Source organism: Camellia sinensis, chromosome 12 (assembly GCF_055761805.1).
Source record: "Camellia sinensis isolate YWXY chromosome 12, ASM5576180v1, whole genome shotgun sequence".
In the NCBI taxonomy this organism is placed as follows: domain Eukaryota; kingdom Viridiplantae; phylum Streptophyta; class Magnoliopsida; order Ericales; family Theaceae; genus Camellia; species Camellia sinensis.
Genome location: NC_138972.1, coordinates 147,974,422 through 148,046,510, shown reverse-complemented (window position 1 = coordinate 148,046,510; position 72,089 = coordinate 147,974,422). Strand labels below are relative to the sequence as shown.

Below are 72,089 nucleotides of genomic sequence, written 5' to 3'. Positions count from 1 at the left end.
CTTGCTTACCGTCTAAATCCCAGGGATCATAAGGATAGAGATCGAGATCAGGGATGACATCGGGATGGCAAGGTAAGAGAGCGGCCTTACGATGGAGGAAATGGACGACGAGCTCTTCATCGGTTGGGTAGAATCGGAACCCAGGTGGGAGGTTCACATTCTTATCGCCCATTTATATATTTGTAAAGAATACAAAAATGAAGAAGAAGAAGAAGAAGAAGAAGAGAATGATGGGGTTGGCGATGGAGTTAATGAAGGTTTTGGTTTGTGGGATTGATGATATTTATAGAGAGAGAAGAAGAGAGAGAAAGAGAAATGACGTGAAATGGAAGGAGTGGGTTTTGATTTGATAACCATTGATTAATTCATTCAAGAATGTTTTTGAATTTTTATTTAAGTGCTTCAAGGAATGAATGAGAAGAATTTTAACAATTATAGAAGATTTTTTGCAGACCAAAAAAAAAAAAAAAAGTCACAATGTTTACATCAAACAGAGTGTATATTTTATATGATAGAATAAATATAAATTAAATTTATTTGTATTAGATATAAAATATACAAAAAAATAAAATTTTGTCACATTAGGTATTTATTTATTGAAGGATGCCCATATTATTTGTTTTCAAATATATCATGATTTTTTTTTTTTAAATCGTTAAAAAAATTTAGTATATATATAGTATAGATTGATAATGTGGGGGCATCATTATACTTCATGCTTATATCATCGAGATGTAGTCATCCACGTGTCAAGGTTTTGTTGTGTAGCCCATCTACCCGTCATGGCTTCCAAGAGACCCACTTGTTGGAGTGCCCCCAAACCCATAATTATCATAATTAAAATTATCTAATAATTGAGTTCTTCGGTTTATTTATTTATTTATTTTTTATGTATTTATTTTAGGTCTTTCTGTTCCTCATTATGTATCTCCACGAAATTATAATCGATGATTCCAAAGGCTCTGGGTCATTGAGATCCAAAGCTTATGTATAATGAATGACAATCAAACCGTTTTTAAGGATGTGAGTTCAATTCAATTTGTAGGGCTCCATATGCATGTATGTAAGATTCATACAATCTCTATGTTGATATAAAAAAATTTAATATAACAGTAATATTGATGATATGGTATTACTAATAAATAATAAAATTATTAAAGATTAATCTTACTTTTTAAGTATACTTAGCTTGTCACACATATGAAAAAATAACTGATAAAATATTGAATAGTGATACGGGTAATGTGATATTAGTGTTGTATTGAAATTTTTTTCCTCAACGTGGATATGTGTTCAAATGTGTAAGTAGGTGTGATTATTTAGCATTGCTAAAAATACGTGATTTTAGTCTTTTTTTAAGACTAAAATTTATAAAAAGACAAAATAAGTTAAAATAATTAATAAAGAAAAATGTCATATCAAATTCATAATTATTTTATTTTTTCTCTCATAAATATAACATCCAACTACAAAAAAATTCAATTATCTTTTTAAATATAAAAATTTTAATTTGTTAAAATAGTCAAAAACTAAAATAATTTACTAAAAGGAAAACTTTCCAAACACCCCATAATGAATAAAAGACTAGGAAGTTGAAACAAAGGACATTTCCGTAAGTTTGTGCAGCCCTTTCCTAGAAAACTCCTGGTGGATTGCAGGACAATTTTTCCACTGGGTGAGCCTAAAGCAGATGTCCGTCCAAGTCAACCATACTCATCAATGTCCATTTTCCATTTTCATTGTACAATAATTCAGTGTTTGTTTTATTGAAATAAAAATAAAATGTAATAGAAAAGTATAATTAAACACTATACAATCTGTTGAAATCACAAATAACCAAAATCAACAATCCATCCAAATAAACAAAATAAATAAATAAAAGAATTAAGATAACTACTCAATCAACAATGTAATGGTATAAGTGGTATATTGAATGAGAAAAGACAATAAAACATACTATTATAATTTAATTTTGTGTTATTTTAATATTGAAATGACGAGATGAAAAGTGTGTTGTTTAATTGATCAAGTAATATATACATTAGTGAAAGTAAAAGTTGACCATAGCACAACTGATAAATGAATATTTTTTTCATTAGTCCAACTTCGTATTGCAATAAAAAGAAAAAAGAAAACAATATATGACCATGTCAAACAACCTAGATTCACCAAAATTATTCCTATAAGTTGAGACTGTGAAATCAAAATTGAGAACCAACTACCGATCAGCCAAGTCAAATCAAGTTCATGTGCACCAAATTGATTAAGCAGAGATCCTAATAGTTTTCAATCACACTCATAGCCTATACGGCATGGCATCTCAAACAAACTCTCAATGATTTGTTTCCAACATATTCATCTAAATCATGAGCACTACTAAACAAAGGCTCACCAAAATCCAAGTCGACTTGCCGTATGAAGAAGTGCAATAATAGTGTTTTTCATGTTTTAATAATTTCAAACACAAGAAATGTTTTCTCAAGTTAACAACAGAAATCAATAATTATTAGCTGGTGGGTCACCTTTCAAAAAGCATAATAGGTTTTGAAGATGATAAATTCTATAGACCGTGAAGAATATGTCATGAAATTTATTCTGGAATTAGTTTTATAGTATAAATTTAAAATTGGCATGATGTGAATTTTATCTAAAATTATTGTGATCTATAGATGTGCTTTCTAAATATTTTTTTAGATTTATAGTATTGCGATTTGGAGGTAAAACATTTGCTATTAGTTTAAACAATAGTTTATGTTCCAAGAGTCCTAATAGACTTGAAAGTGGTTTTGGATGTTCATGAAGTGTGGAAAGTGAGGTGACTAGAGAGTTATGTTATATATCGCTTTCGATTGAGTGGCTATTTCTTTGTTTGAGTGACAAGTTGAATAGTATAACATACTTATTAGAAAATAACATAGATTACGATTTGAAATTTCATAAGATCTCTAATATTTTCAAAAGATTTTTTTGTATGTTTTCATAATTGTCATCATGCATTTATGTGGTGAGTCAATTTAGAGGTCACCCCTACATGATGTAGACCAAGGGGAGAATTGCATATTTTTTCTGTTCGAGTGACAAATTGAGTTAAATTATGATATACATCTTAGAAAGAATGACAAATTGAGTTGAGTTATGATATACATCATAGAAAAAGTAAGGTTATGAGTTGATATTTTATAAAATTTATTTTTTTAGATCATACTCGATAATTATTTAATACGTATGAAATAGAAGAATAGTGTATACTCATTGACTAATCGGAATAAAAAATTCCAAATGTCTTTATTATCCAAAAATTAAATATAAAAAAAAAATCCCCTCATTTTATCTTCACTTTCTCATCATTTGGGCTTTATATAATCACTTTTTGCCTAACTCTTTGGTAACTTTCAACCTCATTAAAGCAATGGTGATCTGTTATAAGGCCGATAACAGAAATGAAAGCTTAGGTTATCCAATAAGAGTGAGATGGAGCATAAAGAAGGAAGTTGAAATGACAGGAAAAGCATGCGCTTCCTATTGTCAATTTTTTTTTTTTTTTTTCAATCAATAAATATAAGTATAAAAAATATTATATCATCACACACATCATTAATTTACAATAGTTAGAAAGTCAATAAATAATAGCTAAAAAATTAACAAAGCTTACTTACTAACAACCAAATATCAATCGTAACAACCACTACTAGTTACATATAATTCTCATAATGAAAGAAAAATAAACTATCAATAAAAGATATTAAACTCCTCTCTATAAGAGGTGAATCAATAATTTTACACCACAAAATGCGCTATACAATTATTAGGCCAAACGGCCTAGACCTATCGTCAATATTAGATTTGTCAAATCTAATGATATTTGGGCATAGCTAACCAATGTTTGTTTAATATGGATTATGAAGCAATGTTGTGTTAAGGTGATGTGTCATTTTCTCAGCATGATTAGTTGGTGTAGATGGCATAAAGGTATATTACACTCTCCTCTCAAGTAATAAATAAATTATAATTAGTCTCATAATATTAATAAAATTACATTAATTTCCTTTGTGCAATTGCACTTTTATTCTTAATAAACGAATTATTTCTCACTTTGGCCCCTTAAAGAAAAGATTATCCCATTTTGGTCTGTTAACTATTTTGAAATTTTCACTTTAGTCCAATTATCAACCCCTGACATGATTAAAAGGCAATTTCAAAAATAAAATTTCTCACTTTGGTCCCTAAAATATTATTTTTTCTCACTTTGATCCATAATTTTTACTTCTGATCCACAAATTCAAACCGAAGTTAATCTCAAAATCATCCCTAGATACCCACTCAATCCGTACTTTTTACTTTTGATCCATAAATTCAAACCCAAGTTAATCTCAAAACCATCCCTAGAACTCGGCCCATTGCTTGTGAGAGGCGGCCCAACGTCCTGGCCCACAACCTCGATTGAAAATAGAAGTAAAGAAGAAATAGAAGAAAATAAAATTCTCAAAATAGGCCTGAATCTTAGGGGTGATTCTATTTGTACCAAAAAAATTATTCAGTGCGCTCAATTTCTCAATACTACCTATTAAATTATTTAGGATTATAATTTATTCTCAATACACTTTATGTTTTTTTACAAATTATTGTTCAATATAATCATAATTTATGATATATCAAAATAATAAATAAATCAATTCAAACAAAGATAATTTGAATAAACAAATCAATTCAATCTTTAGATCCTCAACACACTTTGTTCCTAGCACTGGAATTCACGATTCCAATGCTTCAAATTCCAAATCCAATTTCACAAATCAATATATAGAAAAGAAAAAAAGAGAAAAGTTAGAAGATCTTCCCTAAAACTGGATTTTTAGGAGATTGAAAGAGTGGATTTACAGGGGATGTGGCTAGGGTATTGAATTGAGTCAAATTAGGAACTCGAGACCCTTGAGAGAGAGAGAGAGAGTGGTATTGAAATTACAGCAATAATAGGGACCCTCTTTGTGGAGGACCTCACAACCCCCTTTATGATCCACACCATTCATGATGTGGACCCCACACATACATGAGTGGACCCCACACATCATGAATGGTGTAGATTAGTAAGGGGGTTGTGGGGGTCCTCCACAAAAGGGGGTCTAACTTATTTTTCTTGAAATTAAGCACTTGGAACTCATGAAGACGAATGACACGTTTGTGTGGAAGTGAAAATTAGGCCTGTGTTAATCTCTGGTTCTATGTTAAAGCAGCCATAGTTAAATTTTGTGATTTTTTGTTTGTCTGTTTATTTTTGTGTTATTTTATTTTATTTTGTTTTTTGTCGATCTTCACCGAACATATTTGAATATAATAACTGTACATAAGTGATTGGGTGTACATGAGAAAAAATAATATTTTATTTTTGGATTTAATGAGTGTTGTCCTAATTAATAAATTTACATTAGAGTGTAATAGAAATTAAAATTTTAATATTTTAATTGAGCGTACTGAAATACTATTTGGGTGAACGAATCTTAGCCTTGTGCTTATCCTACGGCCCAACCCACTAGATCACTGGGCCAAACTCATTGGACAGGGCTTGGGCCGACAGGCTATGGAGACTGCAGAAAATATACATACTGAATCCGTTTGGTATTATTCCATTACAATCATCATTTATCACTTTCCTTTCCATGTTACTTCTCAAAATACCAATACAAAAATAATCTCATCAGTGAAATAAAGTTTAATCTCATCAGTGAAATAATTTTCACTATATAAATTAATTGTAGTGTCTGATTATATCCAAGTTTAATCTCATCAGTGAAATAAAGTTGAGTTAAACTAACGTTTAATTCATTCACATATTAAAAGAAAAAGCAAAGACAATTTATTCTTAAATAGAAAGAGAGGTATGATGGTGTTCATGAAACTGTTAGTGCCGGTGACGGAGTCAGGAAATTAAGTTGGAGGTCACTTATTAATTACAATTGTTACCGCATAACAAGGGAAGTAGCGATTGGTTTTTCGCAACAACTCTGGCTTTCTTGTTTTTTATTTTTATGTTGGGTTATCTGGTTTATTTGTTTACCTTTACCCTTGTGTTCTCCATCTCTGCAGATATAAAAAATGCTTCAACTTTGATGGGTTTGTCTTCTCTGAACAAGAACTTGGAACGTATTTTGGCAACGAACTCAAATTCATGTCCTATTCTACTCGACATATATGAAGAGGTGCGGTTATTCACAGTTCAGAGTCTTTGGAATGGTTATAGGTGATATAGTAGCTGTTAGCCTCTTATCTTAGTTGAGGCTGAGTCATGGGTTTATGGCTTAAATCCAAAGATTAAAATTTGCTAATGCAAAGATTTTTTGTTTCATCTCAAAGAGTGTTTGGAGAGTTTTTATGTTCCCCTCTTGAATTTTCTTTGAAAGCACGAAGTAATAACAATATTTTCTCCTTTCTCATTATGCAGTGCATGAGTAGAACTCCAACCGATTACGGTGCGCAACGCTGTGATACATATCGCAAAATGATGGCATCTTGTGGTGAAATTAAGAGGGGTTTGTATGCATATCTAGAAACTTTCTTGTTTTCTCTTAGGTGCCACTTTTGTTGGAAAATGGTTTTATATAGGCATAATTTGAGCCCATTTTGGGTGGGCCCCATACGTCTTTTGGGGTGAGTCCGAAAAGGTGACGTGTTCCTTGCCACGTGGCAAGTCACACGGTGAAAACGGAACGTCAAAACCATTTATGAGTGAATGGGAAGTTGATGTCGTTTTCGGGTTTGACATTAATTTTTAGACAAAGTTCATTTGAATTTTTCAATAAAAATTATTTTGGGAATTTAATTTTAATATAATTTTATTTTTGGTTTCCTAATATGGTTTCCTATAATAGATTATATAGTTTAAATATTATATTCCAAACTGTTTGTTATTCTTTCCTCCATTGACTTTTTTGTTTAAACTATTCAAATAGTTTAAATATTAAATTCAAACAATTTTGAACTTTGCCAATCCAACGGTTCTGTGTTAAAAATTGTTTGGGGGAAATAAACACTGTTCCATGTGATACGGCAGTTTTGCACCTTTTCATTTCCTTTTGCACCTGTTCAGGTCATGTGTAATTGCCTATAAATTCTACATTCCAGCAATGTTAAGGATCCGGGAAAAAAAATTCAGTCTGTAGATTTTTGATATTGCTGTCCATTTTGCTCTAAATACATATATTCTTCATTTTAGTTTTAGAATAAATAAAAGAGAGTATAGATCACAGGTTGAGTTCGCCGAACAAATTTATTTGAAGTGCTTCTATAAATTTTTGTGAAGATCATTGTATCTTGAGAGATAGACGCCATTCAACCGTAAGTACCATAGCGGGGCGAATCTGTCTTTAAGGACAGAGTGTCACACACTCGACTTGGTCTTGTAATTTTTATTTGGTTCGACAAATAAATTCGGTATGTTATTTATTTATTTTGTTTGAGTTTATTTCAAGTTATTTTATATGCACAGAAGATTGTTCCAACAATCTTAAGACAGATTCGAATTATTCTGTTTATAGAATTTTTCGTTTGTTTTCCTTTTTCATTCTTTGTAAATAATTTCGGAAGAAAATTATTTTCTGTGGATTTACAAAATAATATTCTGGTTGGAAAAACAAATAGTGATTATACGCTATTTGACAGATAGTAGTAATATACTGTCTCTTTTCTTTGACAACAATTAGTAGTACGATACTGGTGTCATTAACAATTCAGAATATATTTTTTTGAAATTTTTTCAGAAATTAATTTTGGGTTTTAGAAATTATTTTCTGAGTTTTCATTAATTAAAATTTTGTTTCAGTATCTTAATTATTGAAGTATTACAGAAATTAATTTTCTGTGTGGAATTAATTTGGTTAAATAAAATTTTATTTTATTTTCAAATTAATTGAAAAATAAAAGTTATAGTTTTTATTTCTTTTATTTTACAGAATTTAATTTTTTGTGTAGAATTAATTTGTTTAAATAAAATTTTATTTTATTTTCAAATTAATTGGAAAATAAAAGTTACATTCTTGTTTCTTTTATTTTTACAGAATTTAATTCTATGAATTTGGTTTAATTTTCTGTGTAGTGTAAATTCTAATTCTAATGTTGTTTTATATATTAGAATTGATGGCTACTGAAACAAATGCCCAAACAAGTACTACTGTGGTGGCTGCAATGACGCCAACCCCCTCTCCTGTTGTAACAGTACCGGTAAATCACGGTGAAAAGCCAGAGAAGTTCTTAGGAACTGACTTTAAAAGATGGTAACAGAAAATGTTGTTCTATCTTACAACTCTGAACCAGGCTCGTTTCCTCCGTGAAGATACTCCTATCCTGAAAGAGGATGAAACCGACCGGCAAGTGGTTGCTGCGGTTGATGCCTGGAAACATGCTGATTTCCTTTGCCAGAATTACGTCTTGAACGGACTTGACAACACATTATACAACGTCTACAGTCCAATCAAGACAGCAAAGGAACTTTGGGAATCGTTGGAGAAAAAGTACAAAACGGAAGATGCCGGCTCAAAGAAATTTGTGGTTGGCAGATTCTTGGATTTTGTAATGGTTGATTCAAAAACTGTGATCAGCCAAGATCAAGATTTCTAACTCATTCTGCATGACATTCACGCAGAAGGTATGTCTCTCAGTGAATCCTTTCAAGTTGCAGCCTTAATTGAAAAATTACCAAAAGGCTGGAAGGAATTCAAGAACTACCTCAAACACAAGCGCAAAGAAATTTCTATGGATGAGTTAATTGTGCGTTTGAGGATTGAGGAGGACAACCGCAATTCTGAAAAGCGGGCTGGTAAGCTTCTTATGGAGTCTAAGGCAAATGTGGTGGAACATGCTTCAAAAACCAAGAAACGAAAGTCTTCTGGAGAAAGTTCATCACAAGGCTCAAAAGGGGGGGAAAATAAAAAGTACAAGTTTAATGGCAAATGTTACATCTGTGATAAAGAGGGACATCGGGCCAAAGATTGCTGTAGCAAAGGCAAAAGCAAAAGAAGAACAAGCAAGAAGCCTGCTCAAGCCCACATGACTGAAGTGGACAATATTTCCAATGGTGTCGATGACATCAATCTTTCTGCAGTTGTTTCCGAGGTAAATCTTGTCGGAAATCCTAAAGAATGGTGGGTGGGCACTGGTGCTACTCGCCATATTTGTGCCGACAAAAAGATGTTCAGATCTTATTCTTCAGTGGACAATGGTGAACAACTTTTTATGGGCAACTCCTCAACTTCCAAAGTTGAAGGACAAGGAAAGATTATACTCAAGATGACATCTGGAAAGGAACTCACTCTCAACAATGCGTTACATGTACCGGACATTCGCAAGAATCTTGTTTCCAGATCTTTGTTGAGTAAGAATGGGTTTAGGCTAGTATTTGAGAGTGATAAATTTGTACTTACTAAGAATGGGATGTATGTAGGAAAATGTTACATGTCTGATGGCCTTTTCAAGTTAAATGTAATGACCGTTGTACCCTCAGTTATTAATAATGCTACATCTTCTTCTTACTTGCTTGAGTCTTCAAATTTGTGGCATGGTAGACTAGGACATGTTTATTATGGATCTTTGCGTAGATTAATTAATATGGAATGTTTACCTAAATTTAACATTGATTCAAATCATAAATGTGAAATTTGCGTTGAGGCAAAATTATCTAAAACTCCTTTTCATTCAATTGAAAGAAGTACGAAACTACTTGAATTAATTCATAGTGACATTTGTGATTTTAAATCAATTCAAACTAGAGGTGGGAAAAAGTATTTATCACTTTTATAGATGACTATACTAGATATAGCTATGTTTATTTAATTCGAACCAAGGATGAAGCTTTGGAAACTTTTATTCAATATAAGAATGAAGTTGAAAATCAACTTGGTAAGAAAATCAAGAAACTTAGAAGTGATAGAGGTGGTGAATATGAATCACCTTTTGGTGAATTTTGTAAAGAACATGGAATAATTCATCAAACCACCGCTCCTTACTCACCTCAGCAAAATGGAATTGCTGAAAAAAAAAATAGGACTTTAAAAGAAATGATGAATGTCATGTTAATCAATTCTGGATTACCTCAGAACTTGTGGGGGGAAGCATTACTTTCTGCTAATTATATTTTAAATAAAGTACCCCGAAAGAAAATAAATCAAAGACCTTATGAAATGTGACATGGTAGAGTACCATCCTACAAATACTTAAAAGTGTGGGGGTGTTTGGCGAAAGTGGCTATTCCTAGTCCTAAAAAGACTAAGATAGGTCCTAAGACCATCGATTGCATTTTCATTGGTTATGCCAAGAATAGTAGTGCATATCGATTTTTGATTAATAAATCAGAACATTCTGAAATGCATGTAAATACTATTATTGAATCTCGGAATGCATCTTTCTTTGAACATGTATTTTCAAAGAAGACTGGACAAGAGACTAGTACTAATAAAAGATCTTTTGATGCTATTATTAGTCAGGATCAAGAACATGATCAAGAACAAGAGTTAGATCAAAATGAAGAAGAGGAACTTAGGCGTAGTAAACGTGCTAGAACCTCAAAATCTTTTGGTCCAGATTTTCTAACATATTTGTTAGAAAATGAGCCTTTAACTTTTAAAGAGGCTATGTTCAGTCCTGAAGCTCCTTCATGGAAAGAAACTGTCAACAGTGAAGTTGAATCCATCTTGCAAAATCACACTTGGGAATTGGTGGATTTGCCACTAGGTTGTAAACCTCTTGGGTACAAGTGAATTTTCAAAAGAAAATTGAAAGCGGATGGATCAATAGACAAATACATGGCAAGACTTGTAGTCAAAGGTTTTAGACAAAAAGAAGGTCTAGATTACTTTGACACATACTCACCGGTTACTAGAATAACATCCATTAGAATGCTAATTGCCATTGCATCTCTATACAATCTAGAAATTCATCAAATGGATGTTAAAACCGCTTTCTTAAATGGTGAGTTAAATGAAGAAATTTACATGGAACAACCAGAAGGGTTTTCTGTTCCAGGAAAAGAAAAGAAAGTGTGTAAATTGGTTAAATCATTATATGGTTTAAAACAAGCGCCAAAGCAATGGCATGAGAAATTTGACAAGGCAATGATGTCAAATGGATTTAAAATTAATGAGTGTGACAAATGTGTTTATATTAAAAACACAGATAAAGGTTATGTCATTGTATGTCTTTATGTAGATGATATGCTCATCATAGGTAGTAATAATGATATGATTAAAACTACCAAGAAAATGTTGAATAAACATTTTGGCATGAAGGACATGGGCATTGCTGATGTAATTCTTGGTATGAAAATTACCAAAACATCAGAAGGATATGCTTTGTCACAATCTCATTACATTGAGAAAATACTTGACAAATTCAGCAAAGATGATGATCATCTAGCTAGAACACCTGTAGATGTTAATTTGTATCTTTCTAAAAATGTACAGGAAAGTATTTCTCAATTAGAGTATGCCCAAATTATTGGAAGCTTAATGTACTTGATGAACTGCACTCGCCCAGATATAGCTTATGTAGTAAGTAAATTAAGTAGATATACGAGTAATCCGGGAGTAGAACACTGGAAAGCAATTATAAGGGTTCTAAGATATCTCCGATTTACTCGTAACATTGGGCTGAATTATACTAGATATCTAGCAGTACTTGAAGGATACTGTGATGCAAATTGGATATCGGATACAAGAGACTTGAAGTCCACTAGTGGGTATGTCTTTACTCTTGGTGGGGCGGCTGTATCTTGGAAATCTTCCAAACAGACTTGTATTGCTAGGTCTACTATGGAATCTGAATTCATAGCTTTAGACAAAGTTGGGGAAGAGGCAGAATGGCTTCGCCATTTCCTTGAAGATATTCCAATTTGGCCAAAACCGGTACCTGCTATATGCATACATTGCGATCGTCAATCAGCAATAGGTAGAGCACAAAGTCATATGTATAACGGTAAGTCTCAACACATTTGTCGTCGACATAATACCGTAAGACAACTACTCTCTAATGGAATTATTTCCATAGAATATGTTAAGTCTAAAGACAACATAGTGGATCCACTAACCAAAGGGTTAGCAAGAGAGTTAGTTGAAAATTCATCGAGGGGAATGGGACTTAAGCCTATTAAATAAGAGTTACCACAACGGTAACCCAACCTAGTTGACTGGAGATCCCAAGATCTAGGTTCAAAGGGACAACCGAGTTGTGATTGACTCAGAAGGATCACTGTGGAGTCCAACTCCTACCCATTTCTATGATGAAATAAGTGATGTCTGCAGCGATTTAGGTTAAGTAATACTTTTAATGATTCTTATATTTAGGTAAACCTAGTGGAGTATGGCAGGATACTTTTCATAAGAATCACCTATGTGAGTGTGAACTGGGCCGGTTCTATAAGATTTGTGAAGGGCTACAAGTCTTTAGAGCACTCATGATAGACCAGGTTGTTCAGGGCCAAAATGAACACAATAGTGAGAACTAAACTGTGTCTGGGAATATACTGTGTGAGTTTTATTGTCTTGGTTTACACAAACGGCTGAACAGTTCAAGACATCATGTTCACTGGTTAGCTAGTAAATCCGATTGTGTCTCACAAGGGAAGGTTCAAAGCCAAAAGCTACCTATCCTTTGCAGAATATTTTCAATTTTTGTACTCTCTGTAATTAGATCATGTTGTTGCATTTTCTCTCCGTCAAATTCCATTCATGTGGGGGATTGTTGGAAAATGGTTTTATATAGGCATAATTTTGAGCCCATTTTGGGTGGGCCCCATACGTCTTTTGGGGTGGGTCCGAAAAGGTGACGTGTTCCTTGCCACGTGGCAAGTCACACGGTGAAGACGGAACGTCAAAAACATTTATGACTGAATGGGAAGTTGATGTCGTTTTCGGGTTTGACATTAATTTTTAGACAAAGTTCATTTGAATTTTTCAATAAAATTATTGTGGGAATTTAATTTTAATATAATTTTATTTTTGGTTTCCTAATATGGTTTCCTATAATAGATTATATAGTTTAAATATTAAATTCCAAACTGTTTGTTATTCTTTCCTTCATTGACTTTTTTGTTTAAACTATTCAAATAGTTTAAATATTAAATTCAAACAATTTTGAACTTTGCCAATCCAACGGTTCTGTGTTCAAAATTGTTTGGGGGAAATAAACACTGTTCCATGTGATACGGCAGTTTTGCACCTTTTCATTTCCTTTTGCACCTGTTCGGGTCATGTGTAATTGCCTATAAATTCTACATTCCAGCAATGTTAAGGATCTGGGAAAAAAAATTCAGTCTGTAGATTTTTGATATTGCTGTCCATTTTGCTCTAAGTACATATATTCTCCATTTTAGTTTTAGAATAAATAAAAGAGAGTATAGATCACAGGTTGGGTTCACCGAACAAATTTATTTGAAGTGCTTCTATAAATTTTTGTGAAGATCATTGTATCCTGGGAGATAGACGCCATTCAACCGTAAGCACCGTAGCCGGGCGAATCTGTCTTAAGGACAGAGTGTCACACACTCGACTTGGTCTTGTAATTTTTATTTGGTTTGACAAATAAATTCGGTATGTTATTTATTTATTTTGTTTGAGTTTATTTCAAGTTATTTTATATACACAGAAGATTGTTCCAACAACTTTTGCCATTATAAAAGAATAAAATGATGATCCCTTTTAAGATGGGGCGGTGTTTTATTTATTCAAGAAAATTTATATCGTATTTCCTACAAACCTAGAGTTCCGAATACAAGATTTACATATCAAATTTAGAAGGAAAAAGAAGGTTCAATCCTAGTAAAAGATTGTGTTTCCAGATGTCTTAATCTAGTCTAATATGATTTTTAATCCATCAAAATGCAAAATATCATGCTCTAAGGTTTTGGTTTTTTGGGGGTTGTTCTTCGGAGTAGCATATTTTGAAGGATGAAGTCCGTATTTGCCCGATCACTATTTTTTTGGGAGGTCATTATATGGTAGTGGACTTTCCGATTTGCTGGATTTATTGGATTCATTTTATTTTTGATTTTTTGGGAGGCATTTTAGTCTATAAACTTAAGTTCTTTGAGACAATGTATTCAAGATTGATGGGATGTGGTTAGAGGAGATTTAAAATAAGTTATATATCATATTAAATAAAAAAAATCTTACGATTCACGATTTATTATTTTAACAAAATGATTAAAGATTTGACAACAATGGTCCCTTGCATGTTTGAAGGAACATAGTAGTCCCTTTTGGAGTGTAATGAAAATTACGATGACCCTACCCTGAGATTTGGTGCAATTAATGCACTAACACAAACATCCTTTAGAATCCAACTTATATTGCTTACCACCCTCTGGCACTTACACCATTTGTTTAGTAAAAGAATGCGAGAATAAATAGATTGGTTCAGTTGCTGAAATTGAGTTATATTGTGGTTGGAATACAAACTGTTCTAGTGTTATGGTGCAAGTTTATTTATTTATTTAATATTTGTACTTATAGAGTCAATATATACAAATAGGGAACACATGCCATTTCATTTTTGTTAGGGTATACCCAAAATTATAGTTTTTATAACCACTTATTTATATCACACTTTGTTAATTAACCAAATGGTACTGGTGCCCAACGACAACCAATGCAATATCTATTAGACTTTAAGGGAGGTTTATGTGTTTTAAAGAAAAACAAGGAGGTAACCAGTATGTTAAATTTTAGGGGAGGTCACAGTAATTTTCCCTTTTCTTAATTGTATGGATTTCATTTTGTAATTCCTTATCAGACCTTATATGATTATCCTGTATTATTCCTGTCTACTGGATTGCCCCATTTTAATCGTAAAATTTTATTACTTGTAAGGGAGGTGGGGGGTGGGCTTCGGGTTAAATTCTACCTTTCCTGTTGCTCTTAAAAAATGTAACTCCCCTAGTGTTTATTTTGCAATACTTATATTTCTTGTTGTTAACACCATTATATAAGCCTCAAAATAAACAAAAATGTCAAAAAAATGAGACAGAAAACACAAAAAAATTGCCTTCATTTCCTCCCTGGAAGACTAGAAGAGAAAACTAAAATGAGCTTATTCTCATAACTGTAACTTACTAACTGTAATTCTAGACTTTCCATTATCGATGGGCTGGCTGAGTTTTTATTTTATTTTATTATTTAAATTTGGAAAAGCTTGTTTCTATGTGTGTTAACACCCTATGCTGCAATTGAAATTTCTCATCCTTTTGGTTAGTCACTGACATTTTTTGATGGCACAAGCAGCCTAATGTGTTATCACTTGATCTTTATAGATGTCATATTTAAGTTATTTACAGTTATCTTTATCATGCATCATGTAAGCAGACCCAAGTCTTCGAAGGATGGCTGAGAGACACAAGGGTAAGCATGACCTTTTTGATTTCATTTTTTTTTTTTTTGTCTTCTTCCAATTAAAGCTGTCAAAACTTTTATATTGGTGTTTACTTCTATTTATTCATTTTTTTTCTTTTCATTTAGAAAATATTTGGGTAAATTATAAATTCATTCCTTGTGGTTATGGAAAATACATCCTGCGCTCCTAGGTTTCAAATCACATTACAATTTTCTTTTTTGTAAGACAACTGTTAAGTCAACTAACAAAATTGGATGATTTCAACAATTTTTTTCAAATATCTATTTTACCCATAGCTCCTATCCTAGGAAGCACGGATACAGATACGGGATACGGATACGATACGATACGGATACGGCGATACGACAAAATTTGAAAAACTGGGATCACTACAGGAAATATATGATTTAACGGCGTTTATTTAACGGCGTTTTTTTAAACACCACTATTTTTAATATTTAACGACGTTTTATAAACGTCACATTTTGTTTATATTAAAACGGTACCGTTTAAGTAATGAAGTCGTTTGAAAAGCGCCTTCAAATGTGTTACAGTGTTTCTCTCTCTCTCTCTCTCTTCAAACCCTCAAATCTCTCACAACTTATTTGAATCTGAGAAAAACCCTAGAGTCTCAAAGAAACCGATCCCTCAAATCTCTCTCACTCTCTCTCTCTCTCTCTCTCTCTCTAAACCCTTCAGTTCCTTCAACTTGATTCAACCTTCTTCAGCTCGGTGATCCATCATTCGGTCGATCCAATCTCAGAATGATTTCGATTTCAAAGCTCCACTGCCACCGCCATCACCATTTGCATCTGCATCTGCATCGTCTACTAACCATATGCACGATTTCGATTTCGATTTCAATCCGATCTCAGTTTCGTCGATTCTTCTCTCTCTCAATCTCTGTCTCGATCTCTGTCTGTCTCCTTGTCTCTCGATCCCTCAATCTCTCTGGATCTCTGTCTCTCTCGCACAATCTCATTCTTTATGTACACATGATCTGTACTTTTTTTTGGATAATTTTTTTCTCCTAAAAATCTCTATATACAAGTATATATATGTATCTCTACGTATTGATTGAATAATCATCTTTATTTTGTTTTCAGGCTCTCGAATGATCCAATCATTGATCGGCAGTGACGGAAAAAATCAACTCCTGTGAGAAAAGAAACCCTAACTTTCTCATTGGAGGTAAGTTCGAATATATTTGTTTACATGTTTGTTCTGGTTTTGATCTTGTTTAGATCTGTATTGAACAACTCTGTGTTAGCTTTTTGTTCATTGTTTGGGAATTGATAGTTTGAATGCCATGTTTATTGATAAATGTGTTCATTGAAAATACAGTTAATTTGAGGTCATTTTTTTATTATTATTATTATTATTATTATTATTATTATTATTATTATTATTTTGCTTCACTCGTTAATTATCTCTCATCCTTGTTAATTTGAAATTTATACACCCTATTTTCATCTCATGTGCATACCCCTTTAAATTTGCTTCTGTTTCTATTGTTGAGTTTCAATTGCATTGATAGAATATTTGTCATTTCCACTTGCATGATATCCAATTGTTGTAAGGCTCTTCCTGGCTCACATTACTCTTTAACCTTTCTTTTTGCAAATGATTTTGCAAACTTAGTATTGCTGCTAGATTTCTTGTGCTAGTAATACATGTAAGAAGTTATAATTTTTTTGGTGCAGCTCTCTATGCCTTTTTTGGCATGCACTTACTTTATATTTCATAGAGATTAGACTCAAAAGCATCTCAGAAAAAAGAAATAGAGGAAGGATGTTTTTCTTACTCAATATAGTATATACTGATGAGAATCTAATTGAATTTGGTTTCTCTTTCTTTTCTGGAGCTATATTCTTTTGTTTGTAATGCTTCTAAATATGAGGATACATTCACCATTACGTCAATTTCTATGTATCAAAATATGTTATGGTTTATTTGGATGATAAACATTAATTGGAGAACTCAGTAGTGATTAGCAGTTTGTCTATTGGTTAATTTGGGTATTGACTTCAATTTGATTTTTTTTTTTTTTTTTTTTCTATCACTCATCTATCTTTGTAACTTAGTTTCTGTTGTATGTTTGCCTGTCAAATATGTGATATCAATTGCAACAAATTCTCCATTTTTCATTACATCGTTTGGGTTTCAATTTTGACATTGATTTGATTTATTTTTCTGGTGTAGTGGGTCCCTGTTTTTTCTGAGAACTTGATGCTGCATGCATTTTGTTGGATTGAACTGCATATATCTATTGTTACATTGGGGTGTGCGCTTTTTCTTTCTTTTGCATTTTTAGTTGGGACAAGGCTGAGCTTAGTTTACATTTTTTTTTCTTTTTCTTTTCTTTTCTTTTTGTGGTTGACCTGAAGTTGTAGTTCAATTGCTTTCATTACATAACAAGGAGTGATGAAGATAGAAAGGGAGCAAGCATTGTCATTGTTCCGGAAAATTATGACAAAAATCAACAAGTATTTATATGATGTTCTAACCAAAGATTTTGACTCAAGTTTCCCTCAAGAAAGGGAGGTAAGCAAGTATTAATTTATGATCTTATGAAATCCCAATGCTTTGATTAAAACCTCCTCTGGCATGCCTAACATAGTTTGTGAGATGTGACTTACTTTAAATAAAATGTTTTTTACATTGTTTCCTGCTGTCTTACGGGAGCTTCATGTAATTTTTAGACACTTCTAGAAGTTTCTTTCTGCGAGGTTGGTTCATCACTATTTCACATACTCTTTCTTTGGATTTTACAATTAGGTTTCATTGATGCCTCATAGCATATCAGTGGATGATGATCTTAATGATGGCGCGAAGCAAGTAATGGTGAGTCATGTTTTGTAAAACAAACTTGGTGGTGGCATATGCTCGGACTAATCATGTAATATACACTTGACATTCAGGAAAAGATGAAAATTGAGAATGTGGGGCTGTTAGATTTGGAGTCGCTGCAACAATATTCTATTGCAGATCGGGAAGCAGGATTTGAACAAGCTCTTCGAAGTTGCACAACAATATCTCGCAGCGGCCTTGTAAGCGTGAAGTCCAACAGTAGGAAAAAGGAGAAAGTTGGTAAAAACAGCAAAATTGCTGAAAGTAGAAAGAGGAAAAGGAAAAGCAATCTATGAATTGCATCCAATCAAGAAGTTACTGTTTGAGTACTTCCATATTTAATAGATTATTATTGAATATACTATTTATACTATTATATAAAGTGTATACGTGATTTGGTATGAACACATTTTGTCTCATTTTTTTCTATTCCTATATTATTAAAATTTTGTAATTTCTTTCATTTTAACAGCACAACAATTATGGGGTGTGCATACCTAGTTAGTGTTATTTATGTGTAAATGCACATGATATTTAATTGAGTGAAGTTTTCATTCCTGCTCACACAAGTGGTAGCATTTGCTTCAATTGAAGAAGAGACATTTGGGGCATAGGTTTAGTTCTTGTGGCTGAACTTAATGATCGAGACTTGAGCCAGTGTTTGGTTTGCTAGAATTTTAGGCAGGAATGGAATGAATATTCTTTGGCTTCCTAACGGAATGGTCACTACTTAGATTGGTGAATGATATTTTTAATATAGATTTAATTTTTACTCGACCAAACATAAAAATGGAGTGCAAAATTGCCCCAAGGTTGCCCCAAGGAGGTTGGCAACCTCACTTTAGTTTAAATCAAGCTCGAACACCCTACATCTTCAACACCTGGCTTAATTGTTTAAGTTGCAGTCATTGTTGTCATGATTATAGGGATTGTATTATGTTGTTATTATGTTGATCAGGAAGTAGTACTGAAATCCGAGCTGCTCAGTGTCAATTTGGTTGTTTATCTCTCTTTATTGTGTTGTTCACTCTGCTCTGCATGCATAATATTTTCCTGTAGCTACAGTTACATTGATCTGGCCCACTTTATGGAAATGGTGATGGTTCTCTGAATTGATAGAATTTACAGGAGATATCTCCGCTTTCTACTTTGAATTTTATCAATCATTAGATGTCCTAACTGCTTCATTCTTCAGGAAATGTATAAAAATAATCACCGCAGAAAGATTGTGGTGGCTTGATGCAGGTTGTTCTTCCCTTAAGGGGTAAAATTTTGAACATTGAAAGAAGGGATGAAGTAGCAATGTACAAGAATGAAGAGATTCAAAATCTTATTCTAGCTCTGGGACTTGGAGTAAAGGTTGACTTATTTTATGCTATTTTATTTCTTGTCAACTGTTTCACCTATTTCATTGACTGAAATTTCCTGGTTTCAGGGAGAAGATTGGTGTAACAGCAAAATTGGTGTAACAAAGGGTTTGGTTTTGGAGTTATGCAGCAAGGTTTAATTGGTTAGAAGAGGCAAGGAAAGGGTGTTTTAAATTTATTCAAAGTAAAACCTGCCCTTCTTTGTTTCATCTAGCCCTCGTCTTTTATCATTATGCTATGTATATCGTCCTTAATATTCTCTTGCACTTGTCAGAGATATGGCGAAGTAACCAAGCAAAGACTTGATCTTGCTGTTCTGGTCTTCTTTCAACATTTTAGGAAGTCTTATGTGGGAGTTCAAGCAATGCATTCTTCTAAGGTAAACCAATTTAAAGTTTGACCTTCCATTTGGAAAGTGGGAGAAGAAGCAAGCATCACAAGCTCCATAGTTGGTAAGTTTAAGAATACCCCTGTTAATCGTTACTTCTTACATTTCTTGCAGCAGATGACCTGCAACATTGCACACTCTGCCATCCTCAGACAGGGACACAATGATTCAATCACTTGGCTATCAACATTGCACACCAGCAGAATTTTTGTTTGATTTCACTCTAATGTTTTGTTTTTGTGTCTTTTATTTGCAGGAGACAAAAAAGAACAATGGGGTTCCTACTTTAGCTTGGTGATTCATCTTAGAGCGATTGCGATGTCGAAGTTCTCTCTCTCTACCGATTTCGAAGCTCCACCGCCGCTAGCATCGTCTACTAAGGTGAGCACACCACTGTCTACAATCTCAGAATCATCATTATTGTAGACTTGTAGTGATATTCATTAATAATGAAACTTGTAAATCTAAATATAGTTTATTTTATTTTTTGGGAGTGAATTCCAGTGTTTGTTGATTATAATATTTTTATTTTTATAGTTGAATTTCGGTGAACTGAAATTCGTGTTAATTGCGTATAGGTATTGCTTGTTTTAATTTCTTTGATATTTGGAATTGAACTTAACTAAAGTGCACTGCTGTATATATCTGCTGAATCATGGATTTCGAATTAAATCTTTTGATTTGATTTAAATATCTTGAATTTTCTGAGATTTTGGTTTTTTTTTTTTTTTTTTTTTTTTGAACTTTCTCAAGTCAGTTGATGTTGATTTTGTCTGGTAATAGTGGCTAGAAGGTATGAAACTGTTATATACGGGATGATATAGTATATCACAGCAAGAGGGGGGGTGTTATTCAACAGAATTGCTGGTTTGTTAGATTTCTTTTGTTTGTCTCGTCGTGTAGATCATACTGCCATTGTGCCATGTTAAGCTTCGTTCTTAGTCTATTGACATATTTGTGGAAGAAAAAGGGTAAACCACAAAAAAATAAAAATGCACTTGGTTTATGAATTATGATTGTTTGTCTTAGGTTTCTTCACCAATTCTCATTGTCAAGAGAGCAGGGTCTTATGCTTGGACACAAAAGCTGGAGAGTTCGAGAAGAGTTTGCACGTACAGTCACATTAGCAATTGGTCTTTTTGCATCTACTGAGCTCCCTCTTCAGCATGGTATTCTTCCTCATGTATGGTCATTTATTATGTTTTGAGTGTAGAATACATACCTTTGGTATGTAGTTATTTCACTTATTCTACATTAAAAAGAGTGGGTCAGCTGTTAAAATAAGATTTTTAAAAAACAGTGGTCAGCCGTTAAAACTGAAAATTCTTCTATTCTGATTGAACGGAGGTGTGACTTTAGGATAACTTTCCATTTTAAGTAATTTGTGCATTAATTGAAGTAGAATATTTTATGCATTTTTTTGTACTAGAATATTTTAGCTTATTTTTCTTTTTTCAGAGAAATATTACGTTGAGTATGACATGGGATTGTGTACTTTCTAGTAGTTTGAAATACCCAAGGTTAATTTGACCAAATGTGACTATTTAAAATAACATTCAATAGCTTGAACTTCTTATATTTATTTTTGTTATCTATTCACTGCACATCTTTTATTGGCTTTGTTTTTTTTTATTATTATGTTTTATGATTGGCACAGACCGAGAGGATTGAAGGCCATGGGAAGCAGCATGGAGAGCGATTCAGAATGACGGTGAAGGATGGATGGGGCTTTCCTTTAGATTTTTATTTCTCTTCTTTTTTCCTTCTTTTTTTATTTCTTTCTTTTTTCCCTCTAATTTGATTGGGGGTTGGGTGTTTTGGTTCGCTTTCTTATTTTTTGTGTTAAATGGGGGAGTGGTAAGAGAGAAAAAAAGGGTAATGTTATTTTGTGACTTTGTATATAAAGTAGTAATTTTTTGATTGAAAATTGTGAATTTAATTTTTGTATATGTTATTTTGTGGGTAATGGTGATTTGTTATTAAATTGAATGGGAAAGTAAATTAATGTGCATTTGCTATTTGAATGGGAGTTATTATTTGATATTAGTGCTATTTAGTTTTATTATAGGTATTCTTTTAGTTCAATCACATAAAATTAGCATAATTTTCCCAAAAAAAAAGAAAAGATAACACAGCGTTTTTAAAAATGCCACTATTATATTAACGGTTGGAATTTTTTAAAATTAAAAAAATCTATGACGGCGTTTTAAAAGCGTCACTAAAACCATAGTGATAGCGCAATACTGTTAGGATAGGACATTTGGCGGCGTTTTTAAAAACGCCGCCTATACTAATATAGCGACGTTTTTCAAACGTCATAAAGTTATAGCGACGGCAGCGTCTTCGACGTTTGGTATTAAACGTCGCAAAAACAATTAGAGGCGTTTATGTCACTTATAGCGGCGTTTTTAAAACACCGCTAAATGTGTATTTTCCAGCAGTGGATACGGGTACGACAGGGATACGTTCGTAAAAAATATTATTTTAACAATTTTTAGTAATGCAGTATGCATAAAAATAAAACCTAAAGCAAAAGACAACTTGATAAAGAAGAAAGATTCCTATAAAACTAAGAGTCTTCAAGGTCAATAGCTTAAACTTGTTCCCCTTCATCAGTGAATATCACAAGACCTTAGCTAAAGCCAAAAAACCATTCTTAAATAAAAATTTCAGCAAATATACTTTTTTAAGTCATCAATGATAACCTAGGAAGCATGGATACGGATATGGGATATGGGAATGTGGATATAGCGATATGTCAAAATTTCAAAAAGTATGATACGGGTACAACGGGGATACATTCGTAAATTTTTTTTTTTTATAATTTTAATAATGTAATATGCATAAGAATAAAACTTAAAGTAAATTAATAAATAAAGAGAGGGATTCCTATTAACCTAAAAGTGTTCAAACATTCATAAAACATCCAAAACTAAAAGCAAAAGCAAATGCAAATTAAACATTATCCTTACATGCCAATACCAAAAAAAGAATGAGAGCAGAGAGAAGAAACGTGAGAGAGTGAGAAAGCGAGAGAGAAGTGAGAGAGACAACAAGGATATATCAATTTGACAAATTCTATTACTTTAACTCTCACTATATTCCTCTTATCAAAGAACTAAACAAAATATTATAAGTAATATGTAACTTCGAGTATCCGATACTTCAAAATTAAGTATCCGATACTTCAAAATTAATAAAAAATTAATTAAGAAGTATCCAATACTTTTAAGAAGTATCCGATACGTATCCGTGAGTATCCGAGGAGTATCGGTATCCGATAAGTATCTGATACGGATACGTCACCCTTTTTGAAGTATCCGTGCTTCATAGCTCCTATCTCTCCCTGTCTCTTTCCTATTCTCTTCCTCTCTTAGCCACATCTCTCTAGCTAATCCAGTGACCTTTGCATATAATTTTAATTTTATACACTCACTTATACATTTTTATACGACTCTGCCAATGATTGAAAATTGCAAATGTAATGTATAGCCCCCACCCTTGTCCAATGACAACAGAGTTCCAAAAACCAGCCTCACAGCCAAAATGCAGCACACACCCACCACACTCCCAAAATGCAGCACACTCACTTCTCAAAACCCACATTGAACTTGTCACCAACAGCACAAATGTATTCACCACTCAGCCCCCAAAATTTACGCTATATATATCTATATTAATTGAAACATTAAGGGTAATTAATTCTTCCTACCTTATTATAGTGATTGGTAGAGTATACCTGCTAGCTTTCTTCTCTTTTGTTGTAGCTTTCTCCTCTTGATTACCAAAGAGTATGCATCCCCTACCCTTAGCTAGTAGTAACATATCAGGTGTAGGAGAAAGAAGCATAGGGAAACACCATTTTTGAGGTGGAGCACTTGTGCCACTTGGGGAGGGAAATAACGACTTAGAAATAGTGTGGTCTTAAAAACCCATTATTTATTGATACAAAATGTACAAAACCAACCATTTTCAAACTGAGTACTTAGAATCCCACCTCAACCCAGAAGCAATCTGACCCAAATCTCTAAAGGGGCAACCATTGCAATGACTTTGCTGCACCAATCAAATGATGTACAGCCACTTCAACGATAGTGTAAATGCTAAGTGCAGTTGTACCAGTTCAACGTCTATCACTTTTGAAACTTGTGGCTGATGGGTTTTGAATTTGAAAGGCAATAGGACTAGCAATTTGTGGATTCTGGTTTGACAGTATGGTCATCAAAACCCACTAACCCACTTGTCACACTTGATGGTGCTCTTTATTCTGATTCGACATTCCATGGAAAAGACATGCAACCCAAGAAACACAAAGCTATTGTTCCAACTTCATCTCATAAGAAAAAAGCATTGATTAAACCCATTGTTAATGTTGGGACGATAAAGTGGGAGAGAATGAAAAGAACAGAGGATAAGCAGAGAAAGATGGTGATAAAGATAGAAATTGTTATAGCTTTGTCCTCCACGGCTGCCAAAGGGTGTCGGTTAAGTGTAGGGAGGGGTTGGGTGGCAGGGGAGGGTGGATGTGGGTTTTAGGTGATGGAGATGAGAGTATTATGATAAATTTATTTTGGTACTGGAAGGTAATTAGGTAATATTACACTTTCTTTTAATTTCATAATTTCCCATGTCCAGATGATAAACCTCAGTGTCATATCTATCATTTACCCATCATGTTTTAGTTATATATATTTGGATAAGATGTGCTGGTTCTTGCTTTTTAATGCAGAGTGGGAGGAATCTTAACATAGGGAAGCAATTTCTAAAGGGTTTGCCAATAGGAAAGAGTACTGGCAGCATCAAAGTGAAACGAACCCCTCAATGTGCAGAATAACTTATGAGATATACGAAGAGGTAAATATTGTTTTATTTTAGAAATTTCTTGTTAGTTGTTCATGTGTTATAATAGTCATTTCTTGCTTTTTATACTTAAGAATGAATAATATGAAGTAAATAGTTTATGGTTGAATTGAATCATATGGTTAACATTCTTAATTTGAATCCCATTTGAAGGTTTTTTTTTTTTTTTTTTTGCGTGTCTATTGAGTTTGATGGTCAAAATATTTTATCTATTTCAATCCTATGAATCAAGAATCAATGTCAATGTTGAAGACAAATTTGTTATCACACTAATTGTTCATTTCTCTTATTCATCTTATTATTTATTGTGGGGAAGTAGTTTTAGGAAATACTCTTCTGATCCTAGGGGACGCTCGTAATCCACCGATAGGCACTTGAAAGGAAGTAAACACTTCGGTCGGGGGTGCCGGAATTAGCACTCCGACGGACAAGTCAGTCTCACGTTCTAGATTACTTGTATTATAAGTTAAACACTACAATTATCACATACCTTTATCAGCCTGCTATTCCTTTATTTATACTCGTTCCCTGGTCCTTGGGGCCAGGTCCACTTTTCGTTCATTATGTTCATATTTACTCGGCTCCATAGCTCAGTACCTATTCGGCCCATCTGCCCTTTATATTCGGCATCCTGATGGTTCTGGACAGAGCCGGGAAATACCTGTCTGTTAAAGTATGCCTCCTTTAATATTCGGCTCCCACAATTGCCCCCCAAACACTCTTCTAGCATCAGTTAGTCGGCATGTTTGGTTCCTGATTTGGGAAAACAGAAATTCGGCAGTTAATCCCCTTCCCGATGCATGTCAGGATGCGTACATGTTTTTCGGTCACTGTAACGCCTTCCCGCCTCATTCGTGCTTCTCTCGCATTTATTATGATTTGAAGTTTAAGTCCCTTCGAACACATACTTTTTCGAATATTTGAACCTTCTAGATCGCCTATCGGTATTTCTTCTTCGACGTATTTTCTGCAACTCCTCTTCGTCTTCTTCTCGTTCCCTTTGCCTCTCGTAAGTCTTCTTCTCTTTTCTTTGCAATCCTACTTTCCATATTTATTTTTTGCTTTAGAATATCCTTGAGTTCTCTCTAGAATGGCAAAGCATTTGAAAGACCTCCTTTCTGAGGGTCGAATTTCTGGGTTCCAAAAACATTTCTCTATTCCTAATGATGTTCATCTATCTCTAGTAACGGAGAGTTCCCTGGATATGGAGAGGGATGACCCAAATACAATCGTGTTCCCTCTCTTGTCCATTGTTGAGGGTGGCGTTCGTTTTCCCTTACATCCATTTCTTAGGGCTGTCCTCCGCCACTGGGATCTGATTCCCTCGCAACTCAATGTGAATTTCTTTTGAATCGTAATCGGAATTGTTGAATTGAACCGGCGCCTCAGGATCAACCTAGGCATTCCTGCGATTCGGCATTGCTACACTTTAGCCAAATCCTCTGGTTGGCTCGAGCGTTACTTTCTCAGGACCAGGGACATCGACCATCACTTGGTAACCATGCTTGCCAGCTTTGGCAAACGAGTTGATGATGTAATGGTCAATGTTCGGGGCAACTGGGAATTTGGCGAAGACGAAGATCGCCTGGACCCTATTCCCAGACGGAGGGGTGAACCAAGTTGCCGTGTGATTCCTTGTTTGTTGAACTTTCTTTTATTCGGCTTCTTCTCCAACTATAATCCTCCGTTTTTGTAGGCAACAAGTTGAAGAGGGTTCTGACCTCGGCTGACGACGCAGTACTTTCGGACATTAAGACTGCGCTAAAGTATTTTGGCCGTCCAAACGTACAGAAACAAGGCAGAGCCGCCCATATTCTTCTGAGGTACGAGCCTACCTATACTACGTTCTCGGCCGCAGAGAACATTCCTATCCCAACCGGCGAACAACGAAGATCAAAACCCATAAAATCATTTTAAAAGAACAAGAGACAAACCCACTTTCAAAATCGCTCAACTTCTTGAATCAACAATCAATTTTCAAAGCTATCGAAAGATGATTTCGAAAATCATATAGATCTTGCAAAAATATATATATATATATATATAACTCTAAGAAAATCCCTACCTCAAGTGTGAAGAAGAACAGAGATGAAACCCCAAAATCAATGATGGCTAAACTCGATCTTCACCACACACAATGAAGCCCTCGAGATGATAACCCACTTTGATGGAGAAACAATGACAAAACTCAAATGGATCTTGAGAAATCAAGGTTTTTTTTTATCTAGTTTGTGTAGAGAAATGTAGAGAGAAGGGAGAGGAAATGTTTTTAGAGAGAGAGATATATACAAAAGTGATATGAAATATCAGATTCACGCATTGATATAACATGGTCCGCTCGAGAGTGGAAAGCCCCGTTCGAGCGTCAAATACACATTCCCAGTACTTTTGCAGCCAGGTCAAGCTTCTGGAACCAAATATTCTCCGCTCGAGCGCATAAACGGCCGCTCGAATGGACAAGCAACTTCAAATGCATTTTGCATTTTTACTTCGGGGGCGCTGCCCCTCGACCCCGCCAGGGCGCTGCCCTCAGACCCGCAAGAGACGCTGGCCCCTAGACCCCTGCGAGCTAACCGGGCAGTTCGATCCCCAACATAGTTAGCGAAGTGGCAAAACATGAAAGATACGTTATAACCCGATACAAACATGAGACATTACCTGTTCCAAACACACCGCTACAACCCGATAACCAAAATAAGGAGAATACAGGGAACCAAGATACGTAACACCGTTCAAAACCATACCAACCTGAGCCTGGAGCACTACAAAGAGACGGGTCAAAACTGGGATCGCTACAGGAACAAAGAGGAACAAATCCCTTCAATAGTAAATTATGTTTTCAATGATCCAGATTAATCAAAATTAAACAACAAACAAGCCAAGCCAACAGTGATCAAAATTGGATTTTACTTATAAATCAGAATCTAATTATATGTAAGAATTTAGAGATTTTAAATGTTACTGATCAATTTGACTCAATAACACAACATAAAAGCAAACAAAAACAAAAATTAACAAGAACAAATGCTAATTCCAATTGTATGGGGAAGAAATAATTCTCCTCGTATAATCCTGCTGACTAAGTCCACGCTCCTCCGTACGACGTCACTTTGTCACCTGAAAATACAAACGTGAGCTAGCCGGCGGGTGTGTGCCAGAAACCTCTCTGATGCCTAAGTCAGAAAACTTGACAAATAGACAAAGCTCAATGTATTCAGGAAGCAAAATTGTATATTGTGTTATGTTACCTTCTCCAAGGTGATGCTTGTGAGCTTTTATAGGTTTTGAGTGGCACAATCCTAGTAGGACTTTTATTTCTCCATGCAGAGTCCTCCTAGGATTCATACTCCTAAAGGATAATGCTTATCCTTTTACACCCCCCCACTGCTTAAACCAAGTGGGATGGTTTTTACTATGGCCGAACTACCACATGACCGAAATAATACTGGCTATGCCGAGCCACAGAGTAGGCCGAACTATCCTCAGCTCGGTCTTCTCCATCCACTCCTTATCTCGGTTCTCTCTTGTTCAACCACGGTGTGTTTAGACCGAACTACCGAGTAGCAAGGTTTTGACCGTTCTAACCATACTACGTCGTGACCGGACTAACTCTGAGACCGGCCTAACTCCAAGTTGCCTCCGGACCGGAATAACTTTACATCATCTTGGACCGAAGTAACTTTATATCTTGGGCCGGAGTAACTTTACCTTTCTTGGGCAGGAGTAATATTACGGCCTTTTTACACAGTCCTTCGTATTTTGGGCCACAAAGTCCATCTCACAGCTCGGCCCAATTTTCACCAAAAATTACCCTCTCACCAATAATAATAAAAGTATGTTCTAAACATGTGTAATAATAAATATATATAAAAAAAAATAATCAAGGCATGCCTGTAGATTGAAATTGCTTATTGAAATTTTGGATTTACTACTTAATAGACCCAGTATAAAAAAAAAAATTAAAAAAAAAGGAATTATTTTTCGTTTCATCCAGGGAAACACCTAAACTATCTATAAATCAATAATATATATATATATATATAATCACAATGAATACCTATTCTAAACGTGTTCTAAACTAAAAACCCTGTTCTAAACATGTGTAATAATTTAAAAAAAAAAAAAAAAGATAATCAAGGCATGCCTGTAGACTGAAATTGTAGACTGAAATTTTGAATTTAACTACTTAATAGACCCATACAAAAAAAAAAAGGGGGGGATTATTTTTCATTTCATCCAGGGAAACACCTAAACTATCTATAAATCTATAATATCTATATATATATATATATAATCACAATAATTTCTGTGTAAATACCACAGGGATTGTTCTAAACTACTATATATATATTATACATATATAATATATAATCACAGGGATTGTTCTAAACTATTGGAAATGCCTATATTTTTCTTCAATCGGCTGGAGCAGGGTGTCGGCTGCGGCAGGACGATGTCGACGGCGGGGCAATAGGACGTAGGGAGTAGCGGCCTCTCTCTCTCTCTCTTCTTCTCTCTCTCGTTTTTTGTTTTCCTTTCCTTTCCTTCTTCCTGCCGTCTGGTATACCTGAGTATATGGAGGGAATTTTGAAATGATTTTTTTTTTTTTTTTCAACTTACTCACCAAAACGACGTTGTTTTGGTGAGTTTTAATTTCAGCAGTTGGATTGCTTACTCTAGGAGATCACTGTAGGGTCTTTACTCTAAAGGATCCTGACGCTTCTTTCGTGCCTCATCAACTCAGCCACAGTGAGGTTACTTGGCTTTTTTCGTGAAACAGGTTAAAATAGGCGCACCCACAGGTTGCCAAACACCACCATATTCTACTTTTGTTTAACTGAAGTAGTTATGGGTTGGTTTGGCATGAATGTTTGGGTTGGGTTGGGGCTATTTTAGTCATAAAAAGATAAAATAAATTAAAAATTCAATAAGACAAAATGTCACATCTAAATCATAATTATTTCATTTTTTCTCTCACAAAAATCAAAAAAGCTAAAAAAATCATCCCAAACGAGATTTTTTAGCCCCAAGTTAAAATAGCCAAAAAACTAAAAAGTCAAAAAGCCAACCCACATCCCAAACGAAGGCTATATATGTTATTCATTCAACTAATTCCCACTATATTTTGAAAAATAAATTTACACATAACAGCTAAAAAAAGAGCATTATATCAGTTATCCACACCAACCATAAAATTTTTTCTGGGTCCAAATCACATCTATATGACTACCTTCATTCTCCATGTACATAAATATCTATATGACTACATTCACTGTCGACTATCGAAGGACCTAATTAAAGTAAGAGTAGAGCTCCATTTGAACTGTTCCAACACAGAAATTGATAGCACAGAGATTTCGAACCTGAGACCTAGAGAGGAGCAAACTCTTAAGTCAAGTATGAGTTCGTTTGGGATGTGGGTTGGCTTGGATTTTTAACTTTTTAACTTTTGTGAGAAAAAAAAAATAATTATAAAATGTATGTAGCATTTTGTTCTATTTAGCTAAAATAGCATATTTTCTCCTATATGACTATTTTAGCCCAAACACACTCGTCCCAAAAGAAACCTATATATATATATATATATATGATTACTTTCATTCTCCACATATATATCTATATAACTACCTTTACTACCTTCATCCTCCATGTTGATGCTCAGTGACGGAGCCACATAGGGCTCAGAGGGGTTACGTGCCCTCCTAAGTTTTGGGATTTTTTTTTTAAACATAAAGAAAATATTTTAAATAAAAAATTTATATTATTTAAAGTGAAATGTCAATGACATTTTTAAAATTATGAGAACAATAATGGTTATTTTTATCGAAAATAAAGAGACTATGATAAGTCATATTATTATCTACGAAAATTTCAATATAATAGTGATGTCTATAGCGATTCCAGTTTTGACCCGACTCTTGTGGTATCCCGGACCTGGGTTCAACGATTTCATATTGTTGTATACCTCTTGTTCCCCTTGTATCTCTTTAGAATTGGCTTTCGGATTGTGGTTGTGCGTTTGGAACAGGTTGGTGTTGCTTGTTTTCCCAAACCTTTGTTGTCCAGATTTTGGCTCTTTCGCTCGAGTGAGCATTCTTGCGCTCGAGCGAGCTTCACAAATTTTGCTCCTCTGCTCGAGCGGGATTTGTCAACTATCAGTACTTTTGCAGATCTGCAAATACTGGGAGAGTACATTGGACACTCGAGCGTCCAGTCTCACACTCGAGCAGGGTCCTTCGTCTGCAAAACTTCTGAAAATGGGTATTCCATGCTCAAGCATAACTTTCCATGCTCGAGCGGACCTTTGTGTCTGACGCTCGAGCGTCACTTTCCACGCTCGAGTGGACTGCGTGTATAACAATCCGTGAAAACATTATTTTATATCACTTTTTCATTTCTCTCTCTCTCTAAAACTTTTCAAAAACCTAAATCTTGAGTCTCTCTCTCTCTCTAAAACTCACCTTCTCTCTTCTATTTCATCTAGATCCGTGGATCTCTTCATCTTGGTGCCTTTGAGAAAAAGGTAGAGCGTCTCAAGATCTTCATTTTGATCCGAATAAAAGTGGGTTTCTGTGTTCTTGGAGTGTCACTCTTGCTTGGTTCGTCTTATCTCTTTGAGGTAGGGATTTTTCTACACCTTCATATGTTATTTAGCTTGGATATTTGTCATTTGTGTAACAATGGTGTAATTTGGGGATGTTTTAAGCAAACCTAGGGTTTGGGTGTGAGATGAAAAGAGGAGTTTTGGGTGAAGGTGAAATAAATGATTGTGGGGTTTGAAATTGATGTTTTAAACATGGAATTGGACAAGTATTGAAATAGATAGTGAAATTGAATAGGTGATATGTCTCACATTTGGACATTTTGAATAAATTATCTGTTATGAGGTTGTATATTTATTTAGAAATATTTATATTGGGCTATCGGTAGAGAATAGCTTTGCTTGTTGTAGAAATTGCATGTGGATTAGGTGAACTGAAACTAGTCCATGGTTGGTTATCATTGAATATGATTATGTTGTAAATACATTGTATATGTATGATTATTTGGAAGGAGAAAAGGGATGTACTCTATTGTTTAATTTTGTATTTAAATACATTGCATATGTATGAATGATTGTTTGGGAGTGGAAAGGGGATGCGCTCCATTGTTTTGGAAGAGAAAGGGGATGGACTCCATTATAATTAAGTTAGCCAGAGTGTCCTGAGTGAAAGTGTCGAAATTATACATGGGTGTTGATCCCGCAGACGAAATATCCGTAAAATGGCAAATTGAAATTATACATGGATGTCGATCCCGCAGACGAAATATCCGAAAAATGGCAGTTTGAAGTGTTTATGATTGATTTGTATGATTGGAAAACTATTGAGTTGTAGTCTCAGTTTGGTTGTTGAAAAATATTAAAATTGACTCATGAATTGAGATAAATAAATGAATTGAAAATGAATTGGAGAAAACCGGACTATGATTTGAGATTTGATGTCTTATGAGTATATAAATCGTGGAAGTTTTATCACAGGCATTATATACGCTCTTTGTACTTATACCTTTGCTAAATTTCATATATTGTGCTAAATGTTTCATATTGAGTTGTGGCTTACCCTATTTGGGAATAACATTTTCAGGTGTTTGTGACATGCCTTCACCAAAGCAATGGCTTGGAGGGACTCTTGGAAGCAAGAGTTTCTTTACTTTTGATTATTCTTTTTTATAAAGCCAAGGGCTTAAAATGTATTGAGCGAAACTTTTTTTTGTTGTAACCAAGTCAAGCCAATAGGACATTTATTTACGTTAAATTTTTTTGTATCATTAACTTCATGTAATGAAATGATTATTTACTCTGATTTATATAGCTATTATCAAATGTTTGGGTTATATTTAATGTGTCTTTTTTTGGGGCGTTACAATGTCCATCATTATTGACATGCAAACATAATTAATTTCAATGAAGCTATGAAGTTTATTGGATTGTTAGTTACATTTGACACGTGGAGTTTATCCTCCATGTAGAATTTATCTTTCATGTGTTTCTTTCCATTCATAACTAAAATGACCACTATATAAATTATAATCAAGCAACACATCTTCAATTATAATAAAAAAATAATAAAAAAAAATTACAATAGGTCATAACTAATATCAGAATGAGTCATAACTAACTAATACTTGATATATAGTCATAACCAAAATAATAACCACAAGAAATTATAACTAAATTATATCTAACACTATAATGTGTTATAACTAAATATTACGAAGATTATAATTGCGACATATGATAGACACTTTTTTTGCGATATGTTTTTATAGAATTTCTCTCTTTTTTAATTTTCCAATCTACCTATAAAATAGTTACTCCTCAATATTTGTATAAATTTTAATTTAAAATTCACATTTATCCAAATGAACTCTTAACATTTAAGTTTAGTAATATCACATCCTTGTTTATTATGAAAAAAAAAATTAATATTGTTATTAATTTATGCCCCTCTTCATTAAATTCTTAACTATGCTACTATTGATGCTTGTAAAGTTTTGATTGAGTTCCTCGTAGGATTTTGATCATTCTTCTTCTTTCTTTCCACTCTGTCAGTGGCTTTGTCAATGGCAAATCCGAGCTTGAATTATTGTAGAATTTCTGGCGTCGCTGAAGCAAATTGAAATAGGATAGGATATAAAAGTAAGGAAAAAAACTACCAAAGTAAATAATTCTGCTACATAAAAACAAAAACACGCAATCAATACACATGCATAAATAAATTTTTAAGTAAATTTGATTGGTGGAATTAATCACATAAAATAATTTTAATCATACATATAAGATAGTGGAGTGTATAAATGGTTAATTTTGTAATTATGCATTTACATGATTTGTTTACTTTTTTTTTATAACATATATATTTATAATAATAATAATAATAATAATAATAATAATAGAAAAAAATTACAAACCTAATTTAATTGAAAAAGGAAACTCTTTATATAAAATAAATAAAAGGAAAATGCTAGAGGTCCCAAATTTTCTACCAAATAAATGACCAAATGTCTCACATGGGTGTGGGGCCCACAAAATTGCGGACCCCACACTCATGTGAGACATTTGGTCATTTGTTTGGTAGAAAATTTGGTGTCCCTAGCATTACCCTAAATAAAACAATTGTCTGCATGGTTGACGAGTAGTCAATGTGTCGGTCTACGCTACAAGCATCAAAACCACGTACCTGAACTCCGTTGTATCCACCGTCCAAGCCCATTAATAAAACTAAAAACTCTTTGATTTGATCAATAATTTTTTTTACATGGTGATCAATAATTTGATTGTAAGTGTTTTTTTTTTTTTTTTTCCGGTTACAAAAATAAAATTAATTGCTTAATTAAATTCATAATTAAACATAAATTAAGTGAATTAATAAATAAAAGTGCATCAATATTAAAAATAATAATGAAATAATAACACACTTTAAAACATAAATCACTTATCATTTTATATGAATTCAACTCAAATAACTAGCTTTGAAGTGAGACTGTTCTTCAAGCCTTCACCCATCTTAAAAAATAAATAAATAAAAAGTGAATACTGTCCTCACATATGCTGCTTTAATGCTTGAGCGTGGTAAGACTTTACTTCACACTGCATTAGTTTTTTTTTGTTTTTTTTTTTTGGCGACAATAATATTTTAGTTTTATTTTACTCATTAAAGATTGTTTTGGGTGTGAATTATAAGTTAGTTTTTATTTTTATTATAAAAAGATGTAAAAAAAAAATAAAAAAGTAATATAACTCCAATAAAATAATAAATCAATAAATTGATTTTTTTTTAATTCATTTCAAAAGAGACCCCCAAGTAACCTCATATAGTTTAATTTGGATAAATAGTCATTGACATTGATAAAATTGGTACTTGTACGACCATGAAATAATGTCCTCATATAATCCTATTGATTAAGTCTGTGCTCTTCCAAACGTCGTCGCTTTATTCCCTGAAAACACAAATGTTAGCTAGCCGGCGGATGTGTGCCGGATACCTCTCCGATGCTTAAGTCAGAAAAATAGACAAATAGACAAAAGTTTTGTGTATTCTGAAAGTTAAAGTTGTGTTACCTCCACATAGGTTATGTTGTGAGCTTTTATAGTTTTTTCCTGGCACAATCCTAGTAGGATTCTTATTCCTCTATGTAGAGTCCTCCTAGGAATCACACTCCTGAAAGATAATATTTATCCTTTAACACCTCCCTCACTGCTTAAATCAAGTGAGATGGTTTTACCTCGGTTGGATGACAGTATGACCGAGCTAACACTAGCCCTTTGTCATACTTAATCCAGCGCCTCCATATGCAACACATAGCTCGATTCTTTGTTCACTTGTACCTCAGTTTTGCCTGTTGAGACCGAGCTAACTACAGTAAGCTTTGACCGAGCTAACAAGAGCAAGGTCCACCATCAGAAGCCCAAATACCTCGGCTCCAAATACTATGACCGAGCTAATTATCATCACTCCGACCGTGGTGATTGAAACCATATTTGGACCGAGCTAACACTAAGGTCCACTCGCTAAGCCCTTTCCACCATGGCCCATAGAACGGCCTATTACTACGCCTGGGCCTAACTCGGCCCTAATGCTAAAAAAAAACTCCCTCTCAATTGCCCCTTAATTTCATCTACGTAGCATGATTGGGATTACCTTTTTACCAGTCGAGCTAAAAGTTAGCCTTTAACTGAGCTAAATTGATACCGGGCTACTAATTTGTCTGGTCAAAAAACGTCTTTTCAGTCGCTGCATACCTGAATCACTTACGATTCTTTTAGACACGTGGCATGCCCTTATTAGTCAAATATAGCTACCATCGCCGCCTTCGTACCTCGCAAAATTTGAACAGTCCCGCCCAAATTCACGCTTTACACAAAAAAACCCCACTCTTTGAAGAAAACATACCACTATTCATCTTCTCTCTCTCTTTTCCCTCTAAACCTCCATTTTCCTAAACTCAACATCTGCAAAGCTTGTGTTCTTGTCTGGCACCTTCATCGTTTAGAACCTCATCTTCTTCTTCTAAGACTGTAAGTGACTCAAATTCTCACTTTTTCTGTTTATTTCGTGAATATGTATAGTATAGATGTATATACTCATATATCTTACAAAAATAAATGTTGTATTTTTGCTAAAATGGGTAAGAACAGTTAGTACCAAAAACCAGACCCCCAAACCATAGGCTCGTGCTTAAGAACACACCACTTGGATTCAGAAAACATGAAGTTTGAATCTAGAATCGTGGTGTAACCGAGCTAAAACCCTGTTTAGGCAACCCTAGGCCTAAATACAACCGAACTAGGGAACTTGTTTGTATTTTAGGTGTGCAGCCAGCCAAACTAGATAACTCTCCCAATAACTGAACTAAAACTTCACGCCACACCTTTAGTTTCAATCAGTCTAAGAACCTTCCATTTCATTTTGCCGAGCTAAAGTTCTTCGCTCCAACCAAACTAAGAATAGATAGTATCCCATGTAGCCGAGCTAGGCTTATACTTATTTCGCCTTTGTACTTAGCACGGTCTAACGATCTGGGCTTAACACTTTTCATTTCCACTTTGCAGACTCTGACTAGGTTGGCCAGGCACTCCTTTGCACGCTCAACCGAGATACTCAACGTCATCTCAACACCGAGCTAGCACCCCGAGCTAATTTATACATTATTTAAGTCTACATGGGCAAATATCGATTCCTAGTAAACTCACCAGGGGCTATTGCAGAATTTCGCAAGGATTACAACATCCCTGATGACGTCCACCTTTCACTAGCCGAGCTAGATATAACTCCATGGGGAAAACAGGGCTTTGTTCCCTTTACCGTGCTATCCATTGTTGAAGCCGGTCTCCGATTCCCAGTTCAACCACTCCTATGCGAATTCCTTAGGCAAACTAGAATATGCCCAACCCAACTTAGCACCAATTCATATAGAATAATAAACGGCATCGCCGAGCTAAATCGCCAGCTTGGCCTCAACCTCGGTTTAGCCGAGCTTTTTCACCAATATTCACTTGGCCAGAATGAAGATGGCTGGGTATACTATTTAAGAATCAGAAGACGCCGACAGAAAATAATCAAAAATACACGGGACAAAGATATAAATGATGATGACTTTTTCTGGGTCTCGAGCAACTTCGAAGACCAGGAAGCCTAAATACCGGGCGACCGAATTAACTGGAATAATGGAGTAGCCGGTATGAATACCTCGGCTTAGCTTTGTGCGCTCTTTACTCTGTTTATAAGTTTTGCGCCGTACTAACCGTTGCCTTTTTTCTTTATGCAGACTTGAACCATCTAAAGTCACAGTACCAATAACCCAATCTAGACGCACTCTGCGCCGCGCTCCGGTACCCGTGATAGAGGTTGGGCCGAGCTACTCAATTTTGAACCGACATACAGATATAGCAGTAGGAGGAAGACCAGGGTAACAGACTTCCTCCTAGAACCTTCCCCAGAACCTGATCCATCTCTTTCCCAAATCAACCTTGTTCCTTTAACTAAAGAACAAGAAATGGCAAAGCGCCCCGTTGTCCGAGCCTTGATCACCGAAACAGCTACTCAGGCCGAGGTACCACAAGTCGGCCAAACAAGTGAGGCAGTGGTGGTCCTTCCAACGGCCCATGCCTCGTTATCCCGGCCGAGCAAGCGTGCTCGAACATCTACAACCGAGCCACAACAACTTATTAATGAAGATGACATCGTGCTTCCTCAATCCACCCGGCCGAGCCTAGAACTAGTGCATTCTGACCGGGCTAGCCCTTCAGAATGGGTACCAAAGATCACATACAAGACCCGAGCTATTACCAACACTGACTCAGTGGTCGCAGAGAAAGACCATTCGTTGGCTTTTAACCTCGCCAAGAGCATATGCCTACCAGCCGATATGGAGCACCATGACCATCTCACCGAGCTGAAAGCCATTTGCTCGGCAACAAAATCGATGGTGCTGGTAAGTTCTCCCTTTGCTTGTCTTTCTAATTTGTACATCTGTTTGCGCGATTTTAACTATAATTGTTATCTCTCCTTTTGCAGGCCATGCAGAAGAATCATGTCGCTCACAAGCATGTGTTGGAACTATGTAAAACCACACGGTAGGTCGGCCGAACTATAATTGTTATCTCTCATTTGCAGGCCAATGCTAAGTCAGCCAAGCTAGAAGAGTCCAAGCAGAAAATGGTCGAGCTACACACCGAAATAGCCCGACTCACCGGACTAGTCAACTCGGCTGAAGCAGATAAGCAGAAGGCTTCGGCCGAGTTGAAAGATAAATATTTGTGCAAGCTGGCCAAGCTCGAGAAGAAGAAGGATGCAGAGATCGCTGGGCTGAAGAAGAGTGTAGAAGATGCTGAAGACCGGGGTTGTAAGGAAGAAGAGGCCACTTACATCCAACAATGTGAAGCTGCAAAAGACATATTCTTCAAATGCAGATGTGGCGAAGCTCGGTCATGGCCAAGAGACCGAGGTCTTTCAGAACCCTCCTCCACATTTTATACCGAGCTACATGGCGAAGTATGCCAATGCCATTCAGCAAAAATTTCTTCAAGTTGGGGAGGAAGAGGAGGCATCCCCAGAGCCTGACGACACCCCGGCTGTTACTACTGCTCGCAGTCTCCATACTGCTTCATCAGCTCAGGTTGAGCCACCGGTGGAAGACTTGGTTGAAAATGTGACCGAGCTACCTGCTGAAACCGGGCTATCAAGTGGTGCAGTTCGAGTTGACCTAGATGCGGATCTGGATGACCTTTTTGCTTGATTCTGTAATTTTTCCTTTTCTCTTGGCAAGAATTTGTAACCGGGCTAGAGTCCATCTTCTTGTAACTTTGTTTTGGATCTTAAATAAAATCTTTTGTTTTGCTCGGTTTATTCCATACCTGCATTTAGCTTCTCCTGTGATTTGCATGAAGTATAACATTTTCTGGGCGAGATACCTATCTCGGTCTTAACCTTGTAATCTGTTTGGTCATACCTTCCAACTCTCTTCAGCCTAGATCCTTATTTCGGCTGAAGAGAGATAAATGTTGATTTTTCCTACCAACCTCTTCAACCTAGATCCTTATCTCGGCTGAAGAGAGATAAATGTTGGTTATTCCTGCCAACCTCTTCAGCCTGGATCCTGATCTCGGCTGAAGAGAGCTCAAAGTTGGTTATTCCTGCCAAACTTCTTCAACCTAGATCCTGATCTCGGCTGAAGAGAGCTCAATGTTGGTTATTCCTACCAACCTAGAGCCAAGTGTTTGGTTATTCCTGCCAAACTTCTTCAGCCTGGATCCTGATCTCGGCTGAAGAGAGCTCAAAGTTGGTTATTCCTACCAACCTAGAGCGAAGTGTTCGTTATTCCGGCCAACTTCTTCAGCCTAGATCCTGATCTCGGCTGAAGAGAGCTCAAAGTTGGTTATTCATGCCAACCTAGAGCGAAGTGTTTGGTTGTTCCTGCCAAACTTCTTCAGCCTAGATCCTGATCTCGGCTGAAGAGAGCTCAAAGTTGGTTATTCATACCAACCTAGAACGAAGTGTTTGGTTGTTCCTGCCAAACTTCTTCAGCTTAGATCCTACCAACCTAGAGCGAAGTGTTGGTTATTCCGGCCAACTCTACTTTCATTGCCCTTAGCTCACTAAAACAACTCTTACAGAAGAAAAGAATTGTGCTGAAAAGGAAACTACTTGTTTTATTGAAAAAATAAAACATTATAAGTACTTTAATGAAAAGCTAAAAATAAAATAGTTTGAGATTGACAGTGTTCCATGGCCTGGGAATAGCCTTGCTATCTCCGTCTTCCAAGTGATATGCCCCTTTTCCTGCTAAGTCAACCACTTTATATGGTCCTTCCCAATTAGGTCCTAACTTGCCATCTCCGGGGACCAGAGTGTTTCCCATTACTTTGTGCAGCACCCAATCTCCAATCTTGAATTGCCTCGGATGTACTGTCTTGTTATATTTTCTGGATAACTCTTGCTGGTATGAGGCGATGTGAACCAGTGCTCTTTCTCTTCTCTCTTCTGCAAGGTCGAATTCCAAGGCTATGGCTTCTCCATTTAAATCTGGGTCAAAATTTTCACTTCTAATAGTGGGAAGGCCAACTTCTAGTGGGATTACTGCTTCTATGTCATAGGCCAAGGAAAAAGGTGTTTCTCTAGTTGACCGCCGAGGTGTGGTACGGTAAGCCCATAAAACATGAGGAAGCTCCTCAGCCCACTTGCCTTTTACTTTCTCCAGTCTTTTCTTCAATCCATCTAAGACGACTTTGTTTGATGCTTCCGCCTGGCCATTTGCTTGGGGGTATGCTGGTGTAGAATTGTAGAATTCTATCTTGTACTCCTCACAAAAGCCTCTAAAAATTTTACTATCGAACTGAGTGCCGTTGTCAGATATTAGAGCCTTGGGTATGCCGAACCGAGTGATGATATTCTGCCAGATGAACTTCTTCACATCTTTCTCTTTTATTGAGGCGACTACTTCTGCTTCCACTTATTTTGTAAAGTAGTCTGTTGCTGCAAGAAAGAACTTTCTGTTGCCGGGTGCTGTTGAAAGTGGTCCTACTATATCCAAGCCCATATTGCGAAGGGTCATGGGCTAGTTAATGGTAGAAGCTCTCTGGCCGGTTGATGTATTTGGTGTGCGAACTTTTGGCATTTCTCGCATCTCTTGACATACTTTTCTGAATCTGGTTGCATGTATGGCCACCAATATCCTTGTGAAATTGCTTTGTATGCCAGTGATCTTCCCCCTTGGTGGCTTCCGTATACGCCTTTGTGTATCTCAAACAAGAATGCTTCGACCTTGCTGGGATGAACACATTTCAAGTAACGCCCTGTGAAGGATTTTTTGTACAAGGCCATTGATGGGGAGAGCCAAAATCGCTGTGACTTTGCTCTTATTTTGTTGGCATCTTTCTTCTCTTCGGGTACGACACCTTCTTTTAAGAATACTATAATGTGATCCATCCATGAAGGGCCTAGTTCGGCACAACATACCTTAGGTACTTCGGTTTCTTCAATGCTTGGTCTTGGTAGGTAGTCAATCAGTAATGGATGTGGGATGGATGTATCCGCCATTGAAGCGAAGCCTGCTAGTTCGTCTGCTCTACTGTTTTCTTCTCGGCCGATCTATTCTATTCGTACTACTTCAAATTTCATGATCTCTTTTCTGACTAACTCTTGGTACTTAGCCATCCTCTCATATTTTGCCTCGTAGTCACCTGAAATATGGTTTACTACCAGCTGGGAATCACTGTAGACCATTAGCTTGGTAGCCTTCATGAAGAGTGCTGATTTTAGGCCTGCTAGAAGTGTTTCATATTCTGCTTCATTGTTTAATGCTGGGAAGCCAAGGTTGACTGCTTGTTCCACTATCAGGCCATCTGGTGTGATGAGGACTATGCCAAGTCTTGTACCGTGCCTGTTGGATACTCCATCCATGAAGAGTTTCCACATCTCTCCAACGAATAGTTTCCAGCAAGTAGATGGATCGGATGATGTTTTGGGATCATAAATGTTATCGGTGTTTTCCTCCAAGTCCACGCCGGCTGTAGGTGTTGTATCTTCACTGTCAGACTGCCTCTAATCTCTGCTTTTTGATGACTCCTCACTGGGAATGGCTTGGTTTGCCTCTTCCTCCCTTTCTTTAATCCGGTATGCCTTGGGATGTGGCTGGGCATCTTGTTTTGGGTGCTGCGTAATTTCTGCAGCACTTTCCATTCCCTTTTCTGTTGTACCAGTCCAGTCAACTGGGCAGATGCGATGACTTCCTGGTGTGAACTCTGCCACAAAGTCTACCAAAGCTTGAGCTTTTATTGCGGTTCTGGGTTGAAGCTTGATATCAAATTGTCCCAATTCCACCGCCCACTTCAATATTCGTCCAGAAAAGTTCGCCCTCTCAAATAAAGTTTTTAATGGAAAAGCTGTTATGACGATTATGGTGTGGGCGTGGAAGTAATGCGACAGCTTTCTTGAGGCCATCATCAAGGATAAAGCCAGTTTTTCCAATGGTAGGTACCTGGTTTCTGCGCCCAACAAGGTTTTGCTAACATAAAAGATGGGCAGGTGTTGGATTCATTTTGCTCTAACCAACACTGCGCTGACTGCGTGCTGTGAAACTGCTAAGTACAAAAAGAGCTCTTCTCCAGGTATTGGGGTTACTAGCAACGGTGGAGAAGACATGTACTCTTTCAAGCTTTCTAGGGCGTGGTCGCATTCTTCATCCCACTCAAATTTGGCCTTTAATGCTTGGAAGAATGATCGACATCTATTTGATGACCGACTTATGAACCGGTTGAGCGCGACTGCTAGGCCGGTGAGATGTTGTACCTCTTTGACTATGTTGGGCCTCTCAAGGTCTTGGATTGCTTTGATCTGAGAAGGGTCTGCGTCTATACCTCGGCTGGTCACCAGAAAGCCTAGGAATTTGCCTGACCCTACACCGAATGCACACTTGGATGCATTTAGGCGCAACTTGTTCTTCTTTAGAATCTTGAACATTTCACCTAGGTCCCTGAGATAGTCCTTCTCATCCTTGCTTTTGACCACCATGTCGTCTATGTAAGCCTCCATTGTTCTGCCTAACAATGTTTCAAACATTTTGGTGACCATCCGTTGGAATGTTGCCTCTGCGTTTTTTAGGCCAAAGGGCATGGCCTTGTAACAATACAATCCTCTAGGCGTTGTAAAGGATATGACCTCCTGATCTGGTTCATACATGGCGATCTGATGGTAACCTCTGTACGCATCAAGGAAGCTAAGTCGATTGTGTCCTGCCGTTAGGTCTACCAGTTGGTCTATCCATGGTAGGGGAAAACTGTCCTTTGGGCATGCCTTGTTGACTGTTTTGTAGTCTACACAGACACGTCATTTTTCGTTCTTCTTTGGCACTACTACAGTATTAGAGATCCACCTGGAATAGTGCACTTCTCTGATAGCTCCTGCCTCCAGCAAGTTTCTCACTTCTTCCGCCACTATCTCGGCATGGTGGAGTGCTGATCTGCGAGTGTGCTGTATAATTAGTCTGGCAGTTGGGTGGACGTTCAGTTGGTGACAGATGAAGTTTGGGTCAATGCCAGGCATATCATATGGTGTCCAAGCAAACACTTCGATGTTAAAAGTTAAGAATTTCATGACCTCTATTCTCTCAGTGCTGGACAAAGACGAGCCGAGCAAAAAGAACTTTTCTGGGTCTTTTTCATCTATCCTTACCTGTACCAAGTCTTCCACTGCCTTCTGTTCAGCTGCCTTGCCAACATCCGCAAATAGTTCATTGCTCTCAGGCTCTTCCATCATCTGTACATACCCTTTGGCAGCGCAACTACCATTTACTGTGACGAAGCACTGTTTGGACATAATTTAGTCTCCAAAGACCTCTTCAATTACTCCGACTTCGTTGGGGAACCGCAATACTTGATGGTAGGTTGACGCTACCGAATGCATGGCGTGCAACCATGTCTTCCCCAAGATTTATGTTGTAAGTGAAAGGGACTTTTAATACCCAGAATTCCACATGTTTCGTCATGGTTCCTGCCTTGACTGGGAGGATTATCTTGCCCACTGGTCACTCTGGCATTGAGTTGAATCCGATTAGGGGAGATGTTACAAGTGCCAAGTCTTTGTCCTTCAGTTTCAGTTATTTGAAGGTTTCGTAATACATTATCTCACATGAGCTTCCTTGGTCGATCAAAATTCGTTTGATGTCAAAATTCTTGACGCGTAGAGTGACAACTAGTGTATCATTGTGAGAGCAATATATTCTTGCTAAATCTTTGTCTGAAAAAGATATGACATTTATGGCCTCTGTTCTCCCCTTTTTGATGGCAGGTTGTGCACTTAATACCTCCCTTAAGTGCTCAGCCTTTTTGATCATCCCCCTGAGTTCACATACCCGCTCAGGTTCGCATATCCTATGTATTACGTTAATCACACCTTGAGGTGGAGCGTCGACCGGCATGCCGTTTGGGTTGTTGTGGTTCTGGGGGGCTGGCTGTGTTCCTCCTTCTATGTACTGGTCCAGGTGCCCAGTTGCCACTAACTCCTCCAAATGTTGCCTCAACGACATGCAATTTTCAGTGCGATGCCCCTTTTCATCATGGAAGGTGCACCGGGACCTTTCGTCATAGTCCTTTTGTGCTTCTCCAACTTTGCTGGCCATCGGACGAAAGGTACATTGCGTATCTCACTAAGAATTCGGTAGATTGGTTTTTTGAACACTGTGGTAATGGCAGTGCGGACTCTTAACCTCCTTTTGCCTGGGTCCTCTCTGTTGGCCCGCCTGCCTCACCCATTCCTGTTAGGTTGCTCTACCGTGTTGACTTTTGCTGTAGTCTTTTTATCTGGCATTGCTGTTGTGCCAGATTTTGCCTTAGCACGGGCGCTATCTTCTTCCATGCGAATATGTTGGTGCACTCTCTCCATTAAAGCCTCCATCGTAAGGGGTGGTGTCATAGTAATTGAGTCCCTCAATTTGTTACCGACTGGCAGGCCCCGTTTGTATTGCGCAATGGCGAGGTTCATAAGGCAATCCCCAATCTGGTTGAAGGTTTCCCAGTAATGACTGTTGTAGGACCTCAACGTCTCTTTTTCGCCCATGTCAATGGAGAGTAGTTGGTCGATCTCCACTGGTGTCTTGGTGTTTGTCCTAAATCTAGTCACGAACGCTTCTGCCAGCTACGTCCATGAGGCAATGCTGCCTTCTGGTAGCCTTTCGAACCAGGTTAAACCTAGATCGCCAAGGCTAGATGGAAATAGGATGCACATTAAAGTCTCGTTTCGCCGGTATACTGCCATAACCTGGCGGAAGTGGCTCAGGTGCATGTAGGGGTCGGACTTCCCCTCATAAGTGGTGAATTTGGGCTGGTGGAAGCCTGAGGGTAGTGGTACGTTCTCAATTGCCGGAACGAACGGCGAGCTTTGTAACCTTGCTAATACTTTGTCTACAGGTTCGTAAGCAAGGCGTGGCATTGGCATTCCTACATCGACGATCCCATGCGTCCGATGGGACAACCGCTGAAGGGCTGAAACTCTGCGCGGGTCGCGAGCCCTGGTGTCCTCCTTCCACCAGGCCCTTTCTTCAAGCACAGTTCGCAAGTCAGATGATCTAGGCAACTCTGTGTGCCTAGATGACGTCTGGTGGTGTGCGAGGGCCGATAGGTGCTTCCCTCAATAAACGACCTCTCAGTTCTCGTTCTCTCAGACTTGGAGTAACGAGTCCTGAAGGTCCTCCATTGAGTGTCGCCTATTCTAAGGCTCCTACTTTTTGCTTGCGATGGAGTGGTATGCCTGCCACGATCTTCTGAGCGTCGAGGGGGTGTGTTGCCTTTGTGCCCATTTCCTGTCGCCACTCCTTTTCCCTTTATCTGGCGTTTCATTGACTCCATGTCCGCCGCCATCCTTCGTATCAACTCGTCTTGGTCTTTCACACGATCCTCTAGAACTTGAGGGTCCATCCTCCGCCTCTACCTTTCAGGACTTTAAGAGCGACGGGGACTGCGCCCCGTCTCCCCCTTGCATCCCTCCGGGGGTTCTGTCGTTGGGGTTCTAAATTCGTTATGGGAGGGATAGAAGGCAAACCTTCACACCTCTCATCCCCCTCCGGAGTTTGCCCATCAATAGCTGATTGTGGCAAGTCTTCATTGTGCGTCATTGCTTCCAACTAGAGAGAAAAGCTTGATCAAGAGGTTTTGTTCTTTGTGGAATTCCCACAGACGGCGCCAATTGTACGAGCACGAAATAATGTCCTCATATAATCCTGTTGATCAAGTCTGCGCTCCTCCAAACGTCGTCGCTTTATTCCTTGAAAACACAAACGTGAATTAGCCAACGGGCGTGTGCCGGATACCTCTCTGATGCTTAAGTCAGAAAAATAGACAAATAGACAAAAGTTCTGTGTATTCTGAAAATCAAAGTTGTGTTACCTCTACATAGGTTATGTTGTGAGCTTTTATAGTTTCTGCCTGGCACAATCCTAGCAGGACTTTTATTCCTCCATGTAGAGTCCTCCTAGGAATCACACTCCTGAAAGATAATGTTTATCCTTCAACACCCCCCTTACTGCTTAAACCAAGTGAGATGGTTTTACCTCAGTTGGATGACAGTATGATCGAGCTAACACTAGCCCTTTGTCATACTTAATCCAGCGCCTTCATATGCAACACATAGCTCGGCTCTTTGTTCACTTGTACCTCGATTTTGTCTGTTGAGACCGAGCTAACTACAGCAAGCTTTGACCGAGCTAACAAGAGCAAGGTCCACCATAAGAAACCCAAATACCTTGGCTCCGAATACTATGACCGAACTAATTATCATCACTCCGACCGTGGTGACTGTAACCATATTTGGACCGAGCTAACACTAAGGTCCACTCGCTAAGCCCTTTCCACCATGGCCCATAGAACAGCCTATTACTACACCTAGACCTAACTCAGTCCTAATGCTCATAAAAACTCCCTCTCAGCACTCAAGCTGTTGAATCTCCCACCACTAACCAATACATCTATCAAAACCACATCCTTAAGAAGATGGTCCCATCCAACAATACAACATCTCTGACCAACATGGATGGAGATTACTTCACTTTTATTAATATATAATTAGAAAGGAATTGTTTGGTTTGGTGAGTAGATTTTATAAAGTTTATTGGGAAAATAATTTATTTAAAAATTCAAGTTAATTAAATATGAATAACTCAAATTATATTTATATTATAAATTTGAACAATAAATATAATTTTAACAATCGAAAAAAATATTTAAATTTATGATTTTTATTTGAAGTTAGGAATAATTTGAGTATTACCCTAAATAAGTTGTTTATTAATTTATTTATTATAAGTTATCGTATTATTTTTTTATTTTTTTATATATTTTTTTGTAATAAATAAACTAAAAAATAAGTCATATTCAAACAACCCTTAATGTCATGTGCCCGTATTTTAAGTAATTCTATAATTTTTTTAAAAATGCTTCATATTTACCATATTGGGAGGGTTTAGAGGGAAAAAAATTGAGGATGTAATATTGCTCAATTTTTAAATGTGAAGAAAATCAAAACTCGAGATTTTGAACCCGAAATGGATAAGCCATGCACGTGCATCATCAAAACCACACCCCCAAACAAAACCAAACCAATGGTTGAAATTGGAAACACCATGACGCTCTCACAAGCTCATGATCTACCAGATGACTCTCGCTCTCTCTCTTCCCTTCTCAAACCCTTCTCTCCTCTCTCTCTCCTCCTACCACCGCCACCGCATATTCAAACCACCGAGAGCATCTTCACAAATCTCGGTCGACTCGCCACCGTCGTTACAGCTAAAGAAAACCGGAGTCATCATCGTCGGCGCTGGTCTAGCCGGTTTAGCAGCCGCGACTCGGCTTAGCTCCGAGAACATCCCGTTCCTCCTCCTCGACGCCTCAGACGCCGTCGGCGGCAGAGTCCGAACCGACTTCGTCGACGGCTTCCTCTTAGACCGCGGCTTCCAGATCTTCATCACGGCTTACCCCGAAGCCCGAAGACTTCTCGATTACGAAACCCTAGATCTCCATAGATTCTACTCAGGAGCTCAGGTCTACTACGATGGACGCTTCCACACCGTAGCCGATCCCATACGCCACTTCACCGACTCCCTTCAAACCCTAACCAATCCCATCGGCACAATCGTCGACAAATTCCTCGTCGCGTTGACCAGAATTCGTGTTTTGATCAGATCCGACGGTGAAATTCTCTCTTCTGACGAGGTCTCCACCCTTGATTTGCTGAGGAGAATCGGCTTCTCCGACTCGATCGTCGATCGGTTTTTCAGGCCGTTCTTCGGTGGAATTTTCTTCGACCGAGATCTCGAAACGACGTCGAGACTATTCGATTTCATCTTCAAGTGTCTCTCTCTCGGCGAGAATACACTTCCGGCGAAGGGAATTTCGGCAATTCCCGAACAATTGGCCTCGAAATTGCCCTCCAAATCGATACTGTTGAAATCGAGAGTCGTTTCGATCGATTTCGAATCCGATTCGGCGATCTTGACGTTGCAGAGTGGAGAGGTGTTGAGGAGTGAGCTTGGAGTCATAGTGGCTGTTGAACAACCAGAAGCTGTTAAGCTTTTGGCGGGAAAATTGAACCGTGAACCGGTTCAGAAGAAACCGGTTCGAAGCGCGGTTTGTTTGTACTTCTCGGCTGACCCGAATCAAATCCCGGTTCAAGACCCGGTTCTGTTTCTCAACGGCTCGGGAAGAGGAATTGTCAATAATATGTTCTTCGCAACGAATGTGGCTCCGTCGTATGGCCCACACGGGAAGGCATTGGTTTCCGTGTCACTTATCGGGTTGTTTGAGGACAGGGAGGACAAGGATCTGACGGCTGAGGTTGTTCGAGAGCTTTCGGGTTGGTTTGGAGAGTCGGTGGTTGGGTCATGGAGGCACTTGAGAACTTATCGGATCGGGTTTGCACAACCGAATCAAAGCCCGCCCACGGATTTAATGAAAAACCCGATAGTTATGCCGGGTTTGTACTTGTGTGGTGATCATCAGACTAGTGCTACATTTGATGGGGCTCTGGTTTCTGGGAGGAAAGCAGTTGAAGCTTTGTTGAGAGACAGGGCCCTAATTCAAGTTTGAAATTGTATTCATCAGTTGGGTATTGTGAATGTGATCCTTGAAGTTGAATTGCAAATGCTAGCCAAAATTTTGTACCCCAAAAAAATATATATAGCATATGATCATCCTATATATATTTGTGCAGGACAATAATTTAATATTACGTACTAATAAGATGTATTCGATCGGATTAAGATGGGACTGATTTTGTATATCACATCAAGTAATTCACACCAATAACTGTTTAAGATTTTCAAAGCTCCATACCAAATATGAAATTGAGGCCCTAGGCTAGAGCATTTGGACCATTGGAGTCTGGTAATTTGGATTTTTGTTTTTAATTTTTCAGGACCTGGGAAAAATGTTAATTTTTTTCTTTTCAATTTCTATTTAGATCTTGAATTTGTGAATGACAAGGGGACAAAAAAAAAGACCAAAGAAAAGCTCATTGAAATGCCTTCTGAATAGATCATTGACAAGAAAGAACATGCCAGAAGAACAAATAAAGAACATGGCATGAGTAAGGAATAAAAGGGAACGAATTGTGAAACCATGAATTCCCTTTGGATTTCAAAGATTTTGATTTTGAACAATTGGCGAGAATTTGCTACATTTCTATTTATTAATAGCTTGATTTCCATCCTACCTAGCCTTTTTCGTTCTTTGAAAAAGCAAAAAACAAAAACAAAAAAAAAAAAGAGAGAGAGAAAGAGAGTGAAAAAATGGCAAATTCAAATTATCACATTCAAGGAATAATTCAAGGTGCCCACATGAAGTACATGGGCGCTGTTTGGGAAGCACGAAATGAGGCTATTTTAGCCTCATTTGAGAAAAAAGCCCAAAAATAACACTGTTCATAATTTTTCAAAAAAAAAAAAAAACAGGCTGCTGCCCGGACAGTGTAGGCTGTGCCTACACTGTCACAGCCCCAATATGTTACATCAACAGCTAAATTACCATTTTGCTCCTTTATATCAATTTTAAAAATTATAATTTTAGGGATAAATTTGTCATTTTAAATTCAAACATCATTTCAACACATTTTTCAATACAACAACTTAAATAAAATCTATCTCATCTTCCCAAACACAAAAACTAAAATAGCCTACTAAAATAGCCAAAAAGTCAAATAGCCTACTAAAATAGCCACTTCCCAAACGAGGCCCATGTCCCAAAGCAATTTTTCTACTTCCATGTTCATCAACCACACTCAAATCCTTGCAAACATCTAAATTGAACCTTACCAATCCTTCTGTTTGTGGTGACAAAAAAACCTTCTCAAAACCCATTAAGTGCTTTTGAGGTGAATTGTGCACTTTAGAGGGACTAAAAAACAAGAAAACTATCTGGCCTCTGCTCATTTTCCCGGTGTTTCTAACCCTCAAGCGGATGTTAAAGTTCAAATTCCAACAACTCTAAAGTGTGGGAGAAGGTGATGGAACGCCGATTGCAAGATATAACAGAGGTGTCAGAGAATCAACTTAAGTTTATGTCTGGCAGGTCAACAATAGAAGCTATCTATCCTTTGAGGAGAGTAATAGAAAAGTATAGAGAAAAGAAAAGAGACATTCATATGGTGTTTATCGACCTTGAGAAAACATATGATAGAGTGCCTTGGGATATAATGGGTGTTAGAGAAGAAAGGGGTGACAAAAGGTTACATTGATGTGATTAGAGACATGTATGAAGGAGTGGTGACTACTATTAGATCGCCTGCTGGAGAGACAAATGAATTTTCCATCACTGTAGGGTTACACCAAGGATCTACCTTAAGTCTTTATCTTTTTGTTTTAGTTATGGATGAGTTGACGAGAAATATTCAGGATGACGTGCCATGGTGTATGCTTTTTGCAGACGATATCGTGTTAGTGAATGAGACTAGAGAATGAGTAAACGCAAAGTTGGAGATTTGGAGAAAAACTCTTGAATCTAAAGGATTCCGAATAAGTAGAACTAAGGCAGAATACATGGAGTGTAAATTTAGTAACAATAACACTGAAAGCAGAGGAGCAGTAAAGATTGAGAACCAAGAACTGCTCAAGAATGAATATTTTCGTTATTTATGGTCGATTATCACAACAACGGGGGAGATTGATGCGGATGTGGCCCATAGGATTTAGGTGGGATGGTGTAAGTGGAGAAGTGCATCTGGGATCCTGTGCGATAAACGAATACCCACTAAACTAAAAAATAAATTCTATAGAACGACTATTAGACCGGCGATGTTGTATGAGACGGAGTGTTAGGCAACCAAGAAACAACATGTAGATAAGATGAGTATGGCTGTGGTGAGGATGGTAAGGTGGATGTGTGGCAAGACAAGACAAGACAAGACAAAATTAGAAATGAGTGTATTCGGGAATGGGTAGGAGTAACACCGATAAAAGATAAGTTGAAAGAGAATAGATTGCGATGGTTTGGTCATATTCAACGAAGACCAATAGAGGCAGTAGTGAAGAGATGCGATACTGTAACGGTAGATGGAAGTGGTAGGGGACGGGATAAGCCTAGATTAACGTTAGCTAGCGTTGTAAATAGAGACATAGATCTACTTAATTTGACTAACGAAATGGCCTTTGATAGGGCCGCGTGGAGAAGAAGGATTCATATAGCCGACCCCATTTTAAACTGTCGCTGAAAATTAAAAATTAGTGACATTTTTTAATAATGTATGATGAAAAATGTCAGTAATTATTATAGGACCTATTGGACAATAAATCCACTTAGTGGGACCTATACATAAGTCCCCCATAACATAATTGATTATCAACTACTCACAATCTTATGGGGCTCACATGTTTTGAGACTTGTAGATTGTGAGTGATCAGTTTTGTGATCAGTTTCGGTGATATAGGACTCTTTCTTGTTAACAATAAGCATTTTTATATATATAAACTAAAGAAATCATATCACCTTATTACCTTCATTTCCTCTACAAATGAAGGGAACCCCCAATGGCCATGATGGTCACGAATGAAGCTACGAACATGACCATTGAACCTCTTGCCTAATATGCACAAACCCATACATAACAACATTTTGGTGTTACCATCAATTTGAAAAGTTTAAAGAATGCTTTTTGTTGAAGAACAAGCCTCTTTCTGGTCCGTTAATTCGACTGGAGGGTCTAGTTGGGATATTGTGAGCCTATTTCAAGCTTGTCTCAATAAGCTAATCGTTTATCGTATAGGACTCGCCAAACTAGTCATTCAAGTAAAAATAAAATAGATCCAACATCAGTAACTAACCAATGATCAGATCAAATCAATTTGTCTTTAAAAAAATGGACGACGAGTATGATTTTGAAGACAAATGTGGATGGTCTATGTTCAACACATTTGTCTTCAAAATCATATATGTCGTTCATACTTTTTTTAAAGACAAATGTAATCCGATCATTGGCTATTAATGTCCAATTAATTTGATGTTTTGCATAGATGATCTACTAAGCAAATCTTACAAGATGAACAATTTGATCATTGAGATGAAATCAGAATGGACCCACAATCCCCTCAACTGGACATTCTAGTCTGAGAAACTGGACTAATGGACTAAAAATAACTGCTATGCTACAACACACAAAATTTCCCACGACAAAACACAGATGTGAGGCAAATGTGCAGGACCCACATAAAGTAGGATACATGTGGGCCCCACCTTTGGTTTCACATGTATATCCCATTTTGTAAAAATCTCCCGTACACTTGAGCTTTTTTCTAGAGAAAAACCTCTTCTTTTGGTTAAATGTTTGTGACACAAGACTTACATGAATTGAACCATAACTAGGGCCAACATCATAGAACACATTGCCTAAACCTGAACCCAATGCCATGTATATAGCAAGGCGCCACCAGTAATAGCCTGGGTCTCGGTACATGTTAATTAAAGACCTCTCTGTGAGAACAAGGCACTGGGTAAAGAAGTTAGCTTGGCTTCCCTTCTTCTCTATTACTCCTCCATCCTACAATTTTAGAGCAAAAAAGCAGATAGCTAGAAAATTTACTGAGAAGAAATGTGATGTGTGGTATAGATTCAACACTCGTATTATGATACACACACTTGAAATGACACAATTTTTTTCCCGGATATTTTTCTGAGCAAATTTTTTAAGTTCTTAGCTTTAATGTTTTACAAGACCATATCCAATGTAAAAAGTCAAACCACTTTTGTGTTGAGACACAAGCTAAACTTTTCTAGTTGAAAACATAAATAATAGAATTGTTAATTTATCTAACAGCTAAGCACTTATATGCATTAGTGGTTAATAATTTCATTATGGTATCAGAACAAACAATAAATTTTGCATTCAAACCTCACTGCCTATCTGATAATTATAATAGTTGCGGGCACACTTTTTAAAGAAAGTTTGGCCACATGTGAGGGGGTATTGAAGACAGTGTTGAGGTCTCTAATATATTAAACTTTTAGATGATTTAGACTTTATAAATTAATTGTTTTGGTTACTATTGTTCAGCATGTTAATTAAATTCATTTAATTGCTTACTCGTCTACATATCTCAGCTACTTGTCTATAAATCTGCTTGCAAATATCAGATGATTTGTAAGATTCAGCGAGAACATCAATTACTTCCTCAGTTGTCATCTTTCCAGCATCATCACCTTGTTCAATATCCTAAAAATGAATAGTAGTTCCACTTTAATTACAATTTAAAGAAACATAATCTTCAAAATAACATCTAAACAGTTCAATACTTGCCTCATCAAAGTCTGTGTTGATTTTTCTCAAATAGTGATCAGCTGGATTTTGGAGCATTGGGCATGGAAAACCATTCATTGCAAAAACCAAATTTTAGATCAAAAGCAGTAGGAGTCAATAGGCATTTCTTTTTTCATAATAATAGGTTAATTTTAAACAACCATCTAAATTAATTGAAAAAAAAAAACAAAAAACAAAATAAAATAAAGCCGTGGTCCCTAATTTATGTGTTTTATGTCACTTTGTTCCGCAAAAAATTATTTTGTCAATTTCGTCTCTAAACAATATAAGATGATTTGTCTTCTTCATCAATGTTTAGGAATGAAATTGACAAAATTGAAATTCTAGAGAGCAAAATAATACAAAACATATATTTTATAGACCATAAGTATATATATTTTTTGTCATTTTATTAAAAGCAATGCTATACATATAGATACAAAAATGTAGTATAGAATGAAGCAAAAATTCTATATGTTTAGCATTTTCTTTCAGTTAATAATTTAGACGGTAATTTCAAATTAGATTAGCAAAGCTACAAACTTCAATGGCAATATTGACGAAATTGAAACTCAGAGGAGAAGATATTGTAAAAGTATACCTGATTTGCTGCACAAGGGGAACCAAAGTATATTGTTTGGCCCAAAGAGAGGAGGCAAAGGTTGTGAAAGAGACCAAACACTTCACTGCTAGGTTGATGGATGAAAGCTATCACTGTCATCCTATCTTGCTTGGCAAGTTTCACAATTCTGCTCATGACATAGCATGACGCGGTGATATCAAGCCCACTTGTCGGCTCGTCAAGAAAGAGAAGTTTCGGGCGTGTTAAAATCTCTATGCAAATGCTCACTTTCCTCTTCTGGCCTTTGTTGCCCCAACCTCCTATTCTTGTGTTCATGGAGTCTTGAAACCCCATCTCTCTTATTGTTGTGTTCTCAACTCTCTCTTTTTTCTCAACTTTGGGCATTGAGTTGGGAAGTTGGAGCTGAGCTGAGTAGTACACGGCTTCCTTGACTATTAGCGTCCATGTTAGAATGTCATCTTACATCTAGGGATGGAAATTTGAACCCGGCTCGACGGGGACCCAGACCGCCCCCATCCTGTTAAGTCGGATTTTTCCCAAAAATTATCCTCATAGGGTCGGGGCTGGTATTGAAAAATAGATCCCCGAAGACTTTCGGGCCGGGAACGAGGATAGGTTCCCTCACCCCGCCCCAAATAATCCCCATATATATATATGTTGTTTTTCCTATTCACTCATTCACTTCTCTTCTCTCTCTCTCTCTCTCTCTCTCTCTCTCTCTCATCCACTGAGCCAAACCTCTTTCACTAAGATCGTTTCCTCTCTCAACATCACTTGCCGCCATCTCCATCATCATCGCCAACCTCCGGTACGCATTCCTCCACTAAGCAAATCGGACGGTGGCGGTGAAGGGGACGAGATCCATGCGATGACATCCTCTCTCTCTTCCATTTCTGATATGGCTCTCTCTCTTCTCTCTCATCTTTGTCTTCTCCGAACTGGCGTGTTCATGGGCACGAAAGTGCTTGTTCGGTTGTCCCTTGGAATTGAGGGGCCAAAGGAAGTTGCAATGAGGCTTGTAGTTAGATCTGAGGATGAATCTATCATTGATGCTATTGATGGACCAAAGGAAGTTGCAATAAAGCTTGTTGTTGGTCATAAATGTGAAATTATTTTGATTATTATTGTTGTTGTTGTTATTGTGGTAGATCTAGATCCATGGAGATCTCACTCTCCCCTCTGTTCCTGCTGGTTTTTTTTTTTTTTTTTTGCCCGGGAAATTTTTGGGGTCGGCAACACCCGATCCCCATACAGATTTTTTACAAGATTTTCTTAGACACAAATGCAAGGATTTCATCTATATTTATTATGTATAGCATTATAAATAAATGGGTAGTGAAAAGGTTATAATTTCAACCCCCTATTAATGTGGGTGCCATTATTGTTGTTTCTAAGGAAAATAATAATAATAATAATAATAATAATAATTTCAATTGTATATAATGTTATTCTTTTTTCTCTTTATGACAGTTTTTATTTTACTACTAGATAGGGAAGAGATTAATTCAAGACATGAAAACACTTACCTTTAATTGATTTAGGCATATGTGATGCAAGTAGGGATGGCAATGGGCCGGGGCGGGGCTCGATGATCACACTTCTCGTCCCCAATCCCCGATGGTGAAAATTTCCCCGTCCCCAGCTCCGATCCCCGACGGGGAACCTATCACCGTCCCCGCCCCCATCCCCTAACGGGGATCGGGTTTCCCCGACCCCAAAAATTCCCTGGGCAAAAAAAAGAAAAGAAAAGAAAAGAAAACAGCGAGAACAGAGGGGAGAGTGAGATCTCCATGGATCTAAATCTACCACAATAACAACAACAATAATAATCTAACAATAACAACAATAATAATCAAAATAATTTCACATTTATGACCAACAGTAAGCTTCATTGCAACTTCCTTTGGCCCATCAATTCCAAAGGGCAATCGAACAAGCACTTTCGTGCCCATGAACAGACCAGATCGGAGAAGACAAAGATGAGAGAGAAGAGAGAGAGCCATATTGGAAATGGAAGAGAGAGAGGGCGTCATCGCATGGATCTCGTCACCTCCATCGCCACCGTCTAATTTGCTTAGTGGAGGAATGCATACCGGAGGTCGGCGGTGATGATGGAGATGGCGGCGATGATGGAGATGGCAGCAAATGATGTTGAGGAGAGAAGAGATCTTAGTGAAAGAGATTTGGCTCGGTGGATGAGAGAGAGAGAGAGAGAGAGAGAGAGAGAGAGAAGAAAAGAGAAGTGAGTGAATAGGAAAAACAACATATATATATACAGGAAAATGAGTGAGACCCTTTTTTTAGAGGGCCCCCACAACCCTCAAAGTGATCCACACCACTCATGATGTGTGAGGCCCACACCATGAGTGGTGTGGATCACTTTGGGGGTTGTGGGGGTTTTCGAAAAAGAGGGTCTCTATCATTGTTGATATATATGGGGATTCGAGGATTATTCGGGATGGGGCTCGGGCAGGAATGGGAGAATAGGGGTGTAATCGAGCCAAGCCGAGTCGAGTTTATCAATGTTCGAGCTCGGCTCGATTTATTTTGAAGATGTTCGAGCTCAGCTCGAGCTTGAAGCGAGCCTAAATATGTCAGCTAGAGCTCGGCTCGCATAAAATTTGTCGAACTCGAGCTCGGCTCGTTATGGCTCGTTAGACAAGTGAAACTCGTGGAAGACTTGGAGCCTACTACACATAAATAGAGATCTCTTTACCTTGAACGAATTGTGTAAACAATGTGGGACAAAAATGGTTTGAAATATGATAATAGTATATGACAGAAAAATTGATAGTAAAAGTTGTACATTTCCTCAATAAAGGTAGATAAGACTTTTATAGTAGAAATTAGTTAATGTTGGATTTGAAATTAGATAGAAAACTCTAGTGACAAGAAAACATAAGCAAAAGCATTCAAAAAAAGAAATGAGAGAGATAGGAGAGAGAGAGTTTTGACTTTGTTCTTTCAACTAGTTAGTTTTCTTAAATTTCTACAATATCTGAATGTTTATTTTTGTTGATTTATTATGATTTGTTTTTCCCCCCTCTCTTCTTCTAATAAGGAGCACATTCGTCCTATCTGTTGTTGCAGAGAGGTTAGGGTCCAAGACAAGACAAACTAGAGAGGTTCTAATTAACAGTCGTAAATAGCAACTTGCTTACGGGACCTCGGTATGAAAATAGACACTTTTTTCTCAACTGACTTATAGCTAGCTAGCCATATTGGAGCCTTAGTTTCTTTAACACTGTAGACACCCCATTTTTGACCGCCCTTAAGACTTGGGCGCCACTGAAGTGATGCTGTTCAATCGATCAATTTCTTCAAGGGGAAGCTCTAATCCCAACCTAACACCCTTTTTTTGGACCAAAACTATTTGACCTTAAAACCCTCTCTTTCAAAATATTTTTGAAAATGCTTCTACGATGTTCCGAGGCTTGCATTTCGTTAAAAATTACACTTTTCGGTAAATCGAGCAAGGAGAAAATGGAGATAAATGGAAAAGAGGTGAACTCTTTCAAAAAACTTTCAAAACATCTTATTTATGGGTTTGGAGTTGAAGAAAATAGGTAAGGAGGGAAGAAAACCCGTCAGGGGAGAAGTTAGGTATCAATCCGTTAGGATAAAACTGAGCAGCTTTCACCAAAATAGGCATATCTCTTTGCACACTTAGAATTTAGATGTGAGGCCATTTTCATTGGAAAGTAGACTTCTGGAGCTTCAATTTAGACTCAAGAATGACCTAGAACCGAGTCCAGGTGAAGGAGATATGCTCGTTTGAAGTTGGGCCTGGAGAGCAGATTTTTGTGGATGGCAAACCCACACTAGTGGACAGAAACCCCCATCTGTGGCCGGCCGGCCACCACTTCTGGCTTGTCGGCCACTGGTAAATTTTGGCCTTTTTGACCCTTTTGACCCCCCTAGGACTTGCCGGCCACTAGTGCTTGCGCCGGCCACAAATAGTGGACGGCTGGCCATATTAGTGGCCCGTCGGCCACCAGTTTCAAAAAATCAGACTTTTGCAGATCTTTTGTGCCAGCTGTTTCCACCAAAGCTCCACCTGTCTTTTATTAGATATTTCAACCAAGCCTCTTGTTTTCTATATATAAAGGACCTCTCCTCTTGGTTTTAAGGTTAGAAAAGTTTGAGAGCTAGAATTCTCTCTAAAATTCTCTCTCTGCAATTTCTCTCTCTACAATTCTCTCTCTCTTTTGCAACTTGCATATCCTTTGCCTAAACCCTCTAAACCTAACCTAGAGAGCTTCTTGCTGAGGTGATTTGAGTTTGAATTTGAGCTTTTAAAGCGCTTGAGAGTGTGCAATTGATGATTTGTGAACAAAAGAGTGTATTTCTCTTCAAGAAGTATAAGACTTGCCTTTTAAACTTGCTTTGCACACTTGTTTTTCCATCTTTTTCCCACTGTTTTTGGGTTATTTTTGGACTGTAAAAACTCTATTTTTGTGGGCTGAAATTGGTTGTTTGAGGCCATTAAAGGTTAGGGGGGTCGTTCACCCTTCTTTATTCCTTACTTGTAAGGCCTCTCCACCTTTGTTTCCCACTTTCAAATCAACTTTTTTTGGGCTTTTAAACACTGAATTTCAGAGTATTTTCAGTGGCTAAAATCATATTTTGAGGTTCAAACTTGGAGAGGTTAGCCTCCCCTCCTTGTGTCTTGCTTGCATGCCTATGTAGCTCTATATGTTAGCTTCATTTTCTAACCTTTTGAAGCTTAGATCCAGCATGTTTTAGCCTTTATTTTAGACTGCTTTAACTCTATTTTGGATTATTTGGGTCAGTTGAGTCTTGTTTTACATAGTTGTAGTGTAATAGTCCTCACAAGTTTGGTGTTTTAGGGTCTTAGCACCTCTCGTTTGAGTTGATGACATGCTTTAGTGTTGTTTTGCATTCCATTTCAGCACCTAAATCTCTATAACCTCCCTCTTTGCTTTACTCTTTCATTTGCTTTTGAGGGTTGTCTCAAACTTGGGATCATTTAAGCTTGAGATTGAGGTCATGCTTAATGGTTTAATCCTCTTTGAGGGTTCATTATCAACAGCACGATCTCACTCTTGCCTTACATTGCCCCTTGGTTGATACTTTTCTCACCTTAGAGGACACTCACCAATGGACTAATCGATTAAGGAATGATTTGGTAATTAAAATATGTAAACAAAAGCTGAAAATAAAAGTGTGCAAGATAAGCATTTTGGTTGTTTTTTGCATGTGTTCAAATCGGACGTTAATTTGAACACAAGGAAAATAAGACATTTCATACTCACAAGTGATAAAATGTGCCATTTTCCTAGGTCTCTATTGCCCTTGATCATGCATGATAGGGTGATGGCTTTTGGGTCTTGTTTTTACACCCATTAAAATTGTACATTTTGGTTCTTTGGCCATCATGCATGGAAATTGCTTGATTGGTGGTTTTGGAGCTAAGTGTACCACTTCTTGGAGATGTTTTAGTGATAAGTAAGTAGCACATGGCACACACAACTTGTGAGACCACCCCTTTCTTGCTTTGTTTTGTCCTCTATTGCAGTAGGGAGGAACTCACCAGCAGTGGCCGGTAGCCCCTCATCAGTGGCCGGCAAACCCCTCAATTTGGCCGGCGAACCCTCTCTAGTGGCCAGCCGGCCACCAGTGAAAGTCAGCATTGTGCTTTAGAAGCACAGCAATGTTGATCTGGAGAAGGAAAAACATAGCAGAGTTATGCAACAACGGCAAGCAGTGGCAAACGGTGGGTGCTCTTCGGGTGGAACAACCGAACATGCATGCTTCCCTCGTTTCCCGAGGCCATTTAGTTAATTTGCTTAGTTAATTAGTTGTAGCTAATTCATGCAAATGTTGTAATTATTTAAGTAGATTCGTTAACTAATTCATGTTGTAATTAATTAGCTTAATTGCTTTGTAAATTAATTAGTTAATGTACTTAGCTAATTAGTTTTGCGTTGTAAATTAAATTAATTAGCTTAGTTGCTTAGTTAATTATTTAATTGTGTTGAAATTTTTAATTAGCTTAGAGTAGTTAGTTAGTTATTTCATTTGGTTTTATAATAGTTAGTTTATTTGGACATTCGGATTTTGATTTGGACCCTCCTTCGAGAGGGCGTAATGTTGTAATAAGTGTGCATGCGTGTGTGTATGTTTTCCAACCTCACATCTTTCTCCTTTTTATTTACTAGCTTTTGATGGTTAGATTAGGGATCACGTTTCAATTAACATACCTTATGTTCGCATGTTTGCATCCATTCATTCGTATTGTATGCACTAAGGCTCAGTGCATCATTCAAACTTCATTGTTATTTCAATACTTTGATAAATACGTGTTTAGATCGCATGTTTAGAAGTGATTCACATGCCATCATTAGTAGCCGAGCCTACTTAGTCGCATATCGCATGCGTTGCATTAGGCATTGTTGTATAGTTAGGAATCATACATTTTTCTAACAGGTTTCTTTTTTTGCTTGGAGTACTAGGTGAGCTTTTACGCTTTAACATCTTGCATAGAGTGTGAATGTTACCACGTCTAGAATGATTGCCATGAGGCTAAATGCTTAAGTGTTTAACTGTTTGAATGCATGTGGATGAAGGCTGCTTGTTTGAATTGGAACCAAGTTGATCAAATGTACGTTTTAAGCCCACTTTGTTGAGTGGCAAATTCAAATCATTTGTAAGCCCACTTCGTTGAGTGGCAAATCCAAACTTTGAGTAAGCCCATTTTGAAGTGGCATCTTTCAAACCATTTTCAAAAACAAACATGCGATCGAGTGTTCCAATTTGAGCAAGTTAGTCTATACCTTATGTGCCCATCACATAATAATGTAGCCTAGTAATTGGACAAGAGCGTATAATGTGGATTAAGAATCACAATCATGATTAGTAGAGGCCGATCTTCGGATCGGGCGAGCAGGGGTGCTAAAATCATGACCTTTCCCTCTCATACCTAAGTTCCCGAGCCGAGACAACTTTGGTAATGACGGATAAGTGGCCTTTGGCGCAAGTCCCGGGTTTCCTAGATTTCCCAGAAATAAAATATTTAGGTGACGACTTTGTATCTGGTAAAGCAGTTCATGTTTGGTAATTTTGATTTAAAATCAATTTTTAAAAATGATTTGTCAGATTTGGACTTATTTGTGTTTTCTATTTCACATTATACTTTGTGGAATCAAATTCAGCACCGCAAGAGTTTGACACTATAGGGCTTCTTGTCCTTCTAAAAGGGGGTGACGGAAAGTCGAGCTATAAACATTGTGGAAAATTTTATTGGGGTCTTGCATTCCCTCCCCTATATCCTCACTAAGGATAGCTCGGAGGGTGCAACCAATCATGTTAGTAAAATATCAATTAACTAAACACTAATGTCACGTATCTTGAAAAATACTCAGAATTTAAAAGGTGTTGATATAGTTCATGTTGAGTGTGACTCACATTACACCAAAGTTTAATTTATATCATAATTTTGGGCTCATTTCTAAATACATAACATTAGTGTTAACCAAAAGTAACATATTGAATCTTCCTTTTCGGAGCTTTGGACTGTTCAACTAGTTGGAGGTGTTTAAAAGAGGGTTGTTGCCCATAGGGCAGGGGGTCAGAAAAATTTGGACACATCATTAATTTAGCAATGTTACGTATTGAGAAAAAATATACACTTAAAGTGCTTAGAAAATGAAATATTTGGACATGATTCAGTTTAGGTATGACTAGATTTGATTCTACATCATACACAACATTTTTGGGTTTGTAGCTTTTTCCTTATTAATTTTTATAATTGGTATCTAAATGTAATCCTTAGGACTTTTTAAAGTTTGGATTTTGGAAACTAGATCGCAATACAAACTAAGTTAACCAAAACTTCTAAGTACATAAATAATAATTAAATCACAAAAAATAATTGAAATATTCACAAATGTGACACATAACCCACAAACTGGTCAAAGTATGAAGGTGCAATATATTACTACCATACACATCACACACTAGAGCATAACACACCTTATAGTACTTTCATGTTGAGTGGCCCCCACAAATGTGTCACGTGACAAACATGAATTTTTGCAACAAATACATATCAATGGCAACAATGTCCTTTCACAACGGATAGGAACAAACGGAACATTAAAAAGTATATGTTTTTTATTGGTTCCGCAAATCACGTCCCAGTACAGAAAGGGTACAAACGTCCACATAGTCAAATTAAAAATGGAAAATAAAATCACAATGGACCAAATCTCCCCACTGGCAGGACTAAATGGAGCAAAAGAATAAAAGTGGGACTGATTGGTATAACAGTTTGTGAAGTAGGATTTATTGGTAAATAATCCAAAAGAATATGAGTTAGATGGAATAAAACTCTTAGAAAGGGGATTTATCAAAAAAGCTTCCATAAATTTTTAATAATATATTAGAAACATGATTGTTAGTCTTATGATTCACAATTCGATACGAGTTTTCCAACCAAAACGATTTGATCAATGTTGTTGATTGAATCTTAAATTGAGTGCAGCTCTATTTGCATAATACATAAAATGAGGTTCCTTTTGAACCCCCCCCCCCCCCCCAAAAAAAAAAAAAAACAAAACAAAACAAAACAAAACAAAAAAAAAAAAAAATCAAAAGAAAAGAAAAGAAAGAAAGATCAATTAGTTATATTAATACACATGCTTTAATATGTATATACATATATACAATTTAGTTATATAAATATTTATTTTACTTTAAATATTACGTGTATTATATATATACAAAACTATATATTATGCCAAATAAATAATTTTAGCAAAACCAATCACAATAAATTATTATCACCCCAATTTAAATGTTTTAGCTATATTCAATATTTGGAAATTGAACTTAAATAATGCAGAGCACCAACCAAACACCTTGACCCCTCACACTGAAAAGTAAATAGAAATCAGGCAGCAAAATGAAAATTCCACCTCCCCTTTAGCTTTGTGTTTAATAACTAAAAAGGCAGGAAACAAGCGACTCTTACCAGATTTTGTAGTAAAGGTCCGGCGGTATGTGTCGACATATTTTCGGACATCATCCTCCTTGTAGAGGTTGAAGAGCTTCTGAATCTTTGATGCCCTCTTTGGACCTCTCATCCTGGGTTTCTCTACATCAGTTAATCCAGGCAGATCATTCTCACCCTTCTTCACTATAACCAAGTTCAAAACAGAGAGGTCCTGGCTGACGATGCACCCCCGAACAGATTTCCTCCTCCGCTGTCCTTTGCTCCTTCCATAACCACAAAAACATGCAGTGCCTGTCCAAATAAACATGACATGAAATCAACTTGATAGAGCAAATGCTGCATTTGAATACACGCTTATAGCTCAAATAAAAAAACGCTTTTGAAGTCCCAAACCACCATAAGTTATGATGAATAAAGCCACAACAACCAAAATAAGAAAAAAAAATCAATTCACGCATTTTGTGGCAGAAAATCAACCATGACAATGCAGTCATTACTTTTGCTAAGAAGGATTTCCAGCACGACTAATGATAAAAAAAATAAATAAATAAAGATAAAAATAAAAGACATCACCGGTATATTGTATAATCACTAAGTCAGTAGGTACAAATTGCAATTACTACATCTGATTAAACAAAGTGCCAAAATGCAATGTGGTGTCCAAATCCTACCTCAATGAATTTGGCCAGCTCACTTTAAGACACAAAAAAAGGCCCAATTCACCCGCCTCTATGAAGCAAGAGACGAACACGACCAAGAGTCAGTACTCCCTGTTTCATGGGGAATCCTTGCTTGTCACAGCCACCCATGATCTTGAAAACATAACCCTTGAACTCCTATTGAAAACATATAACAAGGAAAGAAAAAATCAATAAAAACCCATCTTTTCAGCATGTAAACATATTGCTGATGATAATTTTTTTTAAGCATATGAAAGAAGATTATCAATAACATACCTCACCAAGCGAATCACCACTGACCTCTTGTGAGATCCTCTTGTCAAAGAAGGCCCAGCTGTTCATTACAAAGTCAGTCAACTATTTATTTTTATTTTTTTTGATAAATAAGTTAGTCAACTATTGTTTGCTAGGAAGCACGGATACGTATACCGGATACGGGTACGATACGATACGGATGCGGTGATACGGTAAAATTTGAAAAACTAGGATACGGGTACGGCGAGGATACGTTCATAAAAAATATTATTTTTCTAATTTTTAGTAATGTAAACCAAACCAAACCAAACCAAACCAAACAAAGCCTTAAGTCCCATCAAATGGAGTCGGCTACATAAATCTTTCTTCTCCACGCGGCCCTATCAAAGGCCATTTCATTAGTCAAATTAAGTAGATTCATATCTCTATTTATAACGCTAGTCAACATTAATCTAGGCCTACCCCGTCCCCTAACACTTCCATCTACCGTTACAACATCGCATCTCTTCAGTAATGCCTCTGTTGGTCTCCGTTGAACATGACCAAACCATCTCAAACGATTCTCTCTCAATTTATCTTCTATCGGTGCTACTCCTACCCATTCCCGAATACACTCATTCCTAATCCTGTCCTGCCTAGTCTTACCACACATCCACCTTAGCATCTTCATCTCAGCCACACTCATCTTATCTACATGTTGTTTCTTGGTTGCCCAACACTCCGTCCCATACAACATAGTTGGTCTAATAGCCGTTCTATAAAACTTACCTTTTAGTCTAGTGGATATTCGTTTATCGCACAATACCCCAGACGCACTTCTCCACTTACACCATCTCGCCTTAATCCTATGGGCCACATCTGCATCAATCTCTCCCGCTGTTGTGATAATCGACCCTAAATAACGAAAATGTTCACTCTTAGGCAGTTCTTGGTTCTCAATCTTCACTTCTCCTCTGCTTTCATTGTTACTATTACTAAATTTACACTCCATGTACTCTGTCTTAGTTCTGCTTATCCGAAATCCTTTAGATTCAAGAGCTTTTCTCCAAATCTCCAACTTTGTATTAACTCCTTCTCTAGTCTCATTCACTAACACAATATCGTCTGTAAAAAGCATACACCATGACACGTCATCCTGAATATTTATTGTCAACTCATCCATAACTAAAGCAAAAAGATAAGGACTTAAGGTAGATCCTTGGTGTAACCCTACATTGATAGGAAATTCATTTGTTTCTCCAGCTGGCGATTTAATAGTGGTCACCACCCCTTCATACATGTCCCTAATCACGTCAATGTAGCCTTTTGTCACCCCTTTTTTCTCTAACGCCCACCATATTATATCTCGGGGCACTCTGTCATATGCTTTCTCAAGGTCGATAAACACCATATGAATGTCTCTTTTCTTTTCTTTATACTTTTCTATTACTCTCCTCAAAAGATAGATCGCTTCCATTGTTGACCTATCAGGCATAAACCCAAATTGATTCTCTGACACCTCTGTTATATCTCGCAATCGGCGTTCCATCACCCTCTCCCACACTTTCATTATATGACACATTAGCTTAATTCCTCTATAGTTGTTACAATTCTGGACATCACCTTTATTCTTATAGATTGGCACTAAAACACTCTTCCTCCACTCATCTGGCATGTTCCTAGTCAACAAAATTTTGCTAAACAACCTAGTAAACCAAGCAACTCCCTTTTTACCCAAACACTTTTGGCATGAACATTAAAAAAAAATTCGGCAATTCAATTAAATTCAAGGCTCACTAAGCAATTCAATTCAATTCAGCAATTCAATTCACTAAGCTAAGCAATTCAATTCAGCAATTCAAAAAAAATACCTCACAAGGCTCCTTGATGTTGTCTTTTGAGAAAATAAAAAGTGGGTAATAGTAGCTTAGCTGCAAAAAAATAAATAAATAAATAAAAACAAAAGAAATTCAAAGGGGACGAACATTATAACGTGAGTCGTTTGGAAACAGGCTTTTTTAGTAACTTTTTGACTTTTTGGCTAAAATATGATGTAAAAAAAGTTAGTATATTTGGGATAACTTTTTGGCTTTTTACGAAAAGATGTACAAAAAGTAGAAAGAAAAGTGAACCTTTGACTTTTTTGTATAGGTTGTTGGTTTTTTTGGCTAAAATAGTAACTTTTTGGCTTTTTGGCTAATTTAGCCACTTGCCAAACGAGGCATATTCAATTCTATTTTTATTTTATTTTTTTAAATTCAAAACTAAACGAAATCCAAAATAAAACCAGACAGAAGTAATTGATTGGTATTAGTTATCCCTTAATTAGTGAGAAATTTCAATCAATAAATTATTTAAGCATTGAAAAAGACATAGCAGCATCCAAACAAGGAGAAACTATTCAATGCTCTTAAAAAGCCACAAATTTATGCATCCAGATGAAAGGTTAAAACAATAATAATATAAATAGAAAACAAGGAATGTGCAATTTTTATGAAAAAATCATAATGGATGATAACAAAATCAATCAGAACTTTCTTAATCCAAGAGAACAATGAGAGATCTAAAGACAGGAAGCTCACACACACACACACATATATATATAAGAAAAAGAGGGATGTAAGAGAGAGAGAGAGAGCAAGAAAAAGGGTACTTTTGGTACCAACGACTCAGACAGAGAGGGATCGAGAGAGAGAGAGAGAGAGCATCGAACTGGATTGACTAGAAAAACAGCAGAGAAAGAGCGAGAGAGAGGGATCGAGAGAGAGAAAGAGAGTAAGAGAAAGAGTGAGAGTGTGAGAGGACGAACCTTGTTGAACCACGACGACGACGACTCAGACAGAGACGACGACTCAGACAGAGACGACGACGGCTGCTGTTCGCAAATCGTGATTTGTTGGTGATGTTCGCGATAGAGAGAGGCTGCGGCTGGGCTAATGTTTGTTTGCCATTTTGTTTTCTTTTTTGTTTTATTTGAGATAAGTTTTGTTATTTTACAGATTGACCTCATTATAAATTTTTTAAATTATAAATTTCGCCCAGCCGTATCCCCAAAATATCTCAAGCGTATCCTTGAAGTATCATCGCTTGTCCCAAACGTATCTGAAATTCAAATAATTAAAAAAAAATGAGATACTTCTTTCCCGTATTTGATATGTATCTCGCCGTATCAAACGCGTATCCAAATCCGATACGCATCTGATATGCGTACGGGGGCCATTTCGAAATATCTGTGCTTCCTAGATTGTTTGTTTCTCAGATATGCAAGCTGAACAGAATGTTTGTCTTGAAAGTCTAAAGAAGATGAAACATAAGCTTCCAAAACATCAATTCTCTTTTTGGATTAAGTCTATGTTGCAAAAATCTAGTTACAATATGTATCATCCATACAGCAAGTAGTACCCAACAATATTAAACCCATAACGTGACCTTTAAAATGCTTTTTGTTGGCATTTCATTCAAGATGAAAATACATCTTTACCTTTCATTGTTTGGAAGAATACAATATGCAAAACAAATAAGGAAAAGAAGCATAAGCATCAAGATTAATCATTGACCATTGCAGCCTCTAGTAACATACTTGACAAATGACTGCAAAATCCAGCATATTACAGATACAAAAAATATGTTTTTCTTATCCACTAAGAACGGAGATAAAAATTGCATAACATACAGAACGTGAAACCCCTCCATTATATATTTAGCCAGCAAAAAAAATATTGCATATATATTATATTCTAAGACTTCATTTGGCTGTGGCTTAAAAGCCAACTTTATTGGCTAAAAAAGTCCATTTTGCTAAAAATGTCTTAGGTCATTTAGCAAACCCATCTCTCGCCAAAAAGCCTACTTTTAACCACACTTAAAACTCTAAAAAGCTATTAGAAAGCCAAAAAAAATACTAGAAATATGCCAACAAACTAGCATTTTAGCATTAGTTTTTTTTGTTTTTGGTTTTGTAAGCTTATTTTCAGTGAATATGCTAGCTTTTCAACTAACTCCAAAGGAATACTTTTTTTGGGGGTGAATATCTCCAAAATATTGATACTTTAGTATTCCTTTTTGGCTCCAAAGGAAAACTAGTATCAGTATCTTAACTTAGTAATTATCAAAAATCACAGGACTATATACATGGGCCGGGCGGACTTGTGCTGGGCCCCCACTGACCTTCTAAAAAGTAGCCATTCAATATTGTTGTTGCTTATTTGACACTGAACTACTACTGTGTTGCATTTGCTTGGGCAACATTACTCATGTATGATGTATTAACACAACACACCCAAGATTCAACACTCACTTTCACATATTAAAATAACGTACTTCTAATTAACAAAAAGCTTTAGATTATGCGTGTCTTAATTTTTAAGTTTTGCTGATTTTCTTAATTTTGTTCATGTAAGGGTTTTGACATTATAATCATAATTATATTGAATTTCATTCGCCTTAGGTGTAATTTTGTTAAAATTATAAATACATATATATGATTTAATAAATAAGACCAATTTAGGGGAACAAATGTAGAGTCGATTGTGAATCAAACATGTATCTTATAGATAAACATTGAAGTTCACATTTTTATTATTACTTTTGGATACTAAACAAAAATTATGAATCATATATATATAGCATGAATTTGAATCTTGCAGTTTCCGATCGTCATCGATTTCAAGCTTTTTCTGGCACCTAGCAGGTGGATTCGCTATGTTGAACTGCAAAACAAAGAAAAAAACAACAATTTAACCCAAAGAAGAAAAAGTGTGAGACAAGGTAGAGCTAAATTGAGTTATGTGAGAAGTGAAATTAGGGTTTTTGGAAAATCGATCAAAGAACACCTTCATCTTGGATCGACCCCTCTTGTTTTTTGCGGTGACGAAGCAGATGCCAGGTATAGGGAGAAACTTGGGTATTTGGGTTAACGATCACATCACATCTATTGTATAATATGGATTTGGTTTCGGCTCCAAATCCCAAAGGGCCCAAACCAACTTTTAGAAGGTCCTAACTAAGTGTGTTTGGTTTGAATTTTTTGGATTAAGTTTTTTAAAAATTAAATTTTTTTTTTTCATATATTTTTTTTTAGTGAATATTTTTAAAATTTTAAGTATTTTTTTAGTTTTTTAAATATACCTTACTTAGATGTATCTAAAAAATAAAAAAATTGTGAAAAAATATTTTAAAAAATTAATAAATACATAAAATATGAAAAATATACTGAATTCTTATATTTTTGGTATTTAGTAAATTTTTTTAATATTTTTTTCACAAAAAATATACTTTTATGTATATTTGTGTTAGGTACGTCTAAAAATTAAAAAAAATTGTTTAAAATATTAAAAAAATTCAATAAAAATAAAAAAAATACGGAAAACAAAAAAAGTATAATTTTCTGAAATGTGTTTTTAGAAAACCAAAAACAAGGAAAGTGTGTTTATGCAACCCACGACATATATATATTAATTAAAATAATTCAATAGTTATATTGAAATGACAAAACTCTTTGGATTTGAATTTTTAAATTTTTATTTTTTTTTTATGTGTGTGTTTGTTATCTTTAGTGAATTTGTGTGATATTTTTGTTAATTTTTTTAAATGTACATAATTTAAATGCGAGTGAAAAGTAAAATAAAAATGTGAAGGTGTTAATAAATAAAAAATATATGAAAATGTTTTTATTTATTTATTTATTGTTCTTTTTAAAGATTCTGTCAAGTTAGTCATCTCAATTTGAGAGAGCGTCTGAGTTTAATAAACTCATTTTGAAGCTTGACCTCAATAATTCGAATCGTTCATTTTTTAATACTCATTGAAAAAAAAATATTTATACAAAAAATTAAGATAATTGAAAATCAAAAACTATATGTTTGAATCACATTTATATTTAAAAAGTTAAAAATTTATATTTGAAATTATAAACGTCGTTCATTTAAAAAAAATGATTAAAACTGTCTTAAAAAACAAATGGTGCATAACTAAGATGAAATCCAAAATAAATCCATCAAACTCAAATGATTTATCAAGTTGGATAGCCCATACTCCCTGCTATGAGTAATTATCATCCTGTATTTTTAGAATTTTATATTGTGGGTGGGTGGTTGGGAAGTTGTCATTTTAATAAGTTTTTTTAGTTTTTGATTATTTTAGAAGGTTAAAATTTTTGTATTTGAGAAAATAATTGGGTTTTTTTATAATTGGATATGATGTTTGTGAGAGAAAAAGTAAAATGATTATGGATTTGATGTGACATTTTATTTGGATTTATTTTTTTAATTTTTAACCAATTTTATCTTTTAATGCTATTTTAATAAAAATAAATAAAAAATAAAAAACTCACTTCCCAAATACCACAATTATCGTGTGTCCAATTAGTAACGATGGGCTTAACAATTATATGACTTAAAACATAAATGAAATAATGGCAAAAATGACAATACATTATTGGATCAGTACATGATGACATAGGTCCGTTTGATTTAATTTTTGAAATGGGTTTTAAATTATAATTTAAAAGATGAGTTGTTGAAAAAAAAATTGAAAGCAAAAAATTTATTTAGTTATAAGTTTTGAAAATAATTTTTTTAGTAATTTGTAATTTTTAAATTTTTTTTTTTAGTTGAATAGATGGTGTGTGAGAGAAAATTTAATTAATTGATTTGTAAAATATGAAAGAACGAAAAAGAAGAGAGGAGAAAAAATATGATTAATTGATTTATTAATAATAAAAGAAAAAAGAGAGAAGAGAGAAAATTAAGATTGCGTTTGGTAGAGTTTTAGAATTATGATTTGAGAATAAAGTTGTATTTTGAGTTTATGAGTTTTAAAATTATGATTTGAACGTGGAAAATTTGTTTGGTTATGAGTTTTGAAAAGAGTTTAGAATTGAGTTTGAATTGAGTGATGTGACATATGATATTTAATTCAAAAATTGATAACTCATAATCAAACACACAATCCAAAATTCTATTCAAAGTTCATACAAAATTTTAAAAAAATTCTCAAATTATTTTAACTCATATTTGTTTCAAAAAATTTCTCAAATTAAAAATAACAGGTAAAAAAAAAAGAACACTGTTTCGGTCAACCGGCCGGACACCAGATAGACGTGTTTTGAAAAGTAGGTGTGGAATCAATTTTCTAAAGCTGTAACCAAACAACACACTCAAATCAATGGATAGAATTAAACTTCAAAAGCTCTACCAAACGGAGCCTAAGTTTTGAATTGTATTTTAAAAACTAATTAACCAAGTAAGGGAGTGTTTGGCATAATTTATATAAGTATACTTATTTGGATCATATTGCTTTTTTTTATTTTTTCATATATTTTTTCGTTTAAAAAAATTATTTAAATCATTTCCAACACTCCTTTAATTTTTTTAATTTTCTCATTTAAACCATGTTTAAAAATCAAATCAACCACTACAAAATTTCCTGAGTTGTATGAAAAATTCTACTCCAACCACACTATCCATTTTCACTAGCTAAAGTACGAAAAAAAATACACTATTTATTTTATTTAATTATTTTAGTTATTGTGTTCTCCAACCATACTATTTATTTTAGTTAATCATTCAAACTAACTTAATTAATTTTTAAAACAAAAAATACTAATTGCTGATATTTTACTAATATAAATTTGCAATAATAATAAATTTCCCCATAAAAACATACAAAACTTATAGAATGAGGAAAAAAATACAAAATACAAAATAAGTTATTCCGTAATTCATCAAACAAAATTGAAACAATATATAAAATTGCTATATACACATATACATATGTAAAATCCCAAATTCAAGACATAAATATATAAAAAGCCAAGATATATACCTACATATTTGTTTGAAGAGTCTCTAGAGCTCTTCAATTGTAGCTACCAAAAAAATAGGATGATAAAATAGCTAACTCAATAATCAGTCCATTGAAACTTAAAATTAGAATTATATTGGCTAAAATATCTAACAAGTCTTTTTTAATTATCCCCTTCAAGATGCTCTAAGGATTCTATCAACGCAAACGTTAACATCATGCTGACGTGTTTCGATGCCCCTCACACATAACGTCCCACCAATGTAAAGTACCACCAATTGGATTGTATTGAGGCTTTTCCCAATTTGAGCCTATACACTAGGCTATTTCCCAAACTAAGCCTACTTTTGCCAAAATTCTCAAAATAAGTTGAAGCGTGTTTACAAACCACGCTTTCATGAAAAATATTGAAAACGTGGTTAGAAACCATACTTTTAGTTAAGGACCACACTTATAATTAGGGGCCAAACGGGTTGTTTAGTGGCTGGCATGAAAAATGTGGTTACTAACAATGTTTTGAACTAGAATTTAAAAAACCGACAATGCTACGTAGCTCAAATTTTGTGGCTCAAAAGTGGCTCAAATGGCCAAAACGACGTCGTTTTGAGTACAGAACAACATAAAAATGGCCAAAACGACGTCGTTTTGGCCATTTGAGCCACTTTTGAGCC

General features: G+C 36.2%; 4 protein-coding genes across 8 annotated transcripts in view; 2 read left to right on the top strand and 2 right to left on the bottom strand.

The window, feature by feature from the left end:
* LOC114314066 (NAC domain-containing protein 104) overlaps nt 1-2,142 on the bottom strand; it is a 3,715-nt gene extending 1,573 nt beyond the window's left edge. Inside the window, exon 1 of the mRNA XM_028260501.2 lies at nt 10-2,142. Within this exon, the coding sequence (XP_028116302.2) occupies nt 10-172 (163 nt within the window). The 5' untranslated portion in view covers nt 173-2,142. The remainder of the gene's footprint in view (nt 1-9) is intronic.
* A 15,541-nt stretch (nt 2,143-17,683) lies between these two features.
* On the top strand, nt 17,684-21,918 carry LOC145804297 (RNA cytidine acetyltransferase 1-like). Of its 2 annotated transcripts, XM_082897992.1 has the most exons (7): nt 17,684-17,910; nt 18,145-18,210; nt 18,288-19,575; nt 19,652-19,767; nt 19,858-20,035; nt 20,228-20,352; nt 21,629-21,918. In XM_082897992.1, the coding sequence occupies exons 1-3, from the start codon at nt 17,791-17,793 to the stop codon at nt 18,510-18,512; spliced, it is 411 nt and encodes a 136-aa protein (XP_082754118.1). In that variant the 5' UTR covers nt 17,684-17,790; the 3' UTR covers nt 18,513-19,575; nt 19,652-19,767; nt 19,858-20,035; nt 20,228-20,352; nt 21,629-21,918. The 2 variants fall into 2 exon arrangements, with proteins under 2 accessions (XP_082754118.1, XP_082754117.1); XM_082897991.1 differs by having other exon boundaries at nt 19,652-20,035.
* An 11,284-nt stretch (nt 21,919-33,202) lies between these two features.
* LOC114314090 (ABC transporter G family member 1) lies at nt 33,203-66,590 on the bottom strand. 4 transcript variants are annotated; one of them, XM_082900127.1, is made up of 8 exons: nt 66,425-66,579; nt 65,487-65,546; nt 63,658-63,715; nt 63,373-63,537; nt 53,744-62,992; nt 53,142-53,229; nt 52,929-53,057; nt 33,203-33,478 (listed from the first exon to the last, which is right to left on the bottom strand). In XM_082900127.1, exons 5-8 carry the CDS (start codon nt 54,106-54,108, stop codon nt 33,347-33,349), a joined length of 714 nt encoding a protein of 237 aa, XP_082756253.1. In that variant the 5' UTR covers nt 54,109-62,992; nt 63,373-63,537; nt 63,658-63,715; nt 65,487-65,546; nt 66,425-66,579; the 3' UTR covers nt 33,203-33,346. The 4 variants fall into 4 exon arrangements, with proteins under 4 accessions (XP_082756253.1, XP_082756250.1, XP_082756252.1 ...); XM_082900124.1 differs by lacking the exon at nt 33,203-33,478 and adding an exon at nt 51,881-52,385 and having other exon boundaries at nt 66,425-66,578; XM_082900126.1 differs by lacking the exon at nt 33,203-33,478 and adding an exon at nt 51,881-52,385 and having other exon boundaries at nt 53,142-53,230; nt 62,722-62,992; nt 66,425-66,575.
* Nucleotides 46,965-48,641, top strand: LOC114314091 (FAD/NAD(P)-binding oxidoreductase family protein). Its single transcript, XM_028260535.2, has one exon. It carries the CDS (start codon nt 47,003-47,005, stop codon nt 48,443-48,445), a length of 1,443 nt encoding a protein of 480 aa, XP_028116336.1. The 5' UTR covers nt 46,965-47,002; the 3' UTR covers nt 48,446-48,641.
* Nucleotides 66,591-72,089: the final 5,499 nt, after the last annotated feature.

Coding starts and splice junctions, on each gene's coding strand:
- LOC114314091 (XM_028260535.2), top strand. CDS start 47,003: ATGATCTACCAGATGACTCTCGCTCTCTCTCTTCCCTTCTCAAACCCT.
- LOC145804297 (XM_082897992.1), top strand. CDS start 17,791: ATGAAGATAGAAAGGGAGCAAGCATTGTCATTGTTCCGGAAAATTATG. Junction 17,911..18,144: donor GTTTCCCTCAAGAAAGGGAG/GTAAGCAAGTAT, acceptor TTTTACAATTAG/GTTTCATTGATGCCTCATAG. Junction 18,211..18,287: donor ATGGCGCGAAGCAAGTAATG/GTGAGTCATGTT, acceptor CTTGACATTCAG/GAAAAGATGAAAATTGAGAA.
- LOC114314090 (XM_082900125.1), bottom strand. CDS start 54,108: ATGCCCAAAGTTGAGAAAAAAGAGAGAGTTGAGAACACAACAATAAGA. Junction 53,058..53,141: donor TCAACACAGACTTTGATGAG/GCAAGTATTGAA, acceptor ATTCATTTTTAG/GATATTGAACAAGGTGATGA. Junction 52,386..52,928: donor TAGCTGAGATATGTAGACGA/GTAAGCAATTAA, acceptor CTAAAATTGTAG/GATGGAGGAGTAATAGAGAA.